Source organism: Lutra lutra, chromosome 5 (assembly GCF_902655055.1).
Source record: "Lutra lutra chromosome 5, mLutLut1.2, whole genome shotgun sequence".
In the NCBI taxonomy this organism is placed as follows: domain Eukaryota; kingdom Metazoa; phylum Chordata; class Mammalia; order Carnivora; family Mustelidae; genus Lutra; species Lutra lutra.
Window position 1 is genome coordinate 10,655,307 of NC_062282.1, and position 72,089 is coordinate 10,727,395.

Genomic DNA, 72,089 nt, shown 5'->3' on the forward strand with positions numbered 1-72,089 from the left:
CTCCTGTAAGAGTTTCACTGTTCCTTACTGGTTCCGGGTAGACCACATGCTCTTCCTGAATCAGTCACCGGGGATAGGATGCTTTTTTTTCTTGGCTGGGTCTATGTCACATGCTCACTCTTGGACTAAGGGTATCAGTATAAGACAACTCCATGTACACATGAACAGAAACTGAAGAATAGAGATAATGCCCCTAAATGAATTTTGATGCTTGTTTTCAAGTATCAAACAAGTATAAAGGAGGAGACGTACTTGTTTTTCCCTATATCTCAATGAGCTTATTCCTTCTCAACAGCCCCAAAGTTCTTAATTGAAATGAACTCTAATTCTAGTGACGAATGACTAAAAATCCAGATTCCCTGTCATCTCTCCCAACTGAAAAACAGATCTCTGTAATCCACGAATCCATCCACAAAGATCACCAAATGTTTAGATTATAAAGCCAAATGTCCAATCCTTCCTGCCACCAGTTGTGAATATTTTTCCATCTATAAACAAACTACTAACAGAAACAAGATCTAAAATTAAGAGAGGGGAGAAAAACTAGAGAAGTAGAGTTTGAACAAAATTAAAGTTCTATTGTCCCTCACGTTCACCTCTGTAGGTGAAGGAAAGACGTGCCTGCCCACGAGGTGCATTTTTCTGGACACAGATAACCTGGCTGCCAGGCGAGTCTACAGCACATCTCAGTGAATGACATCCAAACATGATACACAATTATTTATGAAAGACATCATAATCATGAGTCTTACACATATAAAAAATGAGCCTTGCCCCAAGTTTATTTAACTCATTAACTAATGAGAAAACTAGGGTACCTGGGTGGCTCAGTTGTTTAAGTGAGTGCCTTTGGCTCAGGTCATGATCCCAGGGTCCTGGTATCGAGTCCCACATCAGGCTTCCCCTGCTTTGAGGGACCCTGCTTCCCCCTCTCCCTCTGCCTGCTACTTCCCCTGCTTGTGCTCTCTCGCTTTGTCAAATAAATAAATAAAATCTTTAAAAAATAAATAAAAATTTTAAAAAATTTAATGAGAAAAACCCGCAAATGAACCTGGTTCAGAAGAGAATCCAAATACAACACATATATAAGGTAACAAGAAACGCTAAAATGAATTTATAGATAGAGTTAAATGAGTGTATCCATAAGGTAATAACCTACTGCATTCTACTGGGCACAACCAATTTCCATATCTGTGGACAAGAATCATTTATATTATTATCAGTTTTATACAACTTACAGAGGTACAAATAGCTCAAAGCTATGAAAGGTAGAGATAACATAGAAGGGATTTTCTATTCCGGAGATTACTCTTTTTGGCCAGTTTCACAATATCCCAGGACACTGCAATACGGCCCCAATGGATAATCCAACAGGACCTGTGACCCCCTACTCATGCCATCCTCTATTACACTGGGAACCAAAGAAGGGAATTGTCTCAATCTCCAAGTCTCACACTTTTATTTATTTATTTTTTTTAGTAAAATAGCTTTCTTAGTTTTTGTTTGAATTCTCCTTTCCTAGAATTGTACTGTAAATCCATGGAGATTAGACCAAAATAGCATGTCAAAACCATCTCTCACTACAGTGTAAATGTCTAAATACAAGCCTCTTCAATTATTCAGCCTGTTATATTCCCTAGCAAGGCTCTCTTTAAGTTTCTTGCTTTGCAGAATTTGTTTATGAAAAGTCCTTTCAATTACAGTCTCTATTCCAGGTACATCATACAGGGACCACATCTAGCTTACCCCAATCTTTTCTTTTGTTCACTGAACATCTATGAACGGAAAAACACACTCCACATAAACATTACGAGCTAGTATACTGAGTGGACACGTAATGGCATAAAGTCAACTAGCCTAAGAACTTTTCTAGTTTGATTTGTTGAATACATAATGCCATCTTTCATGACATAACTTGCTTTTTCACTCTTTAAAAGTCCTTTCGATCTCTTGACCAACAACTTTTTAAAATGTTGCCCACTGAAAAAAACAAACAAACAAACAAACAAAAAGCATTACTATCAATTTGCAATCCCTTCTTCTCAAGTACTCCACAGGATGACAAGACAGGTCCCCATATTAGAAGAGTAATTAGTTATACCAACATAAAAGAATTCAATTCTTCAAGGGACGAAATCCATTCCAAGGGATAGTAATGACAATTGTCATAATTACCCACTTCAATTCAGTATTGCTTGCTCGTAAGTAATGTCCCCTTTAAGAACAGCTTTGACATTTAAAGGGATAAAATTCTGTCATTTCTCTGTAACACATTCAACAAGTTCCCTGCAGCCATGGAGTACTTCAGTAACACTGTTTACACGTCTTTCAATTTGCATAACCCAGTTGCTAACGGGGTAGTGAACACTATGAACAAGAAATAAACAGATCTCGGGGCGCCTGGGTGGCTCAGTGGGTTGAGCCTTCAGCTCAGGTCATGATCTCAGGGTCCTGGGATCGAGCCCCGCATCGGGCTCTCTGCTCAGCGGGGAGCCTGCTTCCTCCTCTCTCTCTGCCTGCCTCTCTGCCTGCTTGTGATCTCTCTCTGTCAAATAAATGAATAAAATCTTAAAAAAAAAAGAAATAAATAGATCTCACTTAATAAATTATTTAAAAAGGCAGTAAGATTTTTGAGATCTTTCATTCTGAATTAAAGTATGACTTCAGTGTTTGAAATATACCAAGAATTCTCTCTACTCTATTTGCTAAAGAGAAACACAATTTTTGGAAAGAGAAAAAAATACTGAACTCCATCTGTTTTACAGATGTTTTATCAAATATTAGAGAAATAGCTAATCTTATATAAGTTGTCTCATAAACCTTGTTACCCAGCTCATTTTGTAGGCTAATAGATATTGCATTAATTTTAAGAATAACGGTAATACCAAAAAATGATGCATAAATATAGACACACATAAGCAAAGAAAATACTAGCTAAGAAAATGCAGCAGTGTACATTAAAAATCATATTAAATTATTAGAATATATACCAGGAATGCAATAATGGTTCAACATAAGCAAATGTACTTCATCACAGTTTTCTCAGTAGATCCAGGAAAATATACTTTAGGGCATAAATGTCAACTTGTGATTTTAAAATGTCTCAGCAAACAGGGGATTTCCTTAGCTGGTAACAGTTATACCCAACACTGAATGGGAAAAAAACCTGAAGACTCTTCTAGTTGGCCACAAGAAAAATAGTACAAATTTTAGAAAAAGAGATTATTTTTACTTTTAAAAAAAATCCCTCCTGAAATTTGGTTGGAAGTCTATTATATTTATGTATTAATTGGGAAGAAATTATATCTTTAGAGTATTACATCATTCCAAATAAATGATAGACTCTTATTTTATTTTGAACTTGGCTATTATTATTTTACCCTGTAAAGATACCTTTTATCATTTGTACACAAATTGGTATATGTTAGTGATACACTGACACTACATAGAATCTTGTTTCTAAAATTTTTTATCCAGTAATTGTCAACAATCATTGATGATTCTTGCCAAGGTCAATTATTACCACAATGGTTGTGAAATTATCTTTCCTTCCTCATTTATCAGTTTTATATACTTATGTAAAGAGGGCCTTTCTCCTACTCTTTTATTTTCTGTTTGGCCATTTTTACGTTATTTTCTATATATGTTAATTCAATACAATGTTATAGTTTGTTCAAACAGAAAGCTGTGTTCTAAAGAAATTAAGAAATTAAGAAGATAAAAAAGATCGGCTTGAGCATTCATCTACACCACTGCATTTGTAATTCCTTTCCTATACCCCATTTCTTCACTAATTTTCATGGTTATGTAATATGTCCCATTAATATACTCCCCAATGATACTCAAATACTTTGAAAGTAGAGATCATCTTACCTGTTTATATAGTCGTGGAAGACTTGTCACAAGTAAGCATGAGGGGTGCGCACAAAATATGTAATGAACAACGAACTTTCAGGGAGCTCCGCTGAATGATTGGATCACATATTAAAAAGTCCTACCCATGTTCTCCTCTAGGATTCTGATGGATTCCTGTCTCACATTGAGGTCTTTTATCCATTTTGAGTTTATCTTTGTGTACGGTGTAAGAGAATGGTCGAGTTTCATTCTTCTGCATATAGCTGTCCAGTTTTCCCAGCACCATTTATTGAAGAGACTGTCTTTTTTCCACTGGATATTTTTTCCTGTTTTGTCGAAGATTAATTGACCATAGAGTTGAGGGTCCATATCTGGGCTCTCTACTCTGTTCCACTGGTCTATGTGTCTGTTTTTATGCCAGTACCATGCTATCTTGGTGATCACAGCTTTGTAGTAAAGCGTGATGCCCCCAGTTTTATTTTTGTTTTTCAACATTTCCTTAGCGATTCGGGGTCTCTTCTGGTTCCACACAAACTTTAGGATTGTTTGCTCCAGCTCTTTGAAAAATACCGGTGGTATTTTGATTGGAATAGCATTAAAAGTATAGATTACTCTAGGCAGTATAGACATTTTAACAATGTTTATTCTTCTGATCCAAGAGCATGGAATGGTCTTCCATCTTTTTGTGTCTTCTTCAATTTCTTTCATGAGTGTTCTGTAGTTCCTCGAGTACAGTTCCTTTACCTCTTTGGTTAGGTTTATTTCCAGGTATCTTATGGTTCTTGGTGCTATAGTAAATGGAATTGATTCTCTAATTTCCCTTTCTGTATTTTCATTGTTAGTGTATAAGAAAGCCACTGATTTCTGTACATTGACATTGTATCCTGCTACATTGCTGAATTGCTGTATGAGTTCTAGTAGTTTAGGGGTGGAGTCTTTTGGGTTTTCCATATAAAGAATCATGTCATCTGCTAAGAGAGAGTTTGACTTCTTCGTTGCCCATTTGGATACCTTTTATTTCTCTTTGTTGTCTGATTGCTGTTGCTAGGAATTCTAATACTATGTTGAACAAGAGTGGTGAGAGCGGGCATCCTTGTCGTGTTCCTGATCTCAACGGGAAGGCTGCAAGCTTTTTCCCATTGAGGATGATATTTGTTGTGGGCCTTTCATAGATAGATTTGATGAAGTTCAGGAATGTTCCCTTTATCCCTATACTTTGAAGAGTTTTAATCAGGACGGATGCTGGATTTTGTCAAATGCTTTTTCTGCATCCATTGAGAGGACCATGTGGTTCTTCTCTCTTATCTTATTAATTAGTTCTATCACATTGATTGATTTACGAATGTTGAACCATCCTTGTAGCCCAGGGATGAATCCCACCTGGTCATGGTGGATAATCTTTTTATGAGACTGATGCGCTACCTACTGTGCTAACAAGGCACCTTGGATAATCTTTTTAATGTGCTTTTGGATCCTGTTTGCTAGGATCTTGTTGAGAATCTTAGCATCCATATTCATCAGTGATATTGGTCTGAAATTCTCCTTTTTGGTAGGGTCTTTGCCTGGTTTGGGGATCAGGGTAACGCTGGCTTCATAGAAAGAGTCTGGAAGTTTTGCTCCTGCTTCAATTTTTTGAAACAGCTTCAGGAGAATAGGTGTTATTTCTTCTTTGAAAGTTTGGTAGAATTCCCCAGGGAATCCATCAGGTCCTGGGCTCTTGTTTTTTGGGAGGTTTTTGATCACTGCTTCAATCTCGTTACTAGATATCGGTCTATTCAGGTTGTCAATTTCTTCCTGGTTCAATTTTGGGAGTTTATAGTTTTCCAGGAATGCATCCATTTCATCTAGGTTGCTTAGCTTATTGGCATATAACTGTTGATAATAACTTCTGATGACTGTTTCTACTTCCTTGGTGTTAGTTGTGAACTCTCCCTTTTCATTCATAATTTTATTAATTTGGGCTTTCTCTCTTTCCTTTTGGATTAGTGTGACCAATGGTTTATCGATTTTATTGATTCTTTCAAAAAACCAACTTCTAGTTTCATTGATACATTCTACTGTATCTCTGGTTTCTACCTCATTGATCTCTGCTCTAATCTTGATTATTTCCCTTCTTATGTGTGGAGTTGGTTTGATTTGTTGTTGATTCTCCAGTTCTTTAAAGTGTAGAGACAGCTGGTGTATTCTGGATTTTTCAATTTTTTTGAGGGAGGCTTGGATGGCTATGTATTTCCCCCTTACAAAAATAAAACTGGGGGCATCACGTAACCTGATTTCAAGCTTTACTACAAAGCTGTAATCACCAAGACAGCATGGTACTGGCATAAAAACAGACACATAGACCAGTGGAACAGAGAGCCCAGATATGGACGCTCAACTCTACAGTCAAATAATCTTCGACAAAATGGGAAAAAATATACAGTGGAAAAAAGACAGTCTCTACAATAAATGGTGCTGTGAAAACTGGACAGTTATATGTAAAAGAATGAAAATCTACCATTCTCTTACACCGTACACAAAAATAAACTCAAAATGGATAAAAGACCTCAACGTGAGACAGGAATCCATCAGAATCCTAGAGGAGAACATAGGTAGTAACCTCTTCAATATCAGCCACAGCAACTTCTTTCAAGATATGTCTCCAAAGGCAAAGGAAACAAAAGCGAAAATGAACTTTTGGAACTTCATCAAGATCAAAAGCTTCTGCACAGCAAAGGAAACAGTTAACAAAACAAAGAGGCAGGAGGGGAGTCAAGATGGTGGAGAAGTAGCAGGCTGAGACGACATCAGGTAGCAGGAGATCAGCTAGATAGCTTATCTAAACATTGAAATCACCTACAAATCCAACGGGAGAGCGAAGAGAAGAACAGCAATCTAGAAACAGAAAATCAACCACTTTCTGAAAGGTAGGACTGGCGGAGAAGTGAATCCAAAGTGACAGGAAGATAGACCGCTGTGGGAGGGGCTGGCTCCCGGCAAGCAGTGGAGTAACGGAGCACAAAATCAGGTCTTTTAAAGTCTGTTCCGCTGAGGGACATCGCTCCAGAGGCTAAACCGGGGTTAAGCCCACGCGGGGTCAGTGTGGCCTCAGGTCCTGCAGGGTCACAGAAGGATCGGAGTGTCACAGAGCTTGCAGGTATTAGAACTGGGAAGCCGGGTACAGAGACAGAGCTGAGGAGTGAGCTCTCAGCTCGGGGTTACCTTGAACCAGTCGCAGGCTCGGTGAGCTCAGAGCGCGGCCGGAGGCCAGGGAGAAGGGAGTGATTGGGCACTATTCTCTGAGGGGGCACTGAGGAGAGGGGCCCCGAGCTCTTGGCTCCCCCAGGCCAGAGATTGGGAGGCCACCATCTTCATTCCCGTCCTCCGGAACTCTACGGAAAGCGCTCAGGGAACAAAAGATCCTGAAAGCAAACCCGAGCGGATTACTCAGCCCGGCTCCTGGTAAGGGCGGTGCGATTCTGCCTGGGGAAAAGACACTTGAGAATCACTACAACAGGCCCCTCCTCCAGAAGATCAACAAGAAATCCAGCCAGGACCAAGTCCACCTACCAAGGAGTGCAGGTTCAGCACCAAGGAAAGCAGTGGAATTCCAGAGGAGGAGAAAGCAAAGGACGGAACTCATGGCTTTCTCCGCATAATTCCTTAGTCTTGCAGTTAATTTAATTTACTTTTTCTTTTTCAAATTTTTTTCTTCTGCTGCTAAATTTTTTTAACTTTTACCCTTTTCTTTTTTAATGTTTTTTAACTAGTTTATCTAATATATATATATTTTTTCTTTTTTATATTTTTCTTTGTTTTCTTTTTTTAATTGTTTCTTTTTTTTTTTTCTGAACCTCTTTTTATCCCCTTCCCCCTGCCCCGATTTGGGGTCTCTTCTGATTTGGTTAAAGCATATTTTCCTGGGGTCTTTGCCACCCTTTTAGTATTTTACTTGCTCCTTCATATACGCTTATCTGGACAAAATGACAAGACGGAAAAATTCACCACAAAAAAAAGAACAAGAGGCAGTACCAAAGGCTAGGGACCTAATCAGTACAGACATTGGTAATATGTCAGATCTAGAGTTCAGAATGACGATTCTCAAGGTTCTAGCCGGGCTCGAAAAAGGCATGGAAGATATTAGAGAATCTCTCTCAGGAGATATAAAAGCCCGCTCTGGAGAAATAAAAGAACTAAAATCTAACCAAGTAGAAATCAAAAAACCTATTAATGAGATGCAATAAAAAATGGAGGCTCTCACTGCTAGGATAAATGAGGCAGAAGAAAGAATTAGTGATATAGAAGACCAAATGACAAAGAATAAAGAAGCTGAGCAAAAGAGGGACAAACAGCTACTGGACCATGAGGGGAGAATTTGAGAGATCAGTGAGACCATAAGACGAAACAACATTAGAATAATTGGGATTCCAGAAGAAGAAGAAAGAGAGAGGAGAGCAGAAGGTATATTGGAGGGAATTATTGTTGAGAATTTCCCTAATATGGCAAAGGGAACAAGCATCAAAATCCAGGAGGTGCAGAGAACCCCCCTCAAAATCAACAAGAATAGGTTGACACCCCATCACTTAATAGTAAAATTTACAAGTCTTAGTGACAAAGAGAAAATCCTGAAAGCAGCCAGAGAACAGAAGTCTGTAACATACAATGGTAAAAATATTAGATTGGCAGCAGACTTACCCACAGAGACCTGGCAGGCCAGAAAGAGCTGGCATGAAATTTTCAGAGCACTAAACGAGAAAAACATGCAGCCAAGAATACTATATCCAGCTAGGCTATCATTGGAAATAGAAGGAGAGATTAAAAGCTTCCAGGACAAACAAAAACTGAAAGAATTTGCAAACACCAAACCAGCTCTACAGGAAATATTGAAAGGGGTCCTCTAAAAGAGAGAGCCTAAAACTAGTAGATCAGAAAGGAACAGAGACAATATACAGTAACAGTTACCTTATAGGCGATACAATGGCACTAAATTCACATCTCTCAATAGTTACCCTGAATGTTAATGGGCTAAATGCCCCAATCAAAAGACACAGGGTATCAGAATGGATAAAAAAACAAAACTCATCTATATGTTGCCTACAAAAAACCCATTTTAACCCGAAGACACCTCCAGATTTAAAGTGAGGGGGTGGAAAACAGTTTACCATGCTAATAGACATCAGAAGAAAGCAGGGGTGGCAATCCTTATATCAGATCAAATAGATTTTAAGCCAAAGACTATAATAAAAGATGAGGAAGGACACTATATCACACTCAAAGGGTCTGTCCAACAAAAAGATCTAACAATTTTAAATATCTATGCCCTGAACGTGGGAGCAGCCAACTATATAAACCAATTAATAACAAAATCAAAGAAACACATCAACAATAATAGTAGGGGGCTTTAACACTTCCCTCACTGAAATGGACAGATCATCCAAACAAAAGATCAACGAGGAAATCAAGGCCTTAAATGACACACTGGCCCAGATGGACATCACAGATATATTCAGAACATTTCATCCCAAAGCAACAGAATACACATTTTTCTCTAGTGCACATGGAACATTCTGCAGAATAGATCACCTCCTGCGTCCTAAATCAGGTCTCAGCCGGTATCAAAAGATTGGGATCATTCCCTGCATATTTTCAGACCACAATGCTCTAAAGCTAGAACTCAATCACAAGAGGAAATTTGGAAAGAACCCAAATACATGGAGACTAAACAGCATCCTTCTAAAGAATGAATGGGTCAACCAGGAAATTAAAGAAGAATTGAAAAAATTCATGGAAACAAATGATAATGAAAACACAACAGTTCAAAATCTATGGGACACAACAAAGGCAGTCCTGAGAGGAAAATATATAGCAGTACAAGCCTTTCTGAAGAAACAAGAAAGGTCTCAGGTACACAACCTAACCCTACACCTAAAGGAGCTGGAGAAAGAACAAGAAAGAAACCCTAAACCCAGCAGAAGAAGAGAAATCATAAAGATCAGAGCAGAAATCAATGAAATAGAAACCAAAAAACAATAGAACAAATCAACAAAACTAGGAGCTGATTCTTTGAAAGAATTAGTAAGATTGATAAACCCCTGGCCAGACTTATCAAAAAGAAAAGAGAAAGGACCCAAATAAATAAAATCATGAATGAAAGAGGAGAGATCACAACTAACACCAAAGAAATACAGACAATTATAAGAACATACTATGAGCAACTCTACACCAACAAATTTGACAATCTGGAAGAAATGGATGCATTCCCAGAGACATATAAACTACCACAACGGAACCAGGAAGAAATAGAAAGCCTGAACAGTCCCATAACCAGTAAGGAGATTGAAACAGTCATCAAAAATCTCCAAACAAACAAAAGCCCAGGGCCAGACGGCTTCCCGGGGGAATTCTACCAAACATTTAAAGAAGAACTAATTCCTATTCTCCTGAAACTGTTCCAAAAAATAGAAATGGAAGGAAAACTTCCAAACTCATTTTATGAGGCCAGAATCACCTTGATCCCAAAACCAGACAAGGATCCCATCAAAAAAGAGAACTACAGACCAATATCCTTGATGAGCACAGATGCAAAAATTCGCACCAAAATACTAGCCAATAGGATTCAACAGTACATTAAAAGGATTATTCACCACGACCAAGTGGGATTTATTCCAGGGCTGCAAGGTTGGTTCAACATCTGCAAATCAATCAATGTGATACAACCCATTAATAAAAGAAAGAACAAGAACCATATGATACTCTCCATAGATGCTGAAAAAGCATTTGACAAAGTATAGCATCCCTTCCTGATCAAAATTCTTCAGAGTGTAGGGACAGAGGGCACATACCTCAATATTATCAAAGCCATCTATGAAAAACCCACTGCAAATATCATTCTCAATGGAGAAAAACTGAAAGCTTTTCCAATAAGGTCAGGAACACAGCAGGGATGTCCGTTATCACCACTGCTATTCAACATAGTACTAGAAGTCCTAGCCTCAGCAATCAGACAACCAAATGAAATTAAAGGCATCCAAATCGGCAAAGAAGAAGTCAAACTATCACTCTTCGCAGATGATATGATACTATATGTGGAAAACCCAAAAGACTCCACTCCAAAACTGCTAGAACTTGTACAGGAATTCAGTAGTGTCAGATATAAAATCAATGCACAGAAATCAGGTGCATTTCTCTACACCAACAACAAGACAGAAGAAAGAGAAATTAAGGAGTCAATTCTATTTACAATTGCACCCAAAACTATAAGATAACTAGGAGTAAACCTACCCAAAGAGGCTAAGAATCTATACTCAGAAAAATATAAAGTACTCATGAAAGAAATTGAGGAAGACACAAAGAAATGGAAAAATGTTCCATGCTCTTGGATTGGAAGAATAAATACTGTGAAAATGTCTATGCTACCTAAAGCAATCTACACATTTAATGCAATTCCTATCAAAATACCATCCATTTTTTTCAAATAAATGGAACAAATAATCCTTAAATTTATATGGAACCAGAAAAGATCGAATAGCCAAAGGAATATTGAAAAAGAAAGCCAAAGTCAGTGGCATCACAATTCCAGACTTTAAGTTCTATTACAAAGCTGTCATCATCAAGACAGCATGGTACTGGCACAAAAACAGACACACGGATCAATGGAACAGAATAGAGAGCCCAGAAATAGACCCTCAACTCTATGGTCAACTCATCTTTGACAAAGCAGGAATGAATGTCCAATGGAAAAAAGACAGCCTCTTCAATAAATGGTGTTGGGAAAATTGGACAGCCACATGCAGAAAAATGAAATTGGACCATTTCCTTACACCACACACGAAAATAGACTCAAAATGGATGAAGGACCTCAATATGAGAAGGGAATCCATCAAAATCCTTGAGGAGAACACAGGCAGCAACCTCTTCGACCTCAGCTGCAGCAACATCTTCCTAGGAACATTGCCCAAGGCAAGGGAAGCAAGGGCAAAAATGAACTATTGGGATTTTATCAAGATCAAAAGCTTATGCACAGCAAAGGAAACAGTTAAAAAAACCAAAAGACAACTGACAGAATGGGGGATGATATTTGCAAACGACATAGCAGATAAAGGGCTAGTGTCCAGAATCTATAAAGAACTTAGCAAACTCAACACCCAAAGAACAAATAATCCAATCAAGAAATGGGCAGAAGACATGAACAGACATTTCTGCAAAGAAGACATCCAGATGGCCAACAGACACATGAAAAAGTGCTCCACATCACTCGGCATCAGGGAAATACAAATCAAAACCACCATGAGATATCACCTCACACCAGTCAGAATGGCTAAAATTAACAAGTCAGGAAATGACAGATGCTGGCGAGGATGCGGAGAAAGGGGAACCCTCCTACACTGTTGGTGGGCATGCAAGCTGGTGCAACCACTCTGGAAAACAGCATGGAGGTTCCTCAAAATGTTGAAAATAGAACTACCCTATGACCCAGCAATTGCACTACTGGGTATTTACCCTAAAGATACAAACGTAGTGATCCGAAGGGGCACGTGCACCCGAATGTTTATAGCAGCAATGTCTACAATAGCCAAACTATGGAAAGAACCTAGATGTCCATCAACAGATGAATGGATAAAGAAGATGTGGTATAGATACAGAATGGAATATTATGCAGCCATCAAAAGAAACGAAATCTTGCCATTTGCGATGACATGGATGGAACTAGAGGGTATCATGCTTAGCGAAATAAGTCAATTGGAGAAAGACAACTATCATATGATCTCCCTGATATAAGGAAGTGGAGATGCAACATGGGGGGGTTAAGGGGGTAGGAGAAGAATAATGAAACAAGATGGGATTGGGAGGGAGACAAACCATGTGATTTTTAATCTCACAAAACAATCTGAGGGTTGCTGGGGGGAGGGGGGTTGGGGGTTGGGGTTATGGACATTGGGGAGTGTATGTGCTATGGTGAGTGCTGTGAAGTGTGTGTAAACCTGGCGATTCACAGACCTGTACCCCTGGGGATAAAAATACATTATATGTTTATTAAATTAATTAATTAATTAATAAAAAAAAAACAAAGAGGCAACCCACGGAACAGGAGAAGGTATTTGCAAGTGACAGTACAGACAAAAGGTTGATATCCAGGATCTATAAAGAACTCCTCAAACTCAACACCCTCAAAACAGACAATCATATCAAAAAATGGGTAGAAGATACGAAGAGACACTTCTCCAATGAAGACATACAAATGGCTATCAGACACATGAAAAAATGTTCATCATCCCTAGCCATCAGGGAGATTCAAATTAAAACCACATTGAGATAACACCTTACACCAGTTAGAATGGCCAAAATTAGCAAGACAGGAAACAACACATGTTGGAGAGGATGTGGAGAAAGGGGAACCCTCTTACACTCTTGGTGGAAATGCAAGTTGGTGCAGCCACTTTGGAAAACAGTGTGGAGATTCCTCAAGAAATTAAAAATAGAGCTTCCCTATGACCCTGCAATTGCACTATTGGGTATTTACCCCAAAGTTACAGATGTAGTGAAAAGAAAGGCCATCTGTACCCCAATGTTTATAGCAGCAATGGCCATGGTCGCCAAACTGTGGAAAGAACCAAGATGCCCTTCAACGGACAAATGGATAAGGAAGATGTGGTCCATATACACGATGGAGTATTATGCCTCCATCAGAAAGGATGAATACCCAACTTTTGTAGCAACATGGACGGGACTGGAAGAGATTATGCTGAGTGAAATAAGTCAAGCAGAGAGAGTCAATTATCATATGGTTTCACTTATTTGTGGAGCATAATAAATAGCATGGAGGACAAGGGGAGATGGAGAGGAGAAGGGAGTTGAAGGAAATTGGAAGGGGAGCTGAACCATGAGAGACTATGGACTCTGAAAAACAATCTGAGGGTTCTGAAGGGGCGGTGGGTGAGAGGTTGGGGGAACCAGGTGGTGGGCATTAGAGAGGGCACGGATTGCATGGAGCACTGGGTGTGGTACAAAAACAATACTGTTACGCTGAAAAGGAAAAAAAAAGTCCTACCACAGTAAGTCCTACCACATTTTTTTTTCCTTTGAAGTAGTTCCACATTTCTAGTGAAAAATAATAATAACTATATAAAACTTTTAAATAAATCCAAAAGGGAAAAAATGAATTAGAGGTAAATGAAACTGTTCTCATCATAGAAATCAAGGCCTTGCAACTGGGAAAGTTAACAAATACCTAAAAGAAGATTCTTCATAAAAATGTAGACATAAGATAGTGGAAAGAAGAAAACAAATATTAAAGAGCAACTTTAAATGGTAGCATTAAAAAGTACAGACCATACAGCAAACTGTGCTTCTGAGGCTCACTGATGTAATATAAATAACAACAAAGAAAAAAGAAATATTTGGTTTTGAATTTGCATTTGCCTCTTAAAAACCAATAAAAGAAAAAAATACATAAATAGGGTATTATTAAGAAGCCCAAAGTAGATGAAGTTACACTAATGGTATCTGCAAATGTTAACTAAATTCAATTCCCTGGATCAAGAATTCTAAATTTTTTTTAACTTTTTTAATTTGTCAGAGAGAGAGCACAAGCAGAGGGAGTGGCAGGCAGAGAGAGAAGGAGGCTCCTCGCTGAGCAGGGAGCCTGATGTGGGACTGTAACCCAGGACCCCAGGATCATGACCCGAGCTGAAGGCAGACACTGAACAGACTGAGCCACCCAGGTGCCCCGCAAACATCCCAAATTCTATCTTACGTCCTTTGAGACCATGGACCAAAGGGAAGAACCATTGTATCTAGACCCAGATAGTACACCGTCCCAGGGAACTGACAGAACTTAACACATATACCAATAATAATACTAAGCACAGCAGTAATAGAAAACATTTGAGCACATGACATGCTAATTAAGCCTCGCAACAGGTCCTCAGACTCCCCACACCTCAGTGTACATCAGATGATGGGTGACACTGTAGGAATGTCAGCTCCAGGAATCAGAATTAGAAGAAATGTATTACATTAAAGACACAGGGAGAAGAATGCTGTTGAGTCACCCTGACAACTTCAGATCAACATTTCAAGTTTTGGATGAAAGCCCTTTTATTTTCTTTAACTTACTTTCACAAAATGTTATTTATCAAAGTGAAATATATATGTAATGACCTTCATAGGCTTTTTTCTACCTATTATATATGTGTTTATGGTACTCATTAGCAGGATGCTATGTAGTGAAGTACATGCTACATACAGTAAACTGGCCACCACATGCAGGAGATGTTCAATAAATTCCTTTAAACTTCGATGGTGTCGGGGTGTCTAGGTGGCTCAGTGGGTTCAAGCCTCTACCTTCCGTTCAGGTCATGATCCCAGGGTCCTGGGATTGAGCCCTGCTTCGGGCTCTCTGCTCCGTGGGGAACCTGCTTCCTCCTCTCTCTCTCTGCCCACTTGTGATCTCTGTCAAATAAATAAATAAAATCTTAAAAAAAAAAAACTTCGATGGTGTCACCTGGCAGTCTTCCTAATTTAGGAGTAATAACAGAAGTAATTTGATCATGACCATCACTTAAGCTGTGTGGGTAAGGTAATGTTATTTGTTAGAAAAACAATAATAATTTAATGATAATTATTGTGTGAACAGGCAGTACACCAATTTTAACAGCGTCCAAATGATATGTCTCTCTAGTTAAAACACCTGAACCTAGTTACAGCTCTCTCTCATTACTGAGTCTCCAAAGACCAAACAAAAATAGTGATGTTTTTAATTATCCTGATCACAAACCACATTAAACAAAAATGTGCCCCAGAAGGATATGCAGAATTTGTGATTTTTAAAGCCATTTAGAACATCAATTTTATATTCAGAGACCAATAGCTTCTTTAGGAAAAAAGAACTAACCCCCACCACCAAATGGGCTCCTTATAAATCCTGAAAAGTACCATTTTTAAAATAATTCATCTATTATCCACATATAAAAGAGCGCACGTTAAAATACAAAGGAGAGAATGTATATTTCACAGATAGCTTGTTACCATCTTCTGCGTATATTTAACACATGTGAGGCATAATGAAAATGAAAATTTTAGACCTGCATTTTCACAGCTCATTTATACACCTAAAAAACATTCTGCAAATAAAATGTAATGCTTCAAAAATTCCAAACAGAAGACTAGAAAATGGAATCATCTATCTAGCATGATTACCCCCACAAAAGATGAGTTGACAAATTCCTGGTTGCACACATTATTTAGTGATAGATATGATCAGTAAAAGAATTCAATTAAAAAAACACATTTTTTAAAGTTTAGATGGTTCAGTCTAGGAATAGGGCAAAAGGGTAAAAAAGGGAAAAGTGAAAGAACATTCAAATCCATTTGAACACTAAAATATTTAGCTATGTGCATTTACAACTTTTGATATTATTAAGTAAAAAGTAATAAATGTGCTAAATTCCTCTTCTTAAGACTAGAGTCCTAAATCTACCTCTTCTGGTGGCAGTCATTGATCAGTGGTATTGCCAGAAATTATTCTCTTCTTACACATAAACACCTAGAGCCACAGTTAAGGAATATGAGATTTCTTCAATTGTCAAGTACACAGATGTTGACATCTTATGCCAGGATCATAGCTGTGGGGTAGTAATCAGTAGACAGCATATGAATATATATATATATATATATATTTTAAAGATTTTATTTATTTGACAGAGAGAGAGAGAGAGATCACAAGCAGGCAGAGAGGCAGGCAGAGAGAGAGAGGGGAGGAAGCAGGCTCCCCGCTGAGCAGAGAGCCCGATGCGGGGCTCGATCCCAGGACCTGGGATCATGACCTGAGCTGAAGGCAGAGGCCTTAACCCACTGAGCCACCCAGGTGCCCCATATGAATATATTTTGAAGGTACAGCCAACAAGGTTTTTCTGAGATGGGCTGTGAGAGAGAATGAGAGCAGTGAAGGTTACTTCCAGAGTTTGGGGCCAAGTTGATTAAAAGAATGATTTTTCTGGGGTAGGAAAAACTGCGGAAGGGGATTTATAAAATAGGAAATTGCAGCAAACTTTTATAGTGCCAAAACCCTCCTTGATACCTTTGCCTTTGAAAGGTGGGTCTATGCCCTTCCTCTTGAACCTGGCGGGGGCTGGGGGAGTGCTCTGTGGCTGTTTGACCCTATGGGATATCTCACATGTGATGCAGTGCCAGTTTCTGGGCGCAAGCCTTAAGAGATTGGCCACTTCTACTTAGTCTCTCGGAAAACACACTCTTACATCCTGAAGCCCAGTGGAAGAGTATGACTACTACAGGCTACCATGCTATAAGGAAGCCCAGGCTATGCGGAGAAACCCGGGAAGGTGAAGCACCACAGAGCTGGAGGGAGAGAGCGAGGGACAGAGAGAACACGGTGCCAGACATACCTGTAAGAGAAAAAGCTATCTTGGGAGAAGATCCTTCAGTCCCAGACACCCCGGCTGATGTCATGGGGATCAGAGAAGAACCATCTATCTCATCCCTTCCCAAATTTCTAATCCACAAGATCCTAAGCGAAATAAAATGCCTGTTTTAAAACACAGAGTTTAGGAACAGTTTGCTGGACTGCAATAGATTATCAAAACAGGAATAGAGAGTAGAGTTTTACATATGCTAATTTTGAGATGTCTGCAAACACTTAGGTGTCAATGTATTTCAACCTTTAGATTTTTTTTTTTTTAGTTTTTGCTCTTTAATTTGTGTGCCTTGATTTGATTTTTTTATGTATGTAATTTTTTTAAATTTTTTTATTTATTTCTTTTCAGCATAACAGTATTCATTGTTTTTGTACCACACCCAGTGCTCCATGCAATCCGTGGCCTCTCTAATACCCACCACCTGGTTCCCCCAACCTCCCACCCCCCGCCCCTTCAATGCCCTCAGGTTGTTTTTCAGAGTCCATAGTCTCTCATGGTAATATTTTTCTTTAAAAAAATCTCAGTGCTTTCATTTATTTATTTTTAAATTTTATCTATTTATGTGAGAGAGAGAGATAGAGAACAAGTGAGTGTGAACAGAGAAGGGGCATATGGAGAGGGGGAGAGAGAGAATCTCAAGTAGATTCTGAGTTGAGTGTGGAGCCAGACTGGGGGCTCAATTTCACAACCCTGAGATCATGACCTGAGCCGAAATCAAGAGTTGGGACAAATATCTGAATAATGTATGCCAAGAGCCTGATTAATGCCTCTTTGTTATAAATCACTCAACAACTGTTAAATGGTTTTCAAGTGTTAGTCACCAAATAGCCAAAGGACAGAGGAAATTAATTATGTTATGAATCACAATTCTATATACATTTTATAATAATTAAGTCATGTGAAGAGGTAAACGAAAAAAGAAATAAAGGATGTATATATTAATGTCCCTTATAGTGGACAGCAAGTAGATATATGTTAAATGTGTTTATTCATAAAATAAAGTTCATATATATCAAGTCTTTAAAGTTAACCTCTAGAATAACCTGAAACAATATTTCTAAAAGGGAGGAAAAAGAGAACAAAACTGGTGGCCTACTGAAAGCAGGATAATTCATTCTTGTTATAACAGAAAATCAATGTGTTCGTGGTAGCTTTCTGTTGCTCCCAAAATAGATTATCCTAAAGTAATATGTGTGTGTAATAGAAAACAGTATGGATTGTATGATCCATTAACAGAGATAGTAATTAAATATATATAGTTGACCTCTGAACAAACAGCTTTGAATTGTGCAGACCCACTTACTTGTGGGTCTCTATTACTCTAAATATATTTTTCCCTTTCTTATGATTTCCGTAATAACATGTTCTTTTCTCTAGCTTACTTCGTTGTGAGACCATAGAATATAATGCCTATAGATACACAAAGTATTAGATGACTCTTTACGTGATCAGTAAGGCCTCCAGTCAACAGTAGACTATGAGCAGTTAAGCTTATGAGGAGTCAAAAGTTATACTAGGATTTTCAACTGCAGAGGTGGGGGGTGGTCATCATGCCTATCCCCCACGTTGTTCAAGGATCAACTGTATTTTTCACATTCTAGTAATAAATTCTGAAAAGAAATGCAATAAACTAGTAGGTTATAGGGGAAAGAGAAGAAGGGGACTTCTCATTTTTACTTTCCTAATTTTGAAACTTGAAGGAAGACTTATAAGTTAAAACGAATGTAGAATTACAGTTATTACTCATCACATTTCTAAACCATATACCGACTCTCATCCAATAAATAAAAATAAAAATGCCCACTTCCTATTTAAAATTATGAAGTTCTATTTAGTTATAAATGTATTTCTAGGCTAACCATCTGTGTGATAACTAGAGGCTCTAATCTTCTGCCTTATATTTCTTTCTGATTCCAGTTTATCCATAATTATTTTGAGTCAGCATAAGATAAATCCTCTCAGTTAAAAATTTAAATAAAAATATAACGTGCTACAGTTGAACTTTCCAAACAGACTGGGTATCTCAACTATGTCAGAACCAGGGATTCTGAGAACTGCAGTGAGCATGTTCATTCTCTCCTTTCCTGCCCTTCTGACCACCACTGTCACCCTCAGCCATGAGCAATACATCCTAAATCATATTAGGGAAACAGAAAGCTTTCTCCAGGCTACACTACTGTACCAAGATAAGTCTATGCTAACAGAGAACTATTTCCATCATTCAAATCATGTGGTCCCAAAGTATAATTCTTCTCCCTAAAATACTTAAATAACTGAGTCAAAATTGATATGTATTATTGTTTAAAGTGCCTGTAAGTGGCATCCACTCTCTGTCTCTCTTGCTCATAGAAAGCTGTCCAGTCTCCTCTTGCATCTTAGTTCTTCCTATGTAAGAAATTAACCTCATTTCAGTGCTCGTATCGTCTCTGGCAAAACTTCTACCTTATGGCATCGCTCGTCTTTTATTTCTGTTATAAGCACTATTATTTTTTCCTTAAGCACTATTCCTGATTATTTGGCTTACGTTTTCTAACCAGAAGGGCGTAGAAACAGACAAGTAAATGAATCTGAAGTCTTTCAGGTGAAATGCCCCAAGGGGAGAATCACTCAACAGTCCTTTTGTGGCACCGTCAGAACTCTTTTTCAAAGAACTAAGTCGTAGAGAATCCTGCCACAAGCTCAAAGTCTCAATATATTTTATGAAGAAAAATGGACTTAAGCAAAGGAACCCTAAGGAATTTTATCACAGTGAAAAAAAAAAAAAGTTTAGTTTAAGAAACGCACACCATACCGTAGCTGTTTTATTAAAATTCCATCAAACTCATTGTCTTTTTCTGGTTCGCCTTCCTTATCTTTGTTGCAAATGCCGTGTAACCTACAGTGTATAAGATGAACTCCATGTGTCGGTGCCCTGTGGGAAGTTTCTGGGGCCTCATGTTCCAGACATTCTAACTCATCGCCGTGCAAGAAACTATGACACATTTAGTGCATCCTTCCTCTGAGGACTTGACAAGGCGGTAGAGAGAGTGACCGCAAAGGTCATTTCCATTTCTTGCTTTTATAGTAAAACATTGAACATTAGTTGTGTTTGCTTTCTTGCAAGTATTAGGCCGTTTAATAGGCAGCCATTTTGGCATAAGAAAGGGTAATAACTGGCCACTCAATAAATAGAGTGAAATATGAAAGTTGGTTGAGTCTCTGATGGTAGATATCATCCATTTCAAGAATATTGGAGCCCGACAGGGGTTCCGTGACTTGCACAATCATGTTAAACTGTTGCTCAAGGTAGGGAGACTAAGCACTGGGAAGGAAAAATAACCGGAAAGAGAGTTTGAATTGCTTTCATAACTCCTGCCATTTCAAAACAAACCACGGAACAATCCCCATGAATTTACTGGCTTGAGAGCTCTGATGGGAGCTGTAAATGGAGATTCTGACAAGGAAGAGGAATCACACGTAGAATCACAGAGCAATTACAGGCATTACTAACTTGAAATAGAAAAACTGAGCCCAGCTGCTCTCACTGACCCCTGGGGAAGGATCTGGATTTCTGTTGTGTACAGCAATTCTTGGCAACTCTCATCGACATCTAATACATGTTTCTATGCCGGGTAATTAAAAACCAACATGTTCCAAGCAGTTGCACAGAGGCTGAGGTCAAAAGACCATGTTAGGACAGCTGAACTAGCTCAGCTGCCTTTCCCGAGGACAATTGCTTTTCATAATTAAGCTTTGAACAGTATAATCCGAAGAGGAACTGCCCCGCTTCCTAAGGCCCATCCTGCTACAGTCAAAATTTCTTATAATGGGATTTTCTTGGAACAGAGACAGCATATCAACACTATGATCTGGAAGCCATATTGGAAAGGAAGTTACATTGGAAAATCTATTGTTGCTTTTTTTTCTTTTTAACTGTATGTTCTTCCCTCTCTATCCTACCATTTATTGACAATCTTTACCTTGAAAGTGAAATTTATGACAAGCACTCCTTTCCACCATTATTATCACAAAGCATACACATCTTTTCTATCACCTAGTATATGAATTTAATCAACATCTACACTTACTTTTTATCTACTGTGTGCCACCTATGAGTCATATAATGGTGAGAAGAGTATGGTCCTTACAGATGGAATAGAGAGCTCACAGGGGAAGAGACAGAGAAGATAGCACAAAATTACATGTATAAACACGTGGGCATATAGACGAGGGCACACACATTTGGAATGTCAGAAAGGTTTGCCTAGGAAGAGTACATTGAGCTCCGAGACCAGGAAAAATGAGTTAGAATTGTCTAGGTGAAGCAAGGGTGGGTCTTTTCTCAGGCATTTGGAACAGCATGTGTAAAATGCTGAAGGTGAGCAAGAATTCTCCTATTCCGGGACTCCCCCTGGTATGACCTTTCCCAAGTATCAGTCTAGGTTCCCTACCTTCATTCCTGTTAAAGCACACAACGTCCCCTAACTTTGGCCACTGGTATTTTCCATTCCCTACCTCATCAAGCCTTCTCAAGGACTTCTCTCTTGCAGTTAGCTCTTCTCCTTCTGTTTTGTCTATTGCCCCTTTCTTTAGACTTCTTTAATCCATTACACACACCTAATAGTAACTCTTACAAAGAAAAATGAGAAAAATAAAAACTTCTCTTGACTTCCATGATAAGGATTTGATGTTTTACCCTGAGTCTGGATAACCAGTGAAGGGTATTAAGTGACTAAATAAAAAAGTGACACCTTGAAAATATCGTCTTGGCTGCTGTGTGCAGCATCATTTAAAGAGGTGAGACAGGACAAGAAGACTTATTAGAGGCTTAATAGTGGCCATATATAGACAATGGCAATGGGAACAGGTATTAGATGCAGGGAGTGATGCAGAGAATGTGGGACTGCGTCAGATGATTGGTTAAGCCTGTTGAACATATTAAATTTGGACATCTGGCAAACTTCAAGTACAATTGTTAGATGCAGGTTATCTGGGGAAAAATTGGTTGAAAATTTGAATTATTTGGCTTATTAGGTCTAATCCTTAAACACTGACAGCTTGTACACATATATACATACATACACGAATGTGTCATCTATAAGGTATTGGAAACAAAACTGGGGAGAAAGCCATAAGAATACTATCTATTAAGAGTGATACTATAGGGGTGCCAGGGTGGCTCAGTCAGATAAGCAACTGCCTTTAGCTCAGGTCACGATCCCAGGGTCCTGGGGTTAAGTCCCGCATTGGGGCCTCCTCCTTGTGGGAGTGCACTCCTCCCTCTCCCTCTGCTGTTGCTCCCTCTGCTTGTGTTCACGCACACTCTCTCTCTCTGTAAAATAAATAAATAAATCTTTAAAAAAGATAGCTACTATATATACCAACTTACATGTTCTTAAGTTAATTTTTCTCAGTTTTTATTCTGATTTGTTACTAACTACTTTACACCCCTGGCTCCCTAGAACACAATTTCCATGCATGTAAAATAAAAAGATTTGAAATATACCTTCCAGCTCTAAAATTCTAAGTGTCTCATTCTAAGACCAAATTTTAAATCCAAAGTGAAAATCTTATATTTAGTTTAAGTAATGTCCCAGTACTCCACCTGAATTATCTGTCAAATCTGTGATTTAAAATGCCAGGCAAAATTGGGTCTTTATTTTTAGGCAGAGAAGAGCCAGGCCCCCCTTTGTGACTCTATTTGGATTCACCCAAAAGTAGTCCCTGAGATAAGGTTTTGAGAATAAATCAGTTATTTGGAATATAAAGAAAACACCAAATGGGGAAAAAGCAAAATCAGACAAAGAAGGAGAAGCCAACAGAGTAGATGTTTTAAAGCCAGCGCTCACTGTGGCTTACTGGAACTTAATCCCACTGAGGAAACTAGGGGAGATCAGAGCCAACCCATCTGGAGGTGAGAGGGCTGAGACCGTTACACACTGTCTCCTATTCATCGTTGCTTGAGGGCTGTGCCTATGGCATGTCCACCTCCATGCATTAAAGCCAAGTTTCTTCCAGAGCCACAGAGAGTCCTCAGACAAAAAGAAGCAGGTGCCAGAAGCCAGGAAGTAGCAAAGTCACTGAGTGTGGGGATACAGGCAAAGCCCACTTGTTCCCTCCTCCATTACCTTAGCAGGAAGAGTCTAAAGCAAAGTCTTCACTAGCCCAGAACCCTATGAACTCCATGTCCTGAAGAGACTGCAGGGTGCTTCCTATTAATTGGAGACACCAAGAGTGGCTAACATGTTCCATACCTTTCACCGGCCAACACACAGTCCTGTGATTTACATACATTTCTTAGTATTTACCTTTACCTCTTCACGAATAGGAATGGAGAGATCTGAATGTTTACTAAGATAAAAAAGAACCATGATGACCAATATCTAGAAGAGAAAATAAGTTTGAATGATTCACAGATTGGCCACATAGTTCATCAGTGCTACCCACTATTTCTTGGTAATTTGTTGATGGAATCATATCATGATATAAATACATTTGTTTCAAATTTACTGAACCTGGAAGCCTAGTTTTGGGATAGAAACTTGGCAAACTAATTAGAAATGTTAGCTTTACTTCCCCAAATCGTGTTAAACTAATTTAGTCATTTACTTAGTCAGAGTTAATTTAGTCATTAAGAGAAGGAAAAAAAAAGTTTCTGCTAATCTGAAAATGAAAAACAAAAAATAACAAATTCAAGTTCTTTAGTAGTTTTGCTGTCAGTAGGAAAAACATTTTCTTATATATTTAGGATAAAGTAAATATTTTCTAATTATTTTCTCAAATCTCTCAGAGTCCTCAGGATAAATTATATTTGGTCCTTTTTCAAAAATAGGAAACAAATGATAGACTCTATCCTTTTTTTATTTTGAATGTCACTTTTTAAAAAAAAATATAGCTACATAACAAAGGCATCTCTCTAACAATTCTTTTAAATACATGAGGAGGGGAAAGATACTCATTTTTGTCTGTATCCTGAGTACCTAATCTATGCCTTATGAATGGAGCTCAAAAAAGGTTTATTAAAATAATACTAAGACTTTTGACTTTTTTCTCAGTTTGGACTTTCAAAGGTTTATGTCTGTATAGTGTCTGGTACACAGGAATGGCTGACAGCAATATCTTATCTCTGGGAGCCCCGGTAATCATTTGTACACGTGTAACTGAGGAAGGAGAAATCTGTTACTTAACTCTCATAGAAAACAGGGAATGGGGTAAAATAACACATCTGTCTAGGGTATGAAATAATTGTAAACGATGACCATGGCTTGTCCTATTGATGACCAATGTCCTTGTAACATTGTTTTAAAAGCCCTTGGTTTTAAAAAATAAATAAAAAATTAAAAACATTAATAAAAGTTCTTCGTTTTATAACTATAACAGTGAGTTAAATTATATTACAACAACCCCCCACAAAAAGATGTGTCCACCCAGAATCTATGAATATGACCTTATTGCTGAAAAGGGTCTTTGTAGATGTAATTAGAATAAATTAAAAATCTCCAGCTGAGATCATTTTGGATTATCTGTGTAAGTCCTTATTACAATAGCAAGTGTCCTCGTAAGAGAAAAAAGAGAAACACACAGAGGAAAAGTCCATGTGAAGACAGGCAGAATTATGTAGCCATAAGCCAAGGAACACTGGAACTACCAGAGCTCAAGGGGACAAGGAAAGATTCATCCCCAAAGCCTATAGAGGAAATGTGACCCTTCCAAACCCTTGATTTTAGACTTCTGGTCTCCAGCACCTCAAGAGAATAAATCTCTGTTGTGTTAAGCCAAGTTTGTAGTCATCTGTTAAGGTAGCCACAGGAAATGAATACAGGCATTATCTTTTCCATAAGAGCTATTTTCAGTCTCACAAGTGACCTTTGACAGGATTTTCCATTTTCATATCCCGTGAAAGCTATGGAAGGTTGTTACTATGATGCTGGCTTTGACCTTTTCAGTTTGAGTAAACATGGCACCATGACCAGTGTTCCCTCCATCTGTTTTCCTTGAAACCTCCCTAACCATTTCCAGCAAAGCACACTGGGTCTACTGAAAGAAATATGAACAGAGGATATGATTCCCTGTGTTCTTTTTTATGGCTCCAATGACCAAGAGCCTTGGTCAGACGGGGCTATTATAATAGAATACCATAGGCTGCGTGGCTCAAACAAACATTTATCTCTCACAGTTTTGGCAGCTGGAAAGTCCAAGATCAGAGTGCCAGGATGATCACATTCTTCCTGACGATGTTCTTCTGTTCTTCCTGCCCTGATGACTGTCACCTTCTTGTTGTGTCCTCATATGGCATAAAAAGAAACTCCTGGTCTCTCTTCCTCTTATAAGAACACTAATCCCATTATGGGGGGTATGTTCCTCGTGACTCCATCTAAGTCCAACTACTCCCAAAGCTCTTACTTCCAAATACCACCACCCTGGGGGTTAGAGCTCCCACATTTAAATTTTGGGGGAGACACAAACATTCAGGCTATACCACTGAAGGAAGCAAATACTAGAATAGTGGTGCCACTCTATCAAAGCAGTAGATTATGGCTCTAGATCATTTCCCTCGGCCATTATGGGCTTGATGTGAATAAGGAATAAATTCCACTATGTTTATACAGATTATTGTGATGTTTGTTACAACAGTATAAACTAGGTCACCCTAAGACAGTTTATAAAGCTAGAATTAAGACAGTGTTTTTTTGTTTGGGTTTGGGTTTCAGTAAAAATTCTGCTTATAATCCAAGAGATGGTGTCATAAAATGAATTTCTAGGGTTACAACTGTGTAGACCTACAGACAGATTTGACAGAGTTTCCCCTAAATATAAGCAACTGAGTGATCATGTATTGCCACAGGAATTGGCCCGTTATATGCATAATTTTCCTTAAAAAATCACATATTGTTAACTAATGTATCAGCATAACATATAGAAACGGAAAATGTGGAAACGTTTAAACAAAAGCAAATAATCAGTTGCTATCTGGGAACTGAAAATCTAATAGTTTTAAAAATGTTTTTATTATTTGGCTTAATTTCTGGTTAATGCATTATGTTTTAGAGAAAACATAACAGAAAACCATACTATTTCCTCACTCTAAACCCTGGATCCTGTGAATCTGTCACTTTATGTGTCAAAAGGGACTTCGCAGATATGAGTAAGCCAAAATCCTAAGATGGGAGATCATGCTGGATTTTCTGGTGGCCCAATGTAAACCCAGCAATGCTTGTAAGAGGGAGGAAATGACAGTTTTTAAAACAAGCTGCCCTTTTCAGGCTGAGAAGCTACAGTGACTCCTGTTGCCACTTTCGCTACTACTAGGAGGCACCGCAGGTGGCAATGTGGTGGCTCTGCTGGCCAAAGGCAGGTAGCACTGCCAGAAACCAGGTAACATGTCCTCCTGCCCCCTCTGCCTTCATTCCGCTGTCACTTTCCATTAGAAAACATTCTAAGGAAGTCAACTAGCAAGGCACTCCCACTCACGGAGTTTTTCCCTCAGATCTGAGAAGTAACAAAACACAGCAAATGCCTGGGCAGCCAACTGATCACAATTTTATGAACTAAAAGCTCTGTCCAAATTAATCTTACAAATTTTCCTAATCCCTCATGTTTACTTTGCTTCTAAATCATCCATAGAATGTAATTTGGATGGAAGTATTTCTTCAAAGATTTGACAAAACTTAAATAATTTTTTTAATTTATAAAGATATTATTGAGATTTTTTTGTTTAAAAATAAATTGTTTTCAAAGGTCTGTGATGTCAAAATTCCAGATATCATTGAAAATTTGTGGGAATTATGTAATCATATAAAAAAAATTTGAAAATACCACTTTGATCATCTGCAGTTATAGTGACCAAAAATCTAATCTCTTCTAAAACAAAAAGTTCATTAATCACCCTGACACGTCTATTAAACAGTCAGTGCCGACCAGACCCACCAGGATGCTGTCAGCAGCTGAGCCCTGGTAGTATTTCTGCAGGCTCTGATATTACAAAATGCCAGAATGAATGCCACTTCACTGTTTGTTCTCCCGAGATGCAGACATTTTGACCTAAGAGCATGGAGAATATTACAGTACCATTTTTTATTTCAACATTAATTTCAGTATTTTCTGAGGGTTCTTTAGAGACTCCAAAAATATAAACCAAGTTAACCAGGAGATAGTTTTCAAAAATACCCAGTAATGCTTCTTCATTTAATAATATGGCATTACAGGGGGTGCCTGGGTGGCTCAGTGGGTTAAGCCGCTGCCTTTGGCTCAGGTCATGATCTAAGGGTCCTGGGATCGAGTCCCGCATCGGGCTCTCTGCTCAGCAAGAAGCCTGCTTCCCTCTCTCTCTCTGCCTGCCTCTCCGTCTACTTGTGATCTCTCTCTCTGTCAAATGAATAAATAAAAAAAAAATCTTTAAAAAAATAATATGGCATTACATTAAAAAATAAAAGTGTACATGAATTTTTCATTTTTAATGACATTTATATGTTTCAGAAATTTTTGTGCTGTGATTGACAATATATATATTGTTGCCCAGATACATGCAGATGAAGACTGGCACTTTTAGGTGGATTTTATTTATTTATTTATTTTAGAGAGAAAGAGAAAAAGAAAGAGAGAGAGCACACATGCATGGGGGAGGGGCAGAGGGAGAGAAGAGAGAGAAATCAAAGCAGACTCTGTGCTGAATGCAGAGCCCCATGTGGGGCTCGGTCTCATGATACTGAGATCATGACCTGAGCTGAAACCAAGGATCAGACACTTGACTGAGCTGTCCAGGAGCCACTAGGTACCATTAATTTTTAGTCTGATCTCCTAAAATCAAATTTTAACAAATTACAAAAATCAACCTTTATAATTAAAGAAGGGCTACAAACCATAGCTCACCTGACTTTGTAAATAGGAAAAGAGATCTCACATATGTTCAGAAATTATAAACCATAATAAATGTTCCACAAGAGTCATTAAAATAGGAGTTTGGCATAGTTCTAAACAGTTTCCTATCGTTCCTACTGTTGTCTCAGATTTTTGGATTATAGGCTCTATCAAATCTGTAAATAAGCTATGTACCAAGTGCTGTATCAGCAATTAATTTGAATATTTCCTTATCAGTGTATATAATAGAGTTCAGGTACCTCTTTAGTTAACTTTATCAAAAATATAATGTAACTGAACTTAAAAATATGTGACAGCATTTGAAAAATAGCATAAAGTGTGTTATCAAAGCAAATTATATGTATATATAAATATTGTATATAGATATAGATAAAATTTGATTTACTGAGACATAAGACAATCTGAATCGTTCAAACCTAAGTATAGAAATGACAGAAAAAGCACAGATCACTTTAATAACTGATGAATTGTTTATCATTTTTCTTGTTTTCCAATACAAATAATAAATAACCAGTAAACACTGAGTCTCTGTCCAATCATAATAAAAAACACTCCTATCCATATCACCTTCTTCACTCCCTCTTAAGCAAAGACCATATTCTGAACCTTAAGTTTAATACAAAGTTCCCAATGTACTTCGCCTGACATTGGGCATGAGTACATACCCATATTTAACTAGGTCACAGTGGTCTGGGATACTCTTCTCTGGGGAATATCTAATGGTGTTGGGATAAAGGAGCATGGCCCTTTGCACCTAGGGTCCAAGAAGTGTGTATTCCAGCAAAAAGGGGTTTCACTTATAAAGACATTTTCAAACATTCATCTCATTTCTGCAGGCCACAGAGAACACTCATTCAGTGGAAGGGAACACAGCCCCCAAAGAGAATGAAAATAAAACTCACCAATTTACTGAAACACAAGATGACTGTGTCTGCAAGTTGTTCTGGAGTTAACTAGAAATTAAAATAGTCTGTGATTAGTAATGAGAATCCCATGACAAGAATCTGGCATCACACTATAGAAATCTGAGACAGAATAGTATAGGACACCCAAGAGTATATTAGACACTGGAAAGCCAACTTTATTTCAGAGGAAAGACTCTTTACCTAGCCAAAATGATTAAATGTCAGCACAAGCTATTTAAAGAGAGAAACAGGAGAGTGATTTTTTTAAAAAGCTGAACATTATATATAGCATTGCTTCTTGGCATTTTATCTACCTTCTTTGTGATAAATTAGACATCTCAGCCCTCCTCCAGGATTGCTGGATATTCTGATAACTCTAATGAAGACAGCAATCACAACTTATTACTTTGCGTCTCCCAATCAGACAAGAATTTCTGTCAAGCTTCACTTTTCATTGTCTGTATTATTAAAATTATCACTTTTAAGTTTTCCAGATACAAAGTTGTTATATTTAATGTGCTTTCAGAAATGTCAAATGTCCTCTTCACCACTGACCTACTGCCCAATGGATGTTGAACTCTCTACACAGATACAATTTCTTACCCAAACTTTTATCTTCAGCACATAGTGTAATACCTGGTCCTCAAAAATGTTTGATCAGAGTAAGAAAGCATAAAGATTAGAAAGAACAGGCCTCCCAGCTTTGCTATTAGTTACTTGCATAAAATTGGCCCTTTAAAAATGAGGGCATGGTACCAGAAATCTGGAAGACGTCTCTTACCATAAACCTTTCGTGAGCTTGTGACTATTATTCGTGATTACAATCCTGTGTGAAGCATACCTCGTTAGAGATGGGAAAATGTATACCTTGATAATTATATGAAGTTTAGAAGAAAATCTATAAAAATTAAAAATTCTAGCTACACACCGTAGAAACACCATCCATACTTATCTTTTTACTCTCAAAACTCTTCTAAAATGATAGTCAAAAAGTTACAGTAAATAAATCCTCAGAAACAGAAAGAAAGGGAGCAAAAACACCAGTGAACAAAAGATTTCAGCAAATATTTGAAAGGCAGCATATCGATAAAATGGTAAATTTTTCAGAGATAAGAAATCTAAAGTTCATACATCCAGAGACCAGAACTGAAGTGAAGCAAGCTGATTTGCCTCGCGAAAGTGTTCAGATCCCAGCAAAGTGTAGATGCTATGAGCCTGAAGACAGGGGAACTGATAGAAAATTCTCTAATAGAGATATTAGACTTCCAGAAATTGCTGTTTCAAAAATTGAGGAAATAAATAGAGATTAAATAAATCAAGAATGCAAAAATACTTACATTCCATGCATGCATGGTACACATGAGTTGAAAGAGGCAAATCAAAAAAATAGCAAACAAGGGATTTAACAAGGGAAAGTGGCAAAGAAGTGGTTCAAGGTAACAACTTTACAGCATTCCTAAAGAGAAACCAGTCTAGATGTAAATAGGAGAGTAGACTGTTCCAAGAAAAAGTTCTCTAAAGGGAAAAATGGCTTCGATAGATTATCTACTATATTTTAATATATATGGGAAATCATAAATAGGCATATGACAGATTTTATATAAAATAAATAAAAACAGTCACATAGAAAACTAAGTAAATTTTAAGAAGAAACTTATGTCAAAAAGAGAAAATATTGAACAAGAAAGTAAATAAAATCATAACATACAACTTCTGCCTATACTGGAATAGATATCATGATGTTCCCTAGGGGCATAATAACAGCAAAATATGATGTTTCTTGACTTTATAATTTAAAAAAATAATCAAAAGCTAAGAAGCAGATGGTTGATGTCATCTACTGAAATGGAATATAATAGTCCTTAAAGGATCACACACCCAAATCCTGATAATTGGAAGAATTTGGGAATACTGCTCCAACCCTTTTACTGAAGGACACAGAAGGATGAGACTTTGAAAAAAAGACACAGAACAAGAAAGGGCACTGCAGGGTGCCTGGGTGGCTCAGTTGGTTAAGTGTCTGCCTTCTGCTCAGGTCATGATCCCAGAGTCCTGGGATCTACCCTGTGTTAGGCTACCTGCTCAGCAGGGAGTCTGCTTCTCTCTCTGCCTGCTGCCCCCCCCCCCCCGCTTCCTCTCTCTTTCTCTCTCTCTCCCTCTGCTGCTCCCCTGCTCATGTGCTCACTCTCTCAAATAAACAGCAAGGAAGGAAGGAAGGAAGGAAGGAAGGAAGGAAGGAAGGAAGGAGAGAAAGAAGGGAAGGGAAGGGAAGGGAAAAGAAGGAAAGGGAAATGAAGGGAAGAGAAGGGAAAAGGAAAGGGAAAGGGAAAAGAAAGGGAAAGGGGAAGGGGAAGGGAGGGGAAGGGGAAGGGAGGGCAAGGGAATGCAAGGAAAGGCAAGGAAATGCAAGGAAAGGCAAGGAAGAAAGAAAGGGCTTTGCAACTGGAACAAGTTCAAGTATGAGCTGCCCCACAACCTATTCTATAAGACTGCATGGATCTGATGTTGCTAGATGCCTCAGTCAAGGATAAAGATGCTATATATAATCTCTGGAAAGTCCCAGCAGAAGAGATGCAGCACAGATGATGATAGCTCTGGGTCAAGGCTAAGCCTTCTGCACCAGAGAACTACTCTCTGTTTACAAACACAGCACAAAGCAACCCAGAAATTCTTCCTCAAAAAGAGAATATTATTTGCAAAAAAAAAAAAAAAAGTATAACTTTTCTCTAAAATCCAGATTGTCCCAAAGGCTCCATAGCACATCCCTATCTGGCACAGATATTTCAAATTCCATTTAATTTGGGTTATGTGGCCAAAATGGCAGAGCAGCTTGCATGACAGGTTGGGAACACTGTAGATCCTTCTCTTGAACCCACAAAAAAGTGTCAGCTTTTTACATTGTTTGCCAAATGGGTCAAAGCAGCATACCGGAATTAAGAATACTCTGCCGATAACTTCTAGAGCCCATTATGTAATGTACATCTTTCTTGCTTTTAAGATAGACAAGATACAATGACTTATCTCTCATCTTGCATCCGGATCAGATACAATGACTTGGTTATACCACCGGAACTCTCAAAATTCAACTAAGTCAGCAGGACTTGGAATTTTCAAAGGATTTGTCTCCAGTCTTCTGGAACATATATGGTTTTATAAAGGTGTTAAAATATGTATATGTGGGATAACTATATTTAGCAGCTAAAATAACTGCTTCCCGACCACCAAGTCCAACTGCATGATATTATCAGTCCGGTGGATTAGCATGATATTTTATGAACAGAGACAGTGGGGGTCCTTGCAGAAGACTGAAAGGCAGAATAGCTACAAGGTAGAATAATAAATGGCCAGAAAATTGAAAGCCTGTTCTTGTTGTCAGTCTTTACTGATGTATAGAGGAGAAAAGAAGAAAAGAAGAAAAAAAGAAGAGTTCTCCAGATCAATAATTGCATACCAGGTAACAAAACTATGTTGACTTGTTCAAGTAAAGAAAACACATCTACAGTACCATTTGCAGTTGGTGTCCCTGCATGATAAAGTTGATGATAACCCACTGTCATTCTCTAAGGCCCGTATCTTTTTTTTTTTTTCTTAAAGATTTTATTTATTCATTTGAGACAGAGGACAGAGAGAGAGAGGAGAGAGAGAGCCTGAGCAGGGGAGAGAGGCAGAGGGAGAGGGGTAGTGGGAGAGGGAGATGCAGATTCCCTGCTGAACCAGGAGCCTGATGCAGGACTGGATCCCAGGACCCGGAGATCATGACCATGACTGGAGCTGAAAACACTCAACCGTCTGAGCCACCCAGACACTCCAAGTTCCCTATCTTTTCTGCATAGAACAATAGACCAAACAGGTTATTAGAATAAGAATATGGCAGGGGCGACTGGGTGGCTCAGTGGGTTAAAGCCTCTGTCTTCAGCTCAGGTCATGATCCCAGGGTCCTGGGATTGAGGGTCCTAGGATCGAGCCCCACATCCGGCTCTCTGCTCAGCAGGGAGCCTGCTTCCCACCCCACCCCCTGCCTTCCTCTCTGCCTACTTGGGGTCTCTGTGTGTCAAATAAATAAATAAAATCTAAAAAAAAAAATAATAAGAATAAGAATATCACTCAAATATCACTTAAAGGGACACTAATCTCTGCAGACCCTCTAAGAATGCAGTATTGCTTCTGGTTAACTAGTTTTCTAGGTAGCAATAGATCTAGCAGTTTTCTGACTCTACTTATCAGAAAACCAATATGAGGCTTCTGCTTTTTGTTGAGTGTGTTCATACTAATCTACGCATTCGTTAACTGGAAAAATAACCATTGGAGGAGTTCAGGGACCAAACTTGCCCACTGTAAGGTGACTCTCAAAAAAAAAAGTTCATTATTTACTTGGCCTTCTATACCCCTAACCGAACTGACTGATCATTGTGGACACTTTTAGGAAGAGAACCTGCATAAAGTCAATTTCAAGTAATTCTCAAAAATTGGGGGAGTATATCCCTCTCCTCCATCACAGCCACCTGGTGAGCAACTCAATTTTGAAGACAGGAGGTTGAATTTCCTAAATGGATCACTGGGACTGAAGGGAAGTTGTGCCACTCCTCTTTCTATACCTAGGTGTTCAGACCCATGTATTCTAACCTTAATGGACACAGCCTGAAATAACAGTTTTTGAGATAGGACTTGTAGAGCATCCTGGAAGATGGCAACCGGCCACATGAGATATTTCCTCTGATCTTTTATCTCAGCAATGCCTTCAGGAAGGTAGTGTATTTCTAGCAGCTTTGGGATGGGACAGTATAACCAGTGGATTCTGTGGCCCTATGCCCATTACCCATCCCCTTTGAAGTTTAGTGAACCCCTTGGTTAAAGACAATACTGTGTTAATGAATCATCCTTTACAAGCCCTTGTCACGTGGTGCAGCCAGAAAAGGTAAAGCTGTTGCTGGAAATGTGCTGATCCTAGTTAAGATTAATGGCTGCTGCTTCCAGGACAGAAGACGCACAACAGCACAGTGTAATCAACTGACCACCAAGTGGCTGGCAGTGTGATGGCAAGGCTTCAGCATTGGTCTCTACTGTTGGCAGATAACATAGGTTGGGGAGCAGTAGGTGTGCCTGAAAGTCTTAGGGAGATAAGAAGTGTTTTGACAATAGAAAGCGTAACGTTAATAATCTGACATCCGGGCAGTGATGATTCAAAATCCAGGAAATCTAATATCCAGACTTCCAGGAGCCCTGCTTTGTTATTTAGAAAGAGGGTTTATTGATAAAATACAAGAGGCATATGCACGGTCATGTTCACATTGGCTTTTTCCAGACTAATCTCCATCCTCATCTGCCTTGGGTTCTGAAGTCTTCTTTTCTCAACTGCTTCAATGCCTCCTTTGCCCTCAAACTGGGTATGGCTGAAGGGATCCCAAAACAGAGATCACAAAAAGGGAATAAGCTTGGGATTTTTATCCTCCCAGCACCCCACCCGCAGGGTCTGTAAAGGGCTCTCTCCTTTCAGGTTGCAGAAACCAATCATCTCGGTCTTTCTGCCTTGAGTAGCAACAGCCCCAGTATTTCTAGTACTGGATTCCGTATGTGACCTTGGGTTAGCTCACTCAAACCTATGGAGATGGTGCATTTATTAAACCATCTTCCAAGTATCCTAATTTGTGTGTGCCCTCTTTTTTCTGCAACAATTCTGACTGACATACATAGAAGGAAAATGGGGGTGGTGGATTTTAAGGAAAGTGATAAAGTGGACACCAAGAGGTTCTTTTCAAGTGACTAAGAAAATGCATAAAAAGTCCCTTAGTAAAAATGTTTTGTTGATACTGAACTGAGAACCTTAGCAAGTGATAAATCCCAACAGATGTAATTAACAGATAATATGTAATCTCTTTTTTAAAAGACTTTAAGATATGAAGCTCCAGGAACACTAAATTAAAGTTAGATGTAATCTACTTTAACTGATGTTGTTAAACTGACTAATTGTGTATATTCATACTAGAGCAATGACGCAATTAATTTTCAAGTATAAATCTACCCCACCCTCGACCTCACACCGGACAGCCAAATATATTCTCTCCTGTCTTCACTTAATCCCTACCCCTCTTATGTTGTATCAGTTATCTATTGCCACAAAATGGTAGAGAACCAACAACGCAAGACATCACTGGCTTAAACAATGGCGACTCATCGCTAATGGGTATGATTTCAGCTGCAAGACCGAGTGGTGCTGCTTATCTTGGCTGGCTTGGCACACGGATGGCTGGCTGTCTACTAAGTGACTCAGCGTGTCCCATCTAATATAACCTTAGTCATTATATGCTAATAAATGACCTTTTCCCAACAACAGCTAGCCCCCTCAAGGTCCTGGAAACCTTGCTTCCAAAATTCCTTAGAGAATTACGCTATCCCAAAACCCCTCCCTACTTAAAAGTATACAATGGGCCACTCCTCATGACCCCAGGGCAGCTCTTTCTGCCCACAGGCCCTGTCCCCATGCTGTAATAAAACCACCTTTTTGCACCAAAGGCATCTCAAGAATGTTTTCTTGGCCATTGGCTCTGAGCCCTAACATCCTTTCATACATCTACCAGGAATATTAAGAAATGGGAGTTTACATTAAAAATCCCAAGCTAGTAGGAAGTGAGCCACTGGCCTCAGGAAGGGCAGGGTCCATACGCCAAGTACTGATGGCACATCTCCGGACTTTGGGCTTTGTTCTCAGGTAGCAAAATGTCTATCCGTATCTTGGCTTCCTGCTAAGAGCCATGATTACCCCCCTCTTCTTTTCATTTGATAGAATACGCTACCTCCCTCCAACACACACACCCACACACTACTTCTGAACCTTGATGGAGCAGAGAACAGCTTGGAGTTTTCCTGAGCAGGGTGGTCAGAATGAGTGAGACAGCAGTCAGGTGTCGCCAGAGTCCTGGAACCATCTCCAGTGACAATGCACATGCTCTACCCATTATTATTGTTTTTTTAATTTAATTTTATTTTTTATAAACATATAATATATTTTTATCCCCAGGGGTACAGGTCTGTGAATCGCCAGGTTTACACACTTCACAGCACTCATCATAGCACATACCCTCCCCAATGTCCATAATCCCACCCCCGCTCCCAAGCCCCCTCCCCCCATCAACCCTGAGCTTGTTTTGTGAGATTAAGAGTTACTTATGGTTTGTCTCCCTCCCAATCCCATCTTGTTTCATTTACTCTTCTCCTACCCCCTTAACTCCCCATGTTGCATCTCCTCTCCCTCATATCAGGGAGATCATATGATAGTTGTCTTTCTCCGATTGACTTATTTCGCTAAGCATGATACCCTCTAGTTCCATCCACGTCATCGCAAATGGCAAGATTTCATTTATTTGATGGCTGCATAGTATTCCATTGTGTATATATAACACATCTTCTTTATCCATTCGTCTGTTGATGGACATCTAGGTCTTTCCATAGTTTGGCTATTGTAGACATTGCTGCTATAAACATTCAGGTGCACGTGCTCCTTCGGATCACTACGTTTGTATCTTTAGGGTAAATACCCAGCAGTGCAATTGCTGGGTCATAGGGTAGTTCTATTTTCAACATTTTGAGGAACCTCCATGCTGTTTTCCAGAGTGGTTGCACCAGCTTGCATGCCCACCAACAGTGTAGGAGGGTTCCCCTTTCTCCGCATCCTCGCCAGCATCTGTCATTTCCTGACTTGTTAATTTTAGCCATTCTGACTGGTGTGAGGTGATATCTCATGGTGGTTTTGATTTGTATTTCCCTGATGCCGAGTGATGTGGAGCACTTTTTCATGTGTCTGTTGGCCATCTGGATGTCTTCTTTGCAGAAATGTCTGTTCATGTCTTCTGCCCATTTCTTGATTGGATTATTTGTTCTTTGGGTGTTGAGTTTGCTAAGTTCTTTATAGATTCTGGACACTAGCCCTTTATCTGCTATGTCGTTTGCAAATATCATCCCCCATTCTGTCAGTTGTCTTTTGGTTTTTTTAACTGTTTCCTTTGCTGTGCATAAGCTTTTGATCTTGATAAAATCCCAATAGTTCATTTTTGCCCTTGCTTCCCTTGCCTTGGGCAATGTTCCTAGGAAGATGTTGCTGCAGCTGAGGTCGAAGAGGTTGCTGCCTGTGTTCTCCTCAAGGATTTTGATGGATTCCCTTCTCACATTGAGGTCCTTCATCCATTTTGAGTCTATTTTCGTGTGTGGTGTAAGGAAATGGTCCAATTTCATTTTTCTGCATGTGGCTGTCCAATTTTCCCAACACCATTTATTGAAGAGGCTGTCTTTTTTCCATTGGACATTCATTCCTGCTTTGTCGAAGATGAGTTGACCATAGAGTTGAGGGTCTATTTCTGGGCTCTCTATTCTGTTCCATTGATCCGTGTGTCTGTTTTTGTGCCAGTACCATGCTGTCTTGATGATGACAGCTTTGTAATAGAGCTTGAAGTCCGGAATTGTGATGCCACCGACTTTGGCTTTCTTTTTCAATATTCCTTTGGCTATTCGAGGTCTTTTCTGGTTCCATATAAATTTTAGGATTATTTGTTCCATTTCTTTGAAAAAAATGGATGGTACTTTGATAGGAATTGCATTAAATGTGTAGATTGCTTTAGGTAGCATAGACATTTTCACAGTATTTATTCTTCCAATTCAAGAGCATGGAACATTTCCATTTCTTTGTGTCTTCCTCAATTTCTTTCATGAGTACTTTATATTTTTTCTGAGTATAGATTCTTAGCCTCTTTGGGTGGGTTTATTCCTAGTTATCTTATTATTTTGGGTGCAATTGTAAATAGGATTGACTCCTTAATTTCTCTTTCTTCTGTCTTGTTGTTGGTGTAGAGAAATGCACCTGATTTCTGTGCATTGATTTTATATCCTGACACTTTACTGAATTCCTGTACAAGTTCTAGCAGTTTTGGAGTGGAGTCTTTTGGGTTTTCCACATAGAGTATCATATCATCTGCAAAGAGTGATAGTTTGACTTCTTCTTTGCCGATTTGGATGCCTTTAATTTCCTTTTGTTGTCTGATTGCTGAGGCTAGGACTTCTAGTACTATGTTGAATAGCAGTGGTGATAACGGACATCCCTGCTGTGTTCCTGACCTTATTGGAAAAGCTTTCAGTTTTTCTCCTTTGAGAATGATATTTGCAGTGGGTTTTTCATAGATGGCTTTGATAATATTGAGGTATGTGCCCTCTGTCCCTACACTCTGAAGAATTTTGATCAGGAAGGGATGCTATATTTTGTCAAATGCTTTTTCAGTATCTAATGAGAGTATCATATGGTTCTTGTTCTTTCTTTTATTAATGGGTTGTATAACATTGATTGATTTGCAGATGTTGAACCAACCTTGCAGCCCTGGAATAAATCCCACTTGGTCGTGGTGAATAATCCTTTTAATGTACTGTTGAATCCTATTGGCTAGTATTTTGGTGCGAATTTTTGCATCTGTGTTCATCAAGGATATTGGTCTGTAGTTCTCTTTTTTGATGGGATCCTTGTCTGGTTTTGGGATCAAGGTGATGCTGGCCTCATAAAATGAGTTTGGAAGTTTTCCTTCCATTTCTATTTTTTGGAACAGTTTCAGGAGAATAGGAATTAGTTCTTCTTTAAATGTTTGGTAGAATTCCCCCGGGAAGCCATCTGGCCCTGGGCTTTTGTTTGTTTGGAGATTTTTGATGACTGTTTCAATCTCCTTACTGGTTATGGGACTGTTCAGGCTTTCTATTTCTTCCTGGTTCCGTTGTGGTAGTTTATATGTCTCTAGGAATGCATCCAGTTCTTCCAGATTGTCAAATTTGTTGGTGTAGAGTTGCTCATAGTATGTTCTTACAATTGTCTGTATTTCTTTGGTGTTAGTTGTGATCTCTCCTCTTTCATTCATGATTTTATTTATTTGGGTCCTTTCTCTTTTCTTTTTCATAAGTCTGGCCAGGGGTTTATCAATCTTCCTAATTCTTTCAAAGAACCAGCTCCTAGTTTCGTTTATTTGTTTTATTGTTTTTTTGGTTTCTATTTCATTGATTTCTGCTCCAATCTTTATGATTTCTCTTCTCCTGCTGGGTTTAGGGTTTCTTTCTTGTTCTTTCTCCAGCTCCTTCAGGTGTATGGTTAGGTTGAGACCTTTCTTGTTTCTTGAGAAAGGCTTGTACTGCTATATATTTTCCTCTCAGGACTGCCTTTGTTGTGTCCCACAGATTTTGAACCGTTGTGTTTTCATTATCATTTGTTTCCATGAATTTTTTCAATTCTTCTTTAATTTCCTGGTTGACCCATTCATTCTTTAGAAGGATGCTGTTTAGTCTCCATGTATTTGGGTTCTTTCCAAATTTCCTCTTGTGCTTGAGTTCTAGCTTCAGAGCATTGTGGTCTGAAAATATGCAGGGAATGATCCCAATCTTTTGATACCGGCTGAGACCTGATTTAGGACCCAGGAGGTGATCTATTCTGCAGAATGTTCCATGTGCACTAGAGAAAAATGTGTATTCTGTTGCTTTGGGATGAAATGTTCTGAATATATCTGTGATGTCCATCTGGTCCAGTGTGTCATTTAAGGCCTTTATTTCCTTGTTGATCTTCTGCTTGGATGATCTGTCCATTTCAGTGAGGGGAGTGTTAAAGCCCCCTACTATTATTGTATTATTGCTGATGTGTTTCCTTGATTTTGTTATTAATTGGTTTATATAGTTGGCTGCTCCCACGTTAGGAGCACAGATATTTAAAATTGTTAGATCTTCTTGTTGGACAGACCCTTTGAGTATAATATAGTGTCCTTCCTCATCTCTTGTTATAGTCTTTGGCTTAAAATCTTTTGATCTGATATAAGGATTGGCACTCCTGCTTTCTTCTGATGTCCATTAGTATGGTAAATTCTTTTCCACCCCCTCACTTTAAATCTGGAGGTGTCTTCAGGTTTAAAATGAGTTTCTTGTAGGCAACATATAGATGGGTTTTGTTTTTTTATCCATTCTGATACCCTGTGTCTTTTGATTGGGGCATTTAGCCCATTAACATTCAGGGTAACTATTGAGAGATATGAATTTAGTGCCATTGTATTGCCTATAAGGTAACTGTTACTGTATATTGTCTCTGTTCCTTTCTGATCTACTACTTTTAGGCTCTCTCTTTGCTTAGAGGACCCCTTTCAATATTTCCTGTAGAGCTGGTTTAGTGTTTGCAAATTCTTTCAGTTTTTGTTTGTCCTGGAAGCTTTTAATCTCTCCTTCTATTTCCAATGATAGCCTAGCTGGATATAGTATTCTTGGCTGCATGTTTTTCTCGTTTAGTGCTTTGAATATATCATGCCAGCTCTTTCTGGCCTGCCAGGTCTCTGTGGATAAGTCTGCTGCCAATCTAATATTTTTACCATTGTATGTTACAGACTTCTTTTCCCGGGCTGCTTTCAGGATTTTCTCTTTGTCACTAAGACTTGTAAATTTTACTATTAGGTGACGGGGTGTGGACCTATTCTTATTGATTTTGAGGGGGGTTCTCTGAACCTCCTGGATTTTGATGCTTGTTCCCTTTGCCATATTAGGGAAATTCTCTCCAATAATTCTCTCCAATATACCTTCTGCTCTCCTCTCTCTTTCTTCTTCTTCTGGAATCCCAATTATTCTAATGTTGTTTCGTCTTATGGTGTCACTTATCTCTCGAATTCTCCCCTCGTGGTCCAGTAGTTGTTTGTCCCTCTTTTGCTCAGCTTCTCTATTCTCTGTCATTTGGTCTTCTATATCGCTAATTCTTTCTTCTGCCTCATTTATCATTTCAGAAAATAGTTGATTTTCTGTTTCTAGAATTGCTGTTCTTCTTCTCTTCGATCTCCTGTTGGATTTGTAGGTGTTTGCAATCTTTAGATAAGCTATGTAGCTGATCTCCTGCTACCTGAAGTAGTCTCAGCCTGCTACTTCTCCGCCATCTTGACTCCTCCTCTGCTCTTCCCATTATTAACATTTGCCTCATGAACACTGCTTTCCCCTTTTTATGACTCAAAAACTGCTGCATGAAATGAGCCATACGAAGAGGAAATATAAATTCCTGTTGCATCTATACATGATGAGGAAATGTCCTTCCTCCACTAAACTGTACTTAGTATAATAATAATAGCCATAATGGTAACATTTACATTTCCTCCATGATTTACAATTTTCGTAATACTGTCACATATTTGTTTTATTCCTCAGCACTGTTTCTAGCTGCAGTTCTTCTGCTGCCTGTCCATGAGAGCTGGGGTAATTTTTGGCACCCCTCTGCCCAGTTTCCAGTGATGACATCCCAGTCAGACCCCTGTAGACTGGAAGACTCTAGAAAGACTCAGACCTGTGTTGGCCATCCCAAAGTGGGGGGAAGTGCTGGAGTGGATTTAGGGAGGTCTGGGGCCAATATAGAGAGTATTTTGTGTTTGCATTTGTTATAAATCACAAACATTATTTGTTAACATGAGTAGGATACTTGTAAAAAATTAATATGTCAGCCCACCCTGCCCAAGAGTCTGAAAATGTAGGCCAGGAAATCTGAAATTTAATTAGTTACGCTAATTAATACGCTAATTAATTAATACGGTGATTCTTTTTTTTTTTAAGATTTTATTTTTAAGTAATCTTTACACCCCACATGGGGTTCCAACTCATGAGCCCCGGTATCAAGAATCTCATGCTCTTTGGCTAGCCAGGCGCTCCTCCCTAGTGATTCTGATGACTCTTTCTATTCTATTTGACTCGACAACAATACTGGTGTAATGTGAGGGAAAGTGAACTTTTTTCCAGGCCACTATATACTTGATGGTATAATTACCCACATAGGACAGTAACTACTTATCTAGGCTCTCCGTAGGTTTATCAAAACATCTGAGATGAAAATTGCTGTTCCCTTGCTTTTCCAAAGCATACTAAAGTTTATTTAATTTAAAAAGATAATTTTGGGGGCACCTGGGTGGTTTAGTTGGTTACACATCTGTCTTCAGCTCAGGTCATGATCCCAGGGTCCTGGGATGGAGCCCCGCATCGGGCTCTCTGCTCAGCGGGTAGCCTGCTTCCTATTCCCTCTCTCTGCCTGCCACTTTGCCTACTTGTACTCTCTCTCTGTCAAATAAATAAATAAAATCTTTTTAAAAAAAGATAATCTTGAACAATATAAATCATTAAATCTATATTTAACCATAAATTTGAATATGACTTTTTAGCTCATTATTTCCATTTAAAGATGAAATCTACAAACCATTGGATTTAGTTCTTCAGAAAGAAAAGGAACTGAACATCCTCTGGGCATCTAGTTCATGGGAGGTACTTTGACCAACACCATCTCACTGTATAAAAGCTGTCCCCAAAGGAGTGGTCAGCAGGTTGGGCTCTGAGGTCCCCTGCCTGGATTCATACTGCCTCTACTACATGCTCGAAGCTTCCAGCTATAGGTCTCTGGGAAAATTACTTAATTTTCTGTTTCAATCTTCTTATTTATGAGGGAGGGTAATAATGGGACCAACCTCAAAGGGCACTTAATGTGGGTGAAGAGAATTCAGATGAGCAAAACTCATGGAGTTCACAAGTAGTAAATGAGTTGAAGCAAAGCAAATATAAGCTATTGTTATCCTTTTGTAATTACAAACTCTATTCATTATTAGCCCAAAGAGTCATTTTAATGTTAGTTAAAATTAAACTGACTTATTATTTGATATAATTAAGGGTGACAGAAAACACATACAGTACTAACATATGGTAAATTAGTTTAAGGCTATATTTTAAAATATGAGGTTTTATTATCATTGTCATTATACTTTATCTAACTTCTGCCTGAATGGAAGATACGATCTCACCATCACACAGCCATCGCCAGACCCCGCCTCATGCCATGGACTCCTCAAAGATCAAGTCATAAATCCTGAAAATAAAAGACACAATTTAGAATTCTATAATTAAATTATGCTACTCCCTATTACAGAGAGGAAAATTCAAGGATCCTTCCTTATCTTCTGTTGAAAGATTTTTAAAATTAACTTCTTCATGGCTTGCTTTCTATCTTTCCACCACGAAATACCTCCCAGGTAAGAGCTATTTTGCATTTTAACTAGAGGCCTCCTTGACCTTCCTTGTGGCATTTGGAGAACTCGGACTAAGACACTAATAAAGGGCAAGCAATAGGGGAAGTGAAGGGCAGGCTCTCCTTTGTCTCCTATCTGTTGCGGCCTTTTCAGAAGGGAAGGGGTCAGGGCTCTGATGAATGTCGTGCCTTCAGTTTCAGCAATCCCATGACACGTGGCAGTGCTTTCCTTTTATGATTTCAGCTTCCCTCTTGCACTTCCTTTACACACTCCTCCAGTGGAAAGCGAACCTCTGGGCTTTTATAGACTGATACTGCTCTGAGTCAAAGCCAAGTTGGCAAATCAAAGGCTAGGGTGGCATTTGAAAGGGAGATCATCCCAACGCTCATAGTACGAGTCCTCTGAAGACCTAAGCATATCTTTTGAAACTGGCTTCTCTGCATATCATTTGTTACTAAAACGCTAATACTGTTAGTGCGCAGATGGTATTCCAGCTCTCTGGAGGCTTTCTGGATGCTGTCATCACGCTGTTCACAGACCTGATTTTCGGATTGCTGGACAAAGCACAGGGCCTTTATTTACTCTGATTGTAGGGCCACTCAGTCAAGTCTAGGGCTGTTTTGCTGATTGATGTACGTTCTGCAGCCAGAAGGTGATTCCTCATCAAAACTTGCAACCCAAAATACCTAATATTTTGCATTAAACATATTGGCCGTAAGATCAGATATGATAATATGTTGTACTTTCTGTGTGGAAATGAGGCTGCTAACTCACACCCTTTGGGGCTTTTAGATATATAAGGGAGCTTGGGTTTGTTTGATTTTCCAGTCACCTATCTGATCAAATCTGATCAGATCACCTGTCTATCTTCTTGCCCTTGCTGTTAGAGGCACAGGTTAACATGAAGCTATAACATTCAATGCTGCTTTTATGCGCTTTGTGAGCTGTAAGTCCTGGTGTGGGAAACAAAGGCAGAAGGAAATGTAGATAAAATCCAATGTCCTTCGAACCTACGGCCCATTGATAAATACTTGAGGTGGGCAGAGCGTAATTTCTTCCAGGAAATTCCCAGCTGTCTAAAGGTTAATGTCTGCTATGGTGGGGGGCGGGGGTTGTGACACAACCCTCAACCCTCCAATATCCTGGGAGTCCTCTTTAGCATATGAAAATCCTTTTGGAATTTCCCTTTGTCTTTCCTTCCCCCAACCCTAAGGTATAATCAGTTCCTCCTCACAATCCTAGAGCAGTAGTTCTTTCTGTCCATGGGTCCCATTCCTGTGTTTTAATAAAACCATCATTTTGCATCAACAATGTCTCAAGGACTCTTTTCTGGCCGTGGCTCTGAACCCCAACACCACTCCAAACTACAGCAGGTCCTAACTACTTGCAAACACGTGTGTGTGTGTGTGTGTGTGTGTGTGTGTGTGTGTGTGTGTGTGTTGGAAGGTGGTAATAGCAAAGCAAGATTTTCGTTGTCCTTCATTCCACAGAGGGAAGGGGACTTTGAGTACAAGAGTAAAAAGGACAGTGTCTTTGTTAGCTTTGTTAGCACATCATCTTTATGCTACTGAAGTGGACATCACTCATTGCCTGTGTCCCACCACGGTGAAGAACATATGAATGACTGAAAGCTTTAAGGAGATAAAGCACCCCACCCTTGTTTCCCCAAAAGAATCAGGGAGACCACAGGTTCTCTCCTTTCTCATTAGTAGTAAGCCTAAGCTGCAAGCAGAGGGTAAGGCAAAGAAGGAGAAAAATATCTAGTAAATCCAATAAGGGAGATAAAACAGTCATCAAAAAATGGATACACGGTTAAAAAATGACGGGGCGCCTGGGTGGCTCATTAGGTTAAGCATCCAATTCTTGATCTCAGCTCAAGTCTTGATTTCAGGATTGTGAGTTCAAGCCCTAGAATGGGCTCCACGCTAGGTGTGGGGTAGACTTAAATTTTAAAAAGGATAGGAAATAAGTATGATTAAAGCTAGTACAGGAAAAGTTTGTACCATTGGGCACTTGGTTGGCTCATTTGGTTGGGCATCTCCTCAGGTCATGGTCCCAATCCAGCCCCACACCCACCTCCTGCTCAGCAGGGAGCCAGCTTCTCCCTCTCCCTCTGCTCCTCCCTGCCCTGCTTATCCTCCCTCTCTCTCAAAGAAATAAATAAAATCTTTAAAAAAAGAAATATTTTGTACCTTTGTCTGAATTATTATTTACAAGATTCACTAATAATGATATGCTCTTTTATTATAATGGATTTCATCCACATGCCCACAAGATGCCACACACGTACGTAACAAAGAGGCCACATGTATGAGCTAATGAGCATACTGGTGTGGGACAGGCACCAGCCTCCAGGGTAGAAGACTAAGGTTTTTGGGGGGTTCCCCCCCCCTTGCTTTCTACTTAAAAACCCTGTGAAATGGTGATAGTAAACTCTTTTCCCATGCTCTGGGGAAGAAAAAAAATCTCAAAATGTCTGAAAATCTAACACACCTCTACAAAGGTAAAGTTAAATCATTAGCAAGCGAATCCTTGTCTTTAAAAGTCTGACTCTTGCCGCAAATTGCCCGCCATCTAAATGCCATCCATACTTTCTCTTAAATTAATCGAGCTCACAGCTTCTCAAACTGGAAATCATGAAACTTTAGTTGGGACTCTCACAGCCCGTGGGGCTAAAGCACCAGTTTGCTGAGGGGCTCCCTGGGAATAGTCCCCTATATCAGACTCAGCATAGAGAAGGGGCCTGTTACTTATTTCCCTCAAACATCCCTAAGGATCCCTAAGGACTCAAGCAAAATAATCACTTGCAGCACGCCCTTTTGAAAAGCAGAAAGAGATTCACTGAGATCCCTACTTCTAGCTGGTGGAGATTTGCTTCTCAGCTTTGCCTAGATGGAATCCAAGTTCCACCAGACAGCGTGGGTCTGGAGTAAAGGCAGTGTGGCTGGCATGCTGAGTTTGTTCTGGAAACCTTGACATGTAAAATAAAATCACATTTGAAACTTTATACCTTTACAGATAGCTTTTCACTCCCCTAACAGTGCTACCATACACCAGTGCGGGTACTCCAGTAACAGCAGCTGATAACGGCTTGTAATCTGTCAACGGTCCCCAAAGAAAACACTCACTTTGTCCCCTCAGAGCCAACAGAAGCAGGGAACAGAGCTGAGTGCCACACCCATGAGGTTTGCTCTCCATCTCCTGACAGCTCTTCCTCCAAACGTACTAGTCAGGGGACTAGACCCCAGCTCGGAATCCAGCTCTGCAATAATGCTAACTCTTCCCTTCGGTTTCCAACTCCTCGAAGTGCTCGTGCTCTCTGCTTCCATATGATACTTTCTTTGTGATAGTTTTAGTGTTACCTTTCTGCCTTTTCACCTACAGTGTTTCCTGCTTGATTTTAATTCTCTGTTAAATAACTGGTACGTTTTTGTCTCCTGACAGAATTTCTGGTCAATACAGTTTTTGTTTTTTGGGTTTTTTTTTTGTTGTTGTTATTTTGTTTTGGGTTTGGTTTGATTTTGGTTTGTGTTTACAGACTGGATTCAGCTCCTCTTGACCTTGCCAACTACATACTCAAAAGACAAGTTATTCGTCAACAGCCCACCTTATAAGCAGTTGTGGGTCAGGAACAGGGTGTCTGCATTAAACTCGCTTCTTTAGAAAGTGGAAAGAACATGAGATACTAAGCAGTCGAGTTCCTGGAGCTGGGCAGAAATTTCTAAGGGAAGGGAAATGTTCATGATTATGAGCTGGTTTTGCTCTCCAGGAGGAGGTCCCCAGACCACTGTTTCCTCTTTGTCCCTTTGCATCCAACCTCTGGAAGGTCCTTTGTTACCCTCTTAGGCTACTCTGAACAGGGTGTGGGAGAACATGCCCTTTGTGACCATCTGCGTCCCCTGAGAAGCCAATGTCAAGAGACTACTAGACATGTAAAAATTTATCGGGAGGAATGCCTGTGGGAGACAATGGAGAAGGTGCTAAGTTAGGGAGGCTGGGGAAACTTCATATCAGATGCAGGTCTGACCCCAAAGAAAGGAAAAAAAAAGAAGGAATGGAGGAGAGATGGATGGAAGGAAGGAGGGCCGATGCATCTTAAAATTCAGGGCAATTCTGAGGACCTTTTAGGACATCAGTGAGTCCCCAAGCCAAAGCTGCCTATCAGAGGAGTCCCACATCTCCCAGGAACGAGCCTGCCCTTATTCAGTTATTAGCGGGGGCAGCCCGTGGGTAGGGCAGCATCAGCACATACATGATCGTGGTATGGGAGGGGCCGCTGGAGCCACTGGTCCTCAGGATTCCTACCTCTGGTGATCTGAGTGGTACATCCTCACCGCGACCATGCTCTCTTTTGGGATTGAGCACCTGCTCAGATTGTTTTCCTCCAATGTAAATGTGAGAGTTCAAGGTTGTTCAATGTCCAAAACAGTAAAATGTAAACCAGGTCTTTACTTTGCCAATCTATCTCAAATACTTGGAGTCTGATCGATTTATTTTATTCTTGTTACCAGCATGTCCCAATAGTCACACCCATACTTCCCCCCCCCCCCAAGATTTTTACTCCTCGTCTCTCTGGATATAATTGCTACTACCTGGAGCCTAATAGTTTTCTAGGAGGGAGGCACTCTCTGGTCTCTTTCCCATAAGTCATTTTGTCCAACAAAAAGGCTTAATGAGGTGCACCTAAGTCATTCAATGGTTGAACAATGGATTTGAAAGCTGCATCTTTAATTTGATTTTTGCGTTTAGACAGTGGTTTCATTTAATTTTGTTGCTCAAAGAACTTTTTTTGTCTTTTATTGTTTGGGGTAGGAAAGCAGTTACTTGTTCCAAATCTATAAGTGGCTGAATATCTACACTCTCTATTTTCTTTATTTCTGCTGGCAAACCAGCCAATTAGGTTATCTTTCTTTTACTGCCTTTTCAAATGGAATGACAAACTTATCTAATAACAATCTGCTCTCCAGACCCTTCCACTAATGCTTCCTGTTTATTATATGCATCCCAAGTTTATTCAGGCAACATTTTTACCAAATAATTTGCCACTACACGACAAAGATCACTTTTTTTTTTTTCCCCTGAATGATCCTGCATTGGCAATTAAATACATGTCCTGGAAGGACACCTCATGGGTCAGAACTACCTACATGGCTCCAGCAAACCACAGGGAGACAGAAAGTTCACTCATGGTATGTTACCTGGGGAGAAGAATGGGAATAATTGAGCAGACGGAATAAGGACTTCCATAATGACTTTATTTTATAGATATGTATATAAAATCTTACTGGTTCTGTACCTCTGGGAAGTACTCACTGAGACAGTCTGCTATTCTACAAATTTCCCATCTGACTGTGAATTAGCTGTCAGGCAAGGTCATATTTTTTGATAAATACCAACTGTCTTGAGCAATTAGAGTTAAATGAAAGTTTTAAGCCTCACCTTCTACCACTACTAGGAGATTTGCTATAATAAAAATACATTTCAGACAAAATAAACTATTTTAGCTTAGCAAGAAGACACAAAAGCAGTATTACAACCTATTTTTTAAAAATCACCAAAGACTACACTATTTATCTCAAACACTCCAACAATTCCCAACGATTGAAAGATTCACTCTAAGAAGGATGAAACAATATTTCAATGGCAGACTCATTCGGGCATCTAGTGGGGCCAGTGACAGTGTCTTCAGGAAACTAGAAACTATACAGACCTAAAGTATGCTCACTTGTCCTTGCTGGGTCCTCTCAGTTTGCTCATAAAAGGGCAAAGGTGCCCACACCATCTCCCTAGTCACCCTCATCACCTGCCACAACAGCAGTCACTTCTCTAGCTAGAAAGTATTTTCAGCAATTCTTATCTTATTGTTAGAGTTCACTGATACTTCTGATTTTTCAACCTCTATGCTGAACTGTAGTTTAAAATGCATTATCATGCAGAAATTTAACAAAGACATGAGTTGTTAGGTCTAGGTTATTATGCATCCCAATACAAAGTCAATAATAGACGAGCATGTAAGGCATTGGCAGTAGAAAAGGATATAAAATCTTATTATATTAATTAAACAAGTAGAGGATAATAAATTAAAATAAAATTATAGAAACATTAGCAATAAAGGAAGCACTTATGTAGTTGAAATCTCATTTCTTTTACGGAATTGGTCTAAGGAAAGCTATCTCATAAGTCATTCCACTTAAACAATTCAAATATTTTCAAGTGCCTATTGTCAAAGGACAGAAATCCAGCAACAAATTAAGTATGTGAAGTCCTTGTACTTGTGGGTCTAATATTCTAGTGGAAAAGCAGGTGAAAAAAATAGCATGGTGTACTATAATATACAAATATGATAAACATATTCTAATATATTACAATGATAAATGAGCAAGGAATCTATTTTAAAAAGAGTAATAATTCCAAGGGTTTGTGAATGACAAACTGTCTTCATCTTCCAGCTTCTGTGATGCGTCTGGTGTGCCCTTCCATTGAATGCTAACTGGTATAAATGTCTAATATGTTTTGAGTACTTTGAAGACAATATGTTACTGTCTTCTAACAACTTTTATTGTTGTTGATGAAAGTTTTATCAGGGTAACTAGGAAATATCTGTGTTTTTTTGTATGGTCAGTCCTTTTTACTTGGATGTTTAAATTTTTTTTTTATTTTTTATTTTTGGGGAAAATTTGAAGTTTTAATACAATTTATCCAGGTGGGGAATTTTGAAATGCACTTTATAGATGACCCACTTATTTCTTTTTAAATTTTAAACAATTCTTCAGCTTGAACGAATATTGGTTCTGTCATTTCTTCTCTTCTTTAGGATTCCAATTATATAAATATTGAAACTTCAATTTCTGTTTTCTCCGCTGCCTAATATTAGCTTTCTAAATGTGTGTGCACGCATACAAATGTGTGTATGCATGTGTGTGTGTGATTTTTTTCCTCTTACTGAATTCTTAGCAAATTATTAAATATTATTTCATTCACTTATTCTATCATTGGTTTTATCCAGCTTGAAGCTGATCAATCTATTAAACGTTATTTAAATGAATGTATTTCTAGGGTGCCTGGGTGGCTCAGTCAGGTAAGTGTCTGCCTTTAGCTGAGGTCATGATCCCAAGTCCTCCCATCAGGCCCGCTGCTTTGGGCTCCCTGCTCATCAGGGGAGTCTGCTCTTCCCTTTCCCTCCCACCCTGCTCATGTGCTCTCACTCTCTCACTCACTCTCTCTCTCAAATAAATAAAATCTTTTAAAAATAAATGAATATATTTCCCTTTCTAATATTTCTTATTGGTCATTTTTATATTCACCTACTCTCCTATTATGTCTCTGCTTTATTTTATCTTATATGTTACTGATATTTTGTATGAAGGGAAGACTCATGTTGGCTGACGAAAGATCTCTCTCTCTCTCCGGTCCCTCTCTCTTCCTCTCCTTTTCTCTCTACTCCCCATGGCCCCAGTTTTGGATGGCTGAGGACCCTCGCACTCTGGTGTTACTGAGCATAGAGGCAGCAAGCCACTAATCCAGAGAGCAGCTTTACTTAAACATATGCTATTTTGTTATTTCCTTCTATTTTCTGGTCACAGACTTATGTCACCTTAGGACTGAGAGAGCCCTGCTCCAGAGACTGGTTCCAAGCACTGAGACTTGATCAAATGGAGCTCTTAATCTTATTTTCCCAAGAATGCCAAACTCTCAGTGCTCAGGGATCTCACAGCATCAGCTATGCACAATGTTTTCCAAGTAAGAATTTTTTATTTCTGTTACACAAAGTGGTTTGTATTGATCTTATTGAATACATATGTCTTCTTGAATGTTCTCTTTTAAATTTCTGCCACCATCATTATGCACCGGGAGCAGGAGGAGATCCACAAGATGGAATTCCATCGCCATCTTGGCTTGAACACCACAGCACCTTATCAACAGTTTATCTGTGGCTCAGGGCATTTTGATTGTTTTCCCTTTTTTTTTTTTCCTTGCTTTTATGCATTCCAGACTTTTCTTTAATAATTCTGTACTTCTTTTGACACAAGAAAAGAAAGGATGAATTTAGAATCTAAAAAGAAAAAGTAATTTGCATATGTTTAATTTATATGCATTCTTGTGAATTTCCTAACGAATATCTCTTGGACTATTTCAGTCTAGAAACAAGAGAGAAAATTCTCAAGTAGGTTAGGACATCAAAGTAGTAGGGAGGAAAAAAAAGATATGAAGGTAAGGAAGCCAACTACCTTATTTTTTACTTCATTAAGCTAAAATATTTCCATGACTAGCAATTGTCACTTCTGAGTACAGTACAAGTTAACAGTCATTTTCCAAACAGTGAAAGTAATTTTAGATACTGCTTAATGAGCTGTTTGCAAACCCAGAAGCCAAGCACTGAGTTTTGAAAACCTCTACTTCTTTGACACTCACATGTCAGTCTGGCCTAAATTGTTCACCAAAACCAAAACCAAGCATATTTGCATTAAACAACCCTATGATGAAGAAAGCATTAACAAGAAAAAGAAACAGGATTTTCCTCAGAGGCTTCAGAGGATGCCAATCAAATGTCATAAAGATAGCTCCTTCAGGGGCACCTGGGTGGCTCAGTAGGTTAAAGCCTCTGCCTTCAGCCCAGGTCATGATCCCAGCATCCTGGGATTGAGTCCTGTATCGGGCTCTCTGCTCGGCGGGGAGCCTGCTTCCTCCTCTCTCTCTGCCTGTCTCTCTGCCTATTTGTGATCTCTGTCTGTCAAATTAAAAAAAAAAAATTAAAAAAATAAAAGATAACTCCTTCAATGAGATAGTGTGGCAGATTTCATAGTCTATAACATTTATTTCACCTTAAGTAGGTTTCCACCTTTAACCTTAAAAACCAGGAATGCCTGGGTGGCTCAGTCAGTTAAACATCTGCCTTCAGCTCAGGTCATGATCCCAGGTCATGATCCAGTCCTGCAATGGACTCCTTGCACAGCAGGGAGTCTGCTTCTCCCTCTGCCTGCCACTCTCTGACAAATAAATAAAATCTTAAAAAAGAATGTAGCTATTTGTGTTTGAATAACCAAATGCATACTTAAATATTTAAATAGCTTATGCTATTTTTCAGTATTTTGAAATAGCTTAAATTTATAAATGTATCAAAAAGAAGGCACAAGCCATTAATCACAAACTAAAGAGATATTGTCATTGAAACCAGTGAACTAATTTCTTCATATCAATCATCTACTGGTATTCTGAAAATATTTTATTCATTAAATTTTTAAACCTAAAGCTATAAACCACAAATGACATCCACATTGAGATTTCAGTGATTATGTCTCAATCCTCAGCTTATTGGTCCTAAGCAAAAATCGTACCAGGAAAAGTTGAACAGGGAATGAAAACTTTATTCAAGCATATTGGGGGGAAAAAAGAAAAAAGGAATATTGCAAAAGAAAAGAGAGGTCAACTCAACTCTATTGAAACAAAAGGTGGGAGAAATTTTAATAACTGAGGTGAGCTAAAAATAATGGAGGAAGGTAGGCTTAAAGTTGATCAGTGGGATGTGTTGAACACGCTGAATTATTCCCAAGTTCACAGATGTTTTCTCTCTGTGATTAGACCATCCGCACTTGCTAATTGGCACCTAATGGAAGTCATGCTCCTATCCTCCCGAAGCAATTGGGAGTCAGGAGCACCAACTTCCTTAATGATGATGCTTCAAAGATATGGTTCCTAGGTCCCTCAGGACGACATTCTTGGGTTGTGATAGTGGCTAGAAGTTTTTCAAAAGATGTTCCTTTCAAAGAGACAGAGAAAGAATTAACAATTGCAAGTTTTCTAAAGTAAATGCTTTAAGAAAAGGGAAGTCAAAGGCCTAGAGTCAGGAAAAAGCCTGTCTGAACTTTAGCCAAGCTGAGAGCAATTTTAAGACCCTCTTGATCACAGCATTTGACACTGCTTGGACATCACCCCTGGACAGTTTTCACTCCATTTCACTAGAGGCTGCTTCTGTGTCATTCTTGTTGGACCAAGAGCTCTCTTCATGTTTTAATGTGCTAGGATCACCACAACAAAATAACACAGACTGGGAGGCTTATACAACAGAATCTTTTTCTCCCAGTTGCAGAGATGGGAAGTACAAGATCAAGGTGTCACCAGTTTGGTTTCTCCTGAGCCCTCTCCTGGTTTGTAGATGGCCATCTTCTCACTATCTCCTTACATGGAGGCAAGCAAACTGGTGTCTCTCCCTTTTATTAGCACACCAGTCTTACTGGATTAGGGTCCAACCCTTATAACCTCATTTGTCTTTTATTATCTCCTTAAAGGCCCCAACTTCAAATACAGTCACTTTAGGGGTTAAGGCTTCAGCATCACGAATTTGGTGGGTGGATGAAATTCAATCCATAATATTTCATGAGCTTCCAAAGATGGAGTATCATATACTCAGTCCTGGGGCACCTGGGTGGCACAGTGGGTTAAGCCTCTGCCTTCGGCTCAGGTCATGGTCTTAGGATCCTGGGATCGAGTCCCGCATCAGGCTCTCTGCTCAGCAGGGAGCCTGCTTCCCACCACCCACCCCGCCTCTCTGCCTACTTGTGATCTCTCTGTCAAATAAATAAATAAAATTATATACTCAGTCCTCAGACCCTCCTCAATTACGATTTACTCCTCCTATCACAGCAGAAAGTCCTCTGGATAGAAGTAAATTTAAAAAATTGATGACACCCAAATTTATAAGCTCAGCCTTGAACTTTCCCTCAAATTCAGAAGTCCTAAAGCCAAATTCCTATATGACATCTCCATTTAATATTTAATAAGCACCTGAAATGTAATACGAATTGTTCATTTTCAGGTACACCTTCCCAATCATCCCCCATCTCAAGAGATAGTAACTCTAGTTTTCAAGCTAGAGAGTCTTCTTGTCATTTTTCACTTTTTTCATTCTTTTGTACCCCCAAACTACTTCATCTGCCAATCCTTTTAGTTCCACTTTTAAACTATATCTTCACTTGCATTTGAAGCTAAGGGGAGAAAGGAGTTCATCTCTGCTTCTGTGTTTATTAATTGTGTGAACTTGAATACTTGCATTAAACTTTATGCCTCAATTCCCTCTTATCTAAAATGGATATTAAAAATATCTACCTCATAGGATAGTGGTAGCACACACAGTGCCTGGCATGTAGCAATTGCTCAATAAATAGCAAGCATAGGGGCACCTGGGTGGCTGTCAGCTAAACGTCTACCTTCAGCTCAAATCAGAATTTCAGGGTCCTGGAAGTGAACACTGCATCAGGCTCCCTGCTCAACAGGGAGTCTGCTTCTCCCTCTCCCTCTGCCTCTCCCCCAACTCACACTTGCTCTCTCTCAAATAAATAAATAAAATCTTAAAAATAAATAAATAAATGGCAAGCATAATCTTTGTGAACTCTAAGAGGTTTTTCCAATTTGGAACATGTTATGAAGTTCACCAACAGGGCAATCACTTCATCTTTTTCTTTTTTCCTCCCTGTTTTCCCTAGGAAACTTCGGTCAACAGTCACATACACTCAAAACCTGAAATGGCTGAGCATAAATTGGGTTTATTGTGGAACACTCTAAAAATTCCTACTCCCAGTGCAGCCTTCCTAAAGCTGACACATCACTCTTTTTAACTGAGAAAAGGCAATAGCCAAATTTAAATATGTATGCAGCAGTAGACTTGAATCACGAACGCAACTGTACAGCTTATCTTCTGCCAAACTAAACATGCGGGAGAAACCATCTTCACGGGATCCCACAGTTGCTCTACTGTCTGGAACCTCCCTCTATAGAGACTACTTAGGCTATTTATACAAATGCAGGTTGTAAAGGAAGGCAGACCACCCACATCGGCCATCCCTTCAGCATGTCATGTTCAACTACCCTTTTTCTATCTTTCCACCCCACACCTGCCAAACTTCTCAAGGTTCTGAACTCATCACCAAGTTCCCATTTATAGATCTGTAATTTATAAGTGGTTACTGTACAAGAGAAGGTATGTGAAGTTAGAAACCCAAAGACCTCTATTTCTAACTGTAGATTATAGAGGTGTTAGAACTCTTCTTAGAAAATACCTTATAAACTATAAAAAGCCTAATGAAATGCCAGGTACCGCTATCTTTAATAGGGTCAGTCCATACCACTGAGTTTCATGATATTGCCCTATACCAAGACAGGCTACCTCTGCATTCTTTAGTGTCACTCCATAGGCTGGGTGTCCTTGTGGCTCATTCATTACAGGAAGTGTGACACGTGACCAAGTACAGAACTGAGATGGAGGGAATATGTAATGAATTCTTCTCAAACACTCATCTTCTAAGAATGAATTAGGTGTGAACTGGTGGAAATGAACCTGCCATTTGTGCATGCAAAGGGTGGTATTATTTGAATTTGCCTGGTTAGATGTGATCGTTTTTCTCCTCTTAGTTTTCCCTTGGACACTCTGAAATAGGAAATCAATTAAGTCTTTACTGAGATTAGAAGTCATCAAGGCCTTATCAGTGGTGGCTTCCTGAACATAAGAGAATCTCAGGGTCTCTTCTCACTTTGAACCCTTCTAGCAGAATGTCTCCATACTCTACTTTCCTTATGGAAACTTCCCAAGCCAAGCTTAAGTCTCTCATCCTCCTTGACGCTGTCTGCAGCGTTCAAGCCACGAGGACCTCAAAGCCTATAACATCATATTGCACTTCAGTCTTTTTTTTTTTTCAGTGTTCCAAGTTTCATTGTTTATGCACCACACCCAGTGCAGTCTATTTTTATATCCTTTTTTGTTGTGCATGTTAATTTTTCACATGTGAACACCTTACCATCCATACCTGTTATGAATTTAAGGTAGCAAATGACAGAAACTCAATAACATTTTTTTTTATATTTGATAAATAATGCTAATTAGAAGAAAACAAGAGAAACTACTTCCTGGAAAACAATATTCAGGTAGATCCCAATGCTAACTATGGATTAACTTATTCAAAACAATAATGGTCTGAGGTAGATACTATGATCATTACCATGTTACAGATGAGGAAATAAGTCTTAGTAGAATAAGTAGAATAAGTTAGTAGAATAAGTTAGCTAAGGCTCCAAGCCTAGGAAACAGCAGGGGCTGCTGAAACCCAGATTTCTCTAAACCTTCAGCATCATGATCGTAACCCCAAGCCAGGTGGTATGGCTTAGGGACTGGGAGTTCATGCTTAGACATCAAATGGACCAGAATTTGTTTATCAGCCCTTCCAATTTACCTGCTATGTCATTTTTGAATTGCCTGCCACACAGCACAGATGAACCACAGAAATGTTTATCGAATAGAAGAATGGCTTTGTGTAATATGATTTACTATGCTGATACATGCTTAGAAATTGAATTATAGCTCCGAAAGTCCTAAGTAAGAGTGAATATAAGAGTTAGGTATCTATCTCTGAAGGTGATGAGTAAAATGGAATCTAAATCTGGATAGCTAGAAATTTTCAAATCTACCTGATCATCCTTTCAGATTGAATATGCCATTATGATTTGTTTATGACTTTTTTATTTAAAAAATATCTTCCCCAATTACCTTTTTACAAGGCAAATATTTTTTTCCCTCCTTCTTTTTTTTTTTTTCCATTAAGCAAAAAAAAGAAGGAAGCTATTTCCTTACAATTTAAGTGGAGTGTGATTCTGGCATGTTGAGAATTTGGTCTGGAAGTAGACAGTCTGAGGAAAAATAAGTTGCAACTAGTGCTATAGTTTTGCTTCTCTCTACAAGAGTCAGAAATGGCCATAAAAAATGGGATTATGTGTATATAAGAATGAATACACCTGGACTCATATTCTCTTTATTTCCTACAAAAACCTTCCATATATGCTATCAAATTGCAGGCTTCCACCACATACCCTGCCAAAACATAACCTTGTTGAAATGTAGATATAGCCCTGTAGTGACTTTACTTCAGTACCCAAAGCCCCGAGGAGCCTGTGATTATGGCTCTCAGCCTATCCCAGGCCAGATTACTGACAAGACAAACAGACACCTCACAAAAGTATGTCATTCTTCCTTGTCTATTTAACTGCTTTTCTTAAAGAATAAACTAGTAAAACCAGGAAAAATTTATCAAACTATCATTAAATATTTTCTTTTGTTTCTTTCAAAGTGTATCAATATAACTGATGTTTCCTCTGAAATTGACAGCATTTTGGCCTAATGTAAAAGATAACTGTTACCTTCTTAATAATCTTCAATATGTGAGTAGGTGCAACTTCATGTACCATAAAAGGAATTTAGGAAAAGATGTTTACATATAATATGTTCATTCTAGGAGATCATCCTTAATCCAAATGGAACCAGCATGTTCGGTTGGTGTCCTTGTTTTACCATTTCAAAAAGGGGATATTTTTACTTGCTTCTGTCCTTCATGGATGTCTAAAATGATTTCACTTTGCTTCAGCAGCATATTCTAGCAATATTTTTTTTCAAAGGACATGATACATTAAACAAGAAGTAGTTGTAAGTAATGGACTGTCTTACAAGAGGGCTGATTCCTCCCAAAGTGTAATCTAGACCAGCACTGTCCAATGGAAATTACAGCCATGATGAAAATGTCCTCTATCTGTGCTGTCCAATATGGTGGCCATTAATCAAGTGTAACTATCAAGCAATTGAAATCATCTAGTGTAACTAAAGCGTAGAAGTAGAATTTTAAGTTTTATTTAATTTTACTGCATTGAAATTTAGCCTTGTGCAGCTAGTAGCTATCATACTCAACCCAGTTTTGAACAAAGTCATCGCCTTTACTTCACTATGTCCTTCCTATTCGAAACATGTCTCCAGTATTCCATGAGTTGTCCTCATTTCTATCTCCACCATCTTAATCCATCTCCCATACAATCATTGAAATAGTCTTCCTTCATTCAGCATTCAACAAATCTGAATTAAAAGCCTATTATGTAACATGTCCTGTGACATATAACACACATAGAGCTATAATCAAAAGCAGCATAGTCCCTACACTCATTTGACTAAAAATTCACTAGTTAAGGTACACAAAGCAGTACGAAGAGTTTTAATCAAGTTACTCACCTCTCCAAAATGTACCATGGCTCCCTATTACCAATCCCACAAAAACAAACCCCTAAACACACAACTCAACTTTAATGTGGTTCTTTTTAATTTTTCTATTTCAATCTCTTGGCCAGACTGGACCATAAGTGATTTGCTAGATTTTCCTGCCTTCATCACATCATTATTGAGACATCCTCAAATATTTGACCCTTGACACTTTCTCCATGATTCTTACCAAGGTTCTTATCAAATGCTATCTTTTTTAGGAAGGAATTACCTTATTTATTTAGTGATAACTTGGAATTCAGCTCTGGAAAGTTTATGTCATATAGATGTAGATTTTCCTTCTAAACTTGGACTCATTCTAGTTCAGTACTAGGTGTGTGCTATTTTGGAACTGACAAAGTAAATTTGGAATATAATTCTAAGAGAAGCCATTTAAAAAATCAGACTGACAAGATGAACAAGAGAGACAGTTGTCTACTTTTACAACAAAGGGTTGTGGTTTTGTTAAAAGACCAATTCAGTAATTTGATCTGTATGTTTGTTGGGGGGTATGTGTGTGTGTGTGTGTGTGTGTGTTAAAGTAGGGAAGTGGAAACTAGTGAACAAGAAACCTGATTCTCTAACATAGCTTTTTCCTTCCAGTTCAGAAAATAAGTCCTCGGGGCACCTGGGTGGCTCAGTGGGTTAAGGCCTCTGCCTTTGACTCAGGTCATGATCCCAGGGTCCTGGGATCGAGCCCTACATGGGGCTCTCTGCTCAGTGGGGAGACTGCTTTCTCCTCTCCTTCTCTCTCTGCCTGTCTCTCTGCCTACTTGTGATCTCTGTCTAATAAATAAATAAGTAAATCTTTTTTTTTTTAAGATTTTATTTATTTGACAGACAGAGATCACAAGTAGGCAGAGAGGCAGGCAGAGAGAGGAAGGGAGGCAGGCTCCCCGCTGAGCAGAGAGCCCAATGCAGGGCTTGATCCCAGGACCCTGGGATCATGACCTGAGCCAAAGACAAAGGCTTTAACCCACTGAGCCACCCAGACACCCCTAAGTAAATCAATCTTAAAAAAAAAAAAAAAGAAAAGAAGTCTTCACAAAGTAGGGGATCTGGGAGAAATGCCAACTTGCCCTTTCTTGCAGTAGATAGAGTCAGCAAATAAGCTATTTTGTTGATTGGATATAATTTCTGATATCTTATACTCCTATTTGACATTTCATTTATATGTCAAAAGCAAATGCAGCTAACTAATTCTTGTTCTGTCACCCAATTTGGGCTTTTTCATTAATTCTTAGAGTATTATACAGTTGCTATAAGCTAATTGTTGTTGTTTCAGTATTAACATACTTCCTCACATTGTATTTTATGGGAAAGCTATAACTACTGAGTTTACAGAAGAGAGAACATTAAAAATGACTAGTTCAAGATCAAAAAAGCATACTGGTGAGGAATTATAAAGTATTACATTCACTATATTAATATTTCAGTCTATTACTTGGTCTGTTCCTGTCATCCTCTCTCCCTTTCTCTCTTCTCTGTCTTACTCTCTTTCTGGTTATATAAATAAATGGACATATGTGTGTGTTCTGTGGGAGTGTCAATTTTCAGTTAAAATGGATAAGTAATATAGTTGTTTTTAAGGTAAAAACATACAATATTTTTTTGGTACTAACTAAATGAATTCCATGAAGGAAAATTTTTGTGTGGTGTTGCATAGATAAAGCCCCACTGTCATACTCTGCTTTTGAATGTGGACACATATGTATGATATTTGTTACAGAAAATATACAGTGATTATTTGTGGATGATAAGTTACCTTAACAAAATTTCTAAATCCTCTATTGTAGAAATAATCATAACTCCTATTTAAATTTTTTTAATTAATAATTTTTTGGCAGTAAGAGTCAGGCCAGGTGGCTTTGCTCTCTCATTAAAAAGGATAGGACACTTCAAAATGTAAAACTTTTTTTTCAGACTTGGCACATCACTCCACCATGGGCATGTATACATGTCCATTCAGCATAATAAATTTACTTTTCTTTTTGTTTTCCCAAAAGTTTTCAGCACAGAAATAGGATTTTAAAGTTGCAATTAAGGAACAGGGTTTTGTAAAAAAAAAGTTTGATCAAAGAATATTTCCCTTATTTAATGATTTCATAATAAGTCAATGGCCCTAGTTTCTTAGAAGGCAGTAACAAATGAGTTCAATGCCATATTAGTCACGAATTTTGCAAATACTTTAACTCTTCCCACCCAGGCACATGGAAGCATTTCAATTCCTGGTTCCCTTCTTGGGTGGAGCAATGTGACCAATTCTGACCAAAAAGTTATGAGAAGAAAACTTCTTTAAGCCATGGATTGTGTTGCCAGTGCATGACTTCAGGTCTCTTTCCCTATGTTGCAGAATCTAGCAAAGGCACAAAAAGAGTCCATCACCTTAGTCCCAGAGTGAAAGCATGGATGACGCAGAGCAGAGCCACCGGCCGACCCATGATGGACACACAGAGCTAGAGAGAAATAAAACAGGATTTTTTCATGGCACTGAGATTTGGGGATTGTATGTTACCGCAGCACAACTTAGTGCAGCCATACTAATGCAGATGCTGTGACTGATGAAAAATGCTGGTTTTGTTGACCACATGAACATTCCTTCGGAGCAGAAATATGAAAGACAGGTGTATTCTCTCATCAATACGAAAGCGCTCTTACGAAGTGGGTTTGTAAGGGTCTAATACCTTTCCTTTCTCTCTGCTTTATCTTTTCGCATGCCCAGGATACATTCCCCCCCCACTAAAATTCTTCTTCCCTTATCATCTAACCTAACACTTTATCTCTTCCTTTGTCAAACATATTTCATATGAAAACACATTACAGCCTATATTTAGTATAGGTGTAGCACCTGTCCAGTGAACACTAAATCAGCTTGGAAAATAATCTGTCAAATCCAATAAACTCTGTAAAGCCCTTCAGTGGAACAACTGTGTTTGATTCTTACATAATTTTAATTTTGCTCATACTCAGTCATACTCATTCATCTGAAAAGAAAACCAAACAAATAATAAAATCTACTGGATTGTTCTAAAACTACTGCTTATTTAAACATATAGTTCTAAAACTATTTGTTTATTTAAATACTTTATAATTTTCTGTATATCTCAGCTACAATCAAGAACACTGCGGTAAGGAAACAATATTTAATCTTGATGTGACTCTCAATGAGAAACATTGGAAATGCCTAATTAGTTAGCAAACATATTTGAAAAATAATTGTACAAATATTTCCAGTTGCTTAAGTTCAGAAGGATATTTTACACATATTTATATGTTATATACATAATACAATATATAAAATGTTTAATTATATAAGTAAATATGTTGGTATTTATCCCTTATTTATACATTACATAGAAAGAATATGCACCACTGTCACCATCAGCAAGAAATTAAAAGGGATGATTCTTTTTAGAAATCACTTAAGTCCCTGTGAATAGCTGGTGAAAAAAGAGACCATTTTTTGTGATTTGCGTTTAAATCCCTCTCCCTCTGTACAGAGGAAACCATGAGTTTCTTATAGCATTTCTTCCAAGAAAAATATCCTACACTTGTGTGCAAGAGTTTTCTTGGAAGTAGGTGAAGGATTTATCACCGAAGTCCGACGGTAGATGTGAGTGAGTCTCCTGTAGACAGTAGGATCTGGACTGGGACAAAACCATGCAGAACACAAAACTTGGCTTTGATGTATGACTGCCTGTTTTGTTCCCTGCCTCTAAGAAGTATTCCCTTGTCCCTTCCCTGCTTTTGCTTTCTGGCAGCATGCTGTCTGACCATGTCAGCGGCTCGCTTGTCTTGTGGTACTTTTGCTGTGGGTTCCCAAATTGGCTGATTGCTCACCACACTGCAAGAGTGGACACATTTTTTTTTTAATTTTTTTATTTTTTTCAGCATAACAGTATTCATTATTTTTGCACCACACGCAGTGCTCCATGCAATCCGTGCCCTCTACAATACCCACCACCTGGTGCCCCCAACCTCCCACCCCCCACCCCTTCAAAATTCTCAGATCGTTTTTCAGAGTCCATAGTCTCTCATGGTTCACCTCCCCTTCCAATTTCCCTCAACTCCCTTCTCCTCTCCATCTCCCCTTGTCCTCCATGCTATTTGTTATGCTCCACAAATAAGTGAAACCATATGATAATTGACTCTCTCTGCTTGACTTATTTCACTCAGCATAATCTCTTCCAGTCCCGTCCATGTTGCTACAAAACTTGGGGATTCATCCTTTCTTTCTTTCTTTCTTTTTTTTTTTTTACAGCTTTATAAACATATATTTTTATCCCCAGGGGTACAGGTCTGCGAATCGCCAGGTTTACACACTTCACAACACTCACCATAGCACATACCCTCCCCGATATCCAAAACCCCACCCCCTCTCCCAACCCCCTCCCCCCATCAACCCTCAGTTTGTTTTGTGAGATTAAGAGTCACTTATGGTTTGTCTCCCTCCCAATCCCATCTTGTTTCATTTACTCTTCTCCTACCCCCTCGACCCCCCATGTTGCATCTCCTCTCCCTCATATCAGGGAGATCATATGATAGTTGTCTTTCTCCGATTGACTTATTTCGCTAAGCATGATACCCTCTAGTTCCATCCACGTCGTCGCAAATGGCAAGATTTCATTTCTTTTGATGGCTGCATAGTATTCCATTGTGTATATATACCACATCTTCTTTATCCATTCGTCTGTTGATGGACATCTAGGTTCTTTCCATAGTTTGGCTATTGTAGACATTGCTGCTATAAACATTCGGGTGCACGTGCCCCTTCGGATCACTACATTTGTATCTTTAGGGTAAATACCCAGCAGTGCAATTGCTGGGTCATAGGGTAGTTCTATTTTCAACATTTTGAGGAACCTCCATGCTGTTTTCCAGAGTGGTTGCACCAGCTTGCATTCCCACCAACAGCGTAGGAGGGTTCCCCTTTCTCCGCATCCTCGCCAGCATCTGTCATTTCCTGACTTGTTAATTTTAGCCATTCTGACTGGTGTGAGGTGATATCTCATGGTGGTTTTGATTTGTATTTCCCTGATGCCGAGTGATATGGAGCACTTTTTCATGTGTCTGTTGGCCATCTGGATGTCTTCTTTGCAGAAATGTCTGTTCATGTCCTCTGCCCATTTCTTGATTGGATTATTTGTTCTTTGGGTGTTGAGTTTGCTAAGTTCTTTATAGATTTTGGACACTAGCCCTTTATCTGATATGTCATTTGCAAATATCTTCTCCCATTCTGTCAGTTGTCTTTTGATTTTTTTAACTGTTTCCTTTGCTGTGCAAAAGCTTTTGATCTTGATAAAATCCCAAAAGTTCATTTTAGCCCTTGCTTCCCTTGCCTTTGGTGATGTTCCTAGGAAGATGTTGCTGCGGCTGACGTCGAAGAGGTTGCTGCCTGTGTTCTCCTCGAGGATTTTGATGGATTCCTTTCTCACATTGAGATCCTTCATCCATTTTGAGTCTATTTTCGTGTATGGTGTAAGGAAATGATCCAATTTCATTTTTCTGCATGTGGCTGTCCAATTTTCCCAACACCATTTATTGAAGAGGCTGTCTTTGTTCCATTGGACATTCTTTCCTGCTTTGTCGAAGATGAGTTGACCATAGAGTTGAGGGTCCATTTCTGGGCTCTCTATTCTGTTCCATTGATCTATGTGTCTGTTTTTGTGCCAGTACCATGCTGTCTTGATGATGACAGCTTTGTAATAGAGCTTGAAGTCCAGAATTGTGATGCCACCAACTTTGGCTTTCTTTTTCAATATTCCTTTGGCTATTCGAGGTCTTTTCTGGTTCCATATAAATTTTAGGATTATTTGTTCCATTTCTTTGAAAAAAATGGATGGTACTTTGATAGGAATTGCATTAAATGTGTAGATTGCTTTAGGTAGCATAGACATTTTCACAATATTTATTCTTCCAATCCAGGAGCATGGAACATTTTTCCATTTCTTTGTGTCTTCCTCAATTTCTTTCATGAGTACTTTATAGTTTTCTGAGTATAGATTCTTAGTCTCTTTGGTTAGGCTTATTCCTAGGTATCTTATAGTTTTGGGTGCAATTGTAAATGGGATGGACTCCTTAATTTCTCTTTCTTCTGTCTTGTTGTTGGTGTAGAGAAATGCAACTGATTTCTGTGCATTGATTTTATATCCTGACACTTTACTGAATTCCTGTACAAGTTCTAGCAGTTTTGGAGTGGAGTCTTTTGGGTTTTCCACATAGAGTATCATATCATCTGCGAAGAGTGATAGTTTGACTTCTTCTTTGCCGATTTGGATGCCTTTAATTTCCTTTTGTTGTCTGATTGCTGAGGCTAGGACTTCTAGTACTCTGTTGAATAGCAGTGGTGATAACGGACATCCCTGCCGTGTTCCTGACCTTAGCGGAAAAGCTTTCAGTTTTTCTCCATTGAGAATGATATTTGCGGTGGGTTTTTCATAGATGGCTTTGATAATATTGAGGTATGTGCCATCTATCCCTACCCTTTGAAGAGTTTTGATCAGGAAGGGATGCTGTACTTTGTCAAATGCTTTTTCAGCATCTATGGAGAGTATCATATGCTTCTTGTTCTTTCTTTTATTAATGTGTTGTATCACATTGATTGATTTACGGATGTTGAACCAGCCTTGCAGCCCTGGAATAAATCCCACTTGGTCGTGGTGAATAATCCTTTTAACGTACTGTTGAATCCTATTGGCTAGTATTTTGGCGAGAATTTTTGCATCTGTGTTCATCAAGGATATTGGTCTGTAGTTCTCTTTTTTGTTGGGATCCTTGTCTGGTTTTGGGATCAAGGTGATGCTGGCCTCATAAAATGAGTTTGGAAGTTTTCCTTCTATTGCTATTTTTTGGAACAGTTTCAGGAGAAGGAATTAGTTCTTCTTTAAATGTTTGGTAGAATTCCCCCGGGAAGCCGTGTGGCCCTGGGCTTTTGTTTGTTTGGAGATTTTTGATGACTGTTTCAATCTCCTTACTGGTTATGGGTCTGTTGAGGCTTTCTATTTCTTCCTGGTTCAGTTGTGGTAGTTTATATGTCTCTAGGAATGCATCCATTTCTTCCAGATTGTCAAATTTGTTGGCGTAGAGTTGCTCATAGTATGTTCTTATAATTGTCTGTATTTCTTTGGTGTTCGTTGTGATCTCTCCTCTTTCATTCATGATTTTATTTATTTGGGTCCTCTCTCTTTTCTTTTTGATAAGTCTGGCCAGGGGTTTATCAATCTTATTAATTCTTTCAAAGAACCAGCTCCTAGTTTCGTTGATTTGTTCTATTGTTTTTTTGGTTTCTATTTCATTGATTTCTGCTCTGATCTTTATGATTTCTCTTCTCCTGCTGGGTTTAGGGTTTCTTTCTTGTTCTTTCTCCAGCTCCTTTAGGTGTAGGGTTAGGTTGTGTACCTGAGACCTTTCTTGTTTCTTGAGAAAGGCTTGCACCGCTATATATTTTCCTCTCAGGACTGCCTTTGTTGTGTCCCACAGATTCTGAACTGTTGTGTTTTCATTATCATTTGTTTCCATGAAAATTTTTTCAATTCTTCTTTGATTTCCTGGTTGACCCATTCATTCTTTAGAAGGATGCTGTTTAGTCTCCATGTATTTGGGTTATTTCCAAATTTCCTCTTGTTATTGAGTTCTAGCTTTAGAGCATTGTGGTCTGAAAATATGCAGGGAATGATCCCAATCTTTTGATACCGGTTGAGACTTGATTTAGGACCAAGAATGTGATCTATTCTGGAGAATGTTCCATGTGCACTAGAGAAGAATGTGTATTCTGTTGCTTTGGAATGAAATGTTCTGAATATATCTGTGATGTCCATCTGGTCCAGTGTGTCATTTAAGGCCTTGATTTCCTTGTTGATCTTTTGCTTGGATGATCTGTCCATTTCAGTGAGGGGAGTGTTAAAATCCCCTACTATTATTGTATTCTTGTCGATGTGTTTGATTTTGTTATTAATTGGTTTATATAGTTGGCTGCTCCCACGTTAGGGGCATAGATATTTAAAATTGTTAGATCTTCTTGTTGGACAGTTCCTTTGAGTATGATATAGTGTCCTTCCTCATCTCTTATTATAATCTTTGGCTTAAAATCTAATTGATCTGATATAAGGATTGGCACTCCTGCTTTCTTCTGATGTCCATTAGCATGGTAAATTCTTTTCCACCCCCTCACTTTAAACCTGGAGGTGTCTTCGGGTGTAAGATGAGTTTCTTGTAGGCAACATATAGATGGGTTTTGTTTTTTTATCCATTCTGATACCCTGTGTCTTTTGATTGGGGCATTTAGCCCATTAACATTCAGGGTAAGTATTGAGAGATATGAATTTAGTGCCATTGTATTGCCTGTAAGGTGACTGTTATTGTATATTGTCTCTGTTTCTTTCTGATCTACTACTTTGAGGGTCTCTCTTTGCTTAGAGGACCCCTTTCAATATTTCCTGTAGAGCTGGTTTGGTATTTGCAAATTCTTTCAGTTTTTGTTTGTCCTGGAAGCTTTTAATCTCTCTGTCTATTTTCAATGATAGCCTAGCTGGATATAGTATTCTTGGCTGCATGTTTTTCTCATTTAGTACTCTGAATATATCATGCCAGCTCTTTCTGGCCTGCCAGGTCTCTGTGGATAAGTCTGCTGCCAATCTAATATTTTTACCATTGTACGTTACAGACTTCTTTTCCCGGGCTGCTTTCAGGATCTTTTTTTTTTTTTTTTTTTAAAGATTTTATTTATTTATTTGACAGAGAGAGATCACAAGTAGACGGAGAGGAAGGCAGAGAGAGAGAGAGAGAGAGAGGGAAGCAGGCTTCTTGCTGAGCAGAGAGCCCGATGTGGGACTCGATCCCAGGACCCTGAGATCATGACCTGAGCCGAAGGCAGCGGCTTAACCCACTGAGCCACCCAGGCACCCTGCTTTCAGGATCTTTTCTTTGTCACTAAGACTTGTCAATTTTACTATTAGGTGACTGGGGTGTAGACCTATTCTTATTGATTTTGAGGGGGGTTCTCTGAACCTCCTGGATTTTGATGCTTGTTCCCTTTGCCATATTGGGGATATTCTCTCCAATAATTCTCTCCAATATACCTTCTGCTCCCCTCTCTGTTTCCTCTTCTTCTGGAATCCCAATTATTCTAATGTTGTTTCGTCTTATGGTGTCACTTATCTCTCGAATTCTCCCCTCGTGCTCCAGTAGCTGTTTCTCCCTCTTTTGCTCAGCTTCTTTATTCTCTGTCATTTGGTCTTCTATATCGCTAATTCTTTCTTCTGCCTCATTTATCCTAGCAGTGAGAGCCTCCATTTTTGATTGCACCTCATTAATAGCTTTTTTGATTTACTTGGTTAGATTTTAGTTCTTTTATTTCTCCAGAAAGGGCTTTTATATCTCCCGAGAGGGTTGCTTTAATATCTTCCATGCCTTTTTCAAGCCCGGCTAGAACCTTGAGAATCGTCATTCTGAACTCTATATCTGACATATTACCAATGTCTGTATTGATTAGGTCCCTAGCCTTTGGTATTGCCTCTTGTTCTTTTTTTTGTTGTGAATTTTTCCGCCTTGTCATTTTGTCCAGATAAGAGTTTATGAAGGAGCAAGTAAAATACTAAAAGGGTGGCAACAACCCCAGGAAAATATGCTTTAGCCAAATCAGAAGAGATCCTGAATTGTGAGGGGGGAGAAAGGGGATAAAAAGGGGTTCAGAAAGAAAGAAAAAAAAAAAAAACTATTAATAAAAAGAAAGCCGATAAAGAAAAAATATAAAAAGAGGAAAAATATATATATATTAGATAAACTATTTAAAAAACGTTAAAAAAAAGAAAACGGTAAAAGTTAAAAAAAATTTAGCAGAAGAAGAGAAAAAGAAAAAAAAAATTGAAAAAGAAAAAAAAATTAAATTAACTGCAAGGCTAAAAAATCATGGGGAGAAAGCCATGAGTTCCGTGCTTTGCTTTCTTCTCCTCTGGAATTCCGCCGCTCTCCTTGGTAGGTGAACTTGGTCCTGGCTGGGTTTCCCGTTGATCTTCTGGGGGAGGGGCCCGTTGTAGTGATTCTCCAGCGTCTTTGCCCCAGGCGGAGTTGCACCGCCCTTACCCGGGGCCGCGCTGAGTCATCCGCTCGGGTTCGCTTTCGGGAGCTTTTGTTCCCTGAGCGCTTTCCGTAGAGTCCGGAGGACGGGAATAAAGATGGCGGCCTCCCGGTCTCCGGCCCAGAGGAGCCGAGAGCCCGGGGCCCCACTCCTCAGTGCGCCCTCAGAGAACAGCGCCAAATGACTCCCGTCACCCTGGCCTCCGGCTGCGCTCCGAGCTGACCGAGCCTGCGACCGGTTCAAGGCAACCCCGAGCTGAGAGTCACTCCTCGGCTCTGTCTCTGCAGCCGGCTTCCCCGTTCTAATACCGGTAAGCTCTGCGACACTGAGACACCCCCGATCCTTCTGCGACCCTGCGGGACCTGAGGCCGCGCTTACCCCGCCTGGGCTTCACCCCAGTTAAGCCTCTGGAGCGATGTCCCTCAGCGGAACAGACTTTTAAAAGTCCTGATTTTGCTCCGTTGCTCCGCCGCTCGCCGGGAGCCGGCCCCTCCCCCCGCGGTCTATCTTCCCGTCGCTTTGGATTCACTTCTCCGCCAGTCCTACCTTGCAGAAAGTGGTTGATTTTCTGTTTCTGGAATTGCTGTTCTTCTCTTCAATCTCCCGTTGGATTTGTAGGTGTTTGCAATCTTTAGATAAGCTATTTAGCTGATCTCCCACTACCCGAAGTAGTCTCAGCCTGCTACTTCTCCGCCATCTTGACTCCTCCCCCCCACATTTTTTTAAAATACGGAATTACAGAGCTTTCAAATACTCCACAAGCAGAATCTCATGTAAGAGCAGCTGAATTTCAAACAAACCCTTCAAGACTAACAGCAACGACGATGACGATGATGATGATGAAGGTAACTCTCTGGTGTAGAGACTTTACTACTTTGCTCAGCAGAGAGAAAGATATTTTGACATTTTAAGATATATTTAAATACCTCTGAAAATAGCTTGTGATCTTTTAAATAACACCTAATAGATGCTCATGTAGTTCTCTGTGAGGCTGCCAGGTATACCCAATGTGACATGAGTACTGGTATTTGTACTAGTGTTAGTGGTATTTATTCTGGAGACAAGGAGAGTCTGCCTCGCCCGCTGAACCACAATCTCACATTCCATACAAAGGTGGTTCTTAAATGTGTGATCACAGGTATTGCCCGGGAATCTTGTTGAACATGCAGAGTCAGTTTCCAGAGAATTTCCAGAGAATCTGGGTCAGAGATCTTGTGTATAGAGGAATTTGTATCATTGATTAGTCCCCAGGAGAGTCTGATGGCAGTGGTATACGACTCCTGTTGGTAGGACCACACACAAAGTGTGTGATGGTGGTTATCCCCTTTCTTGGACACTGAAATAGAGCTCCGTGAAGAGTTTTAGGAAGTCCTATTTCTCTCTGTTATTATCTTGATATCCTGAAGGATATATAATACATGAAATAGGATATTTCATGTATTTCAATGAAAGGGATAAATGAAAAATTGTAGAATTTGGTGACAAAGGGATCTGAACGTAAAACCTAGTTCAGCGACATCCTCACTGGGGAAGCTCAGGCTGCTTCTTTCACCTTGTGAGACAGTTTCCTCCTTTAAGATAATTAAAAGAAAAAAAAAAGATAAAACAAAACAGAACTGATTCACAGATTTGTTATAACAATTAGATAAAATAGGGACAATAACGATGCCTACTGCAGAGTAATCATTTTAAAAGTTCATTTACATACCTGCCCATTTCTCTTGTCACTTTTAGGTTTTCCACTTTAAACCTACGGTATTGGCTTAATTCTGATAAAAATTGCTCTCCACTTAATTCTCTTTTGAAGCAGTTCTGGAAAGATTAAAGTTGACATTTTTCCTGGCTGCATGCAATTTTGACTGTCCAGTCAATTAGCAGCCAGATTCAATCATATATAAATGTTGCTCACAGTTATGTGTTGGGTTCTCTAAGCCCAGAGGGTGAATATAATCCTTCCTTCAAAATGCAATAAGCATTCTTTATGTGATGAGATACCAATGCTCTGTTTTTTTTTTTTCCAGTGAGTGGAACCATGATTGCCCTTCATGGATGAAATGTTTTATAGAGTTATATTCTGCTTCAAGGGTATTGTTAGAAAACAAACTATATAACTTTCCTTTGGAGTCTGGCCCCTGATGGGTCAAAGAGCTTGGTAATTATCGGTATACATGATAGTGGATGGCTCTGGGAGAGTAAGTGGTGAGGGAAAACCACGCCTTTCGGCTCCAGGTCACCACTTCTAATATATACCATGTCAGCAGTGATCAAAAGTGTGAGGGACTTAATACTGTCTTCTATGTCAGAAAAGCCTCCCCTGAAATGACATCCTCTGCACAGAAGCCACAATTTAATTGACATGGAAGAACAACCATCGTTTTATCCATCTACCAGCCACAATCAGGCTGAAGACAATCCCACAGGAATCCCTCTGCCTTCCCAGGAACACATGCCACAGGATGACTATCGTGGCACTTGATAAAGGGACTCAAGTGTGTATGATCTAGCATGTGAGCAGTGAAGTCTGTCTAATAAAGGCACTGTGACCAAATGTTCGTATGCTATGCCTTACACATTAGATAGTTAATCTCCACGTTAAATTGCCCAACCATGTGTCTGCAGTTGTCTGTAATTTGAAGATACTTGGGTAAAGTTTCTTTTTCCCTTGCACTTTCCAGGATTAAGCACTATTCCAGGCTTCTGCACCTCATTTTCTAAGGAAAAATGGTGACTGTTCCTCTTGTTATGTTTTCTTCATAAATTTGGAGGTTTTGTATTATGGCAATAATTGTCAATTTTTGTCAATAATTTGTATTATATAATAATTTGTAATAATATAATTTGTATTATATAATAACGTGTAATAATAGTTTGTATTATTGACAATAATTGTCAATGACAACAATTGACAATTTTGATTGACAATACATAACAATACTCTTGATGGCAGCATATCAGATAGAGCTCTTTTCCTATTGAAAATATTTTAGTGTTAAGAAGTGATCATTCTGAGGGATACCTGGGTGGCTCAGTGGGTTAAGCCGCTGCCTTCGGCTCAGGTCATGATCTCAGGGTCCTGGGATCGAGCCCCACATCGGGTTCTCTGCTCAGCAGGGAGCCTGCTTCCCCCTCTCTCTCTGCCTGCTGCTGTGCCTACTCGTGATCTCTCTCTCTCTCTGTGTCAAATTGATAAATAAAATCTTTAAAAAAAAATGATCATTCTTTCATGGAAAGGACACTGAAGATCAGCAGTCCTGAATTTGAATCTCTACTCAATATTCATTATCATATATACTTAGAAACTTGATGCAGATTACTTAAGTTTTCCAAACCTCAATTTTCTTTAGTTGTCAAATGATCATTAGTAATATCAGTCCTACAGGGTCATTATAAGAATTTAATAAATACCATCTATAAAGTGTTTGTCAAAATGCTTATTTCATAAAAAATATCCAATAACTGTCAATCTCTTCCATTAGTAAACACAGAAATTGCTAACATATTTTTGCAACTTTATTGTGTAGGGATCCATTTAAGTGTCAAAGGCATTATATCAGTGGTTTCGAGGTTTAGATAGGCCCGCTTATCTAAATCAGGTGGGATCCATCTGGTGAAGAAAATACTTTCTCATTTGAGAACCACAGAATAGAGAAGCACAATTAGAAACTGAGGGAAAGTAGTTTGGTAGGTTAGCCAAGACTCACTTCTTAAGAATGACTGGCAAATTATATTAGATTTCATATTGCACATACATGTGCCAAATTGCTCATTTCATCAATAACCAAGTGCATGAAAGCAACAAATAATGAATGGTTAATTCTCGGAAATTCACTCAGCCAGGAACCACCCCAGGCTGGTGGGTATCTTGTAGATACCACGTTGGTAATG

General features: G+C 39.0%; 1 long non-coding RNA gene across 1 annotated transcript; it reads right to left on the reverse strand.

Moving 5' to 3' along the window:
- Nucleotides 1-20,535: 20,535 nt before the first annotated feature.
- On the reverse strand, nt 20,536-48,264 carry LOC125100855 (uncharacterized). Its single transcript, XR_007127677.1, has 4 exons — nt 48,213-48,264; nt 29,027-29,077; nt 23,555-23,629; nt 20,536-20,568 (listed from the first exon to the last, which is right to left on the reverse strand). It is a non-coding gene; the product is annotated as an uncharacterized LOC125100855 (long non-coding RNA).
- Between the last annotated feature and the right edge of the window lie 23,825 nt (nt 48,265-72,089).